The following is a 71,501-nucleotide window of genomic DNA, read 5'->3' as shown; positions in this document are numbered from 1 at the left end:
GCAGCTGCACTAAAGTTTTGATGAGTTTCACTTTACTTTTTAAACTGACAGTGAACGAGAACGGAAGACGTGGTACGTGGGGGTTTTACTACTGTCACTTGCAATAAATGGACGTGTTTGTCTTGCACGTTGTTGCTCGTTGTGAGGTTGTGCATGCCACTTTGCGGTTTACTTAATTATTTATCGCACTTTTGACGAACTAGTTAAACCTTTACTGAGCCAATTTGCAAGCCATTTCCAGTGAGGGCGATCAATACCTCTTTTCAAATGTGAGAAGACGACGTGTGCTTAGGATGCTGTTCTGCTAGCAAGCTAACGCAAGGTGAATGTGCTTCTTTGATGCTGATCAAACATGTATGTATAAATCGGTTTAATTATTCCGTCATTCAAATTAATCCACTGATTTGAATCATGGAGCAATTGGGGCTCTTTCGTGCAGTAAACAATATCAGTCATGATTAGTGCGTTATTTTGCTCAAACTTTTACTCATTGAAACAGATTACGTATCAAACTAAGAATAGAACAAAAATCTACCTACGGACAATTCATTGATCGATGAAACGACGTTCAGAAATGGTACCCGCCCATCAGTTTCCTGGAGAAATGAAATGCACGTTATGAGGACTGTTAGTGGATATAACTCTGGACAGTATTTAGTGCCATTAGTTTGTAAAAAGTTTTTGTACCGGATATTTAGTATAAAATATACATTGAAAATCCTCATAACTAGAAACCCTTTTAACGATTTTTTTTGCATAACGGACAAATCTAAATTCTCCAAAACATACCCCTTGTAATGAGTACAATCTCGCATAACGAAGAATATTATGTATATTCTGCATACATTTTTTGAGAGCTGATCTGATATCAATCGGTTTACATATAGTGTTACTTTAATTTTAATTAATGTTCAGGCAAATAAAAAGTTCGATACTAAGAAACGTTGAAGAAAAATCAATCGCCAGGAGGAAAAGTGACGTTTTGCGTGATGCGTAAGTGTATCGAATATTGACGAGTGTTTCTTGTGCACTTTTCTGGATATTCTTATTCATAAAGGCGAGATATGGACATGTGTGCTGTGCAAGTATGTTGCAGATTTTATGCAAACGAATTTATCGAAACGGTTAAACCCTTTATTCGTGGTGGTATTCTTCTTTTTTTTAATATTCTTGTCAAAAAAGTCCTTTCTTTATTTTCTATTTATTTTCGATTGACTGCGAAACAACTAACTTTTCCAAGACACACACGGAAAAAAATATCATTTTAAAAGCGTTATTACATTATACTTCTTTTGGACCGTTACTCCTGAATTAAAAAAAAAAAAAAGATTATACTTCATCAATCGACAGACGTTTCATAACGATTGGTCTTTTTAAACTTCTTCAAAATATTTAAAACAGTGGAGCGCCGTTTATCCGGGCTCATCGGGACTCAACCTTGCCCGGATATGCAAATAACACGGATAATGAATCAAAAAATATATTTAATCACAAATTTATTATTTGTTTTTTTAATTATCTTATTTTTGATTTAAAAAAAATACCCGGTTTGTTTTAACTTCATGTTTTTCCAATGAGAATTTTTGAAATTTCCCTTAAATTTTAATAATTTTTGTTTTTCCTATGTGCTTTGATAATCTTTTTTTAAATATCCTCCTCAATACGCTATGTCACCTTTGTATTGATCTGTCTTTTCTCAACTGCACGGATAAACGGACAGCCAGATAAAAGGTACCCGGATAAACAGCGCTCCACTGTATTATGAAGCTATTTTTCCTTTTTTCAGATCCATATATGCCCTTATGCCAGCCATTTCCCCTCACATAGGCGGAAATTTTAACTTTCTATCTTACACCATCAAACCATATCGACATATTAAAGCCCTTGGAGATCCTAGAACCCATTGAATATTTCAATTTTCATACAAAATATATGGAAAAGAGCCTCCCGCAACACGTGTTTTATTTTACGTGATGGTCACTGAAACGGATTAAACATGTTATGTAATAGCTACTCCAAACTGTTTATCTACACATAAATACCTAGCTGTAATCTGCTGAGTCCGAATTATTTTAGCCCGAATAAAAAACAATCTAAACGTTTTGACCAGGTAATGAGCGTTTGATTTTTTTTCTTCGATTGAAGCGCTCATAGTTGATCAATAATGGTTAAAAACAGTGTGAACGTATTTTAAAAGTAGTATAACTCATTGCAAACCAAACAAATGAACAATTAATCGTTGTACACAATTGTCACAATCCAATATGATGGAACGCAAACATCGATTAAGCCTGAAGCATACAGCCTGAGTCATGAATATTTTCTCTCACATAGGCAGCTATTTTAGCTTTCTAGCGTACACCATCAAACCATATCGCGATACTAAAGCTCTTTCAAATCATTTACATGAAACGTTTGATCATTTTAATTATAGGTTGAACTCTTATTTGAAACACGATAACGTTCTAACACAAAATTCACATCCCACTTTAACAGACATATCGGTGCTGCCTCCTCTGCACCTTTAATCAACTCAACTCGCATGACGGTGTTTCCGCTTTCCCTCCCCAACTGTCCATCCCTTCATACCTTTGCGTTGCAATTTGAATTATTAAACCGCACAGGATGTTTGCACGAAAAACGGATCAGCCGGTGCATCGCTATCCCTGGTGCACCCCTGTCCATTTTACGCTTCAACACTTCAACAACCAAGCACACAGCTGGTCGGTTCCATTCCCAAACCGACCCCAACCCCAAGCCGGCCTTCAAATACCCATTATGGGGAAGCTCCAAACTCCCCACTCCCCCCTAAACACCGAATAGTGCGCAAACACCGAATGCATTAATTATGCATTAATGCACCACACACTATCTTCCGGGCCGATGTTTCCACTTCGCTTCATAGAAATCTCGATTATTATCAAGCGGGCGGATAATTTCTCTGCACTTCACTTCGTGGGCCGGCGCCCCACACATTGAAACCGTGCCTGCCCGTTCGCAACCATAAAACGCTCGTAAATAACTCAAAACCAGTGCCGCACCAAACGCGTACCCGCCGCTGGGACGTGGAGTTTATGGTGGCGCAAGGGCTTTTCCACTACTTTTTGGCCGTAGATTTTTTTTTCCTGCATTGTTTTGCGCTTTCCGCGACATACAAACACGCGGCCGGATGTGGGACGAATTGGTACAGTGCAGCATTCCGGTGGCAGAAAATTCCTACAATATCCAGGAAACCAAAATTCGGTCCACTTTGCACGGCAATTGTATGCCACATAATTTGAACCGGAGGGCGGATACCACTTCATTCCTTCAGCCGCTCTTCTGAAGCTTCCTAGCGGGCTTCAATTTGTTGGTTCCAAATATCCCACTCCCTTCCGACAGTGGCCAAAAGCATTGCCGGTTTAATTAAAAGTATTTTATCGTGGCTCGCCCAAAACGGTGACCGCCACTCGGTTCACGGGAATGTCGGATCGAGCTCGATTTTACGCGCGCGCATCGAAATTGGATACATTTGTGCCCGAAAGCTCGCATCAGCCATTACGCGGAAAATATGTGCGTGTAGGGTGGAACTTTCATTTCACCTTTCGGACACTCACCAGCACAGAAAGTGTCAAATTGGCGCACCATGATCGGTGCGGTTTGGTGGTGAGTGGAAGAGAACAAAACAAAAATCAAACGAAACAGCACAACCGTTTCCCGGGCAAATGAGTTTCTGACGGGGTAAAGGGGGAGGTTCGAAGTTTGCAAATCGGAGTGGTTTGGCCGGATGGGGAGGCTTTTGTTCAGCAATAATTGCAAACGCTTAAAATGTCCTACGCTTTTGCCCGGCTAGCCTGAACGCCGAAGGTAACATAATTAAACGATTGACGCTTTCCGGCTGCCCGGCCTGACGTGTCTCTTGACTGAAGTGAATTATTTGCAATGCACTTGTCTGGGTTTGCGTTATGTATAGATGTGTGAGTGGGTCTGTTGAAAATCCCTCTTAGTGCGAAATAATTATTGCGAAATTAAATGGCATTTAAATTTAATAATCAAAAGTTAAGTGAATTAAAGGGAAAACCCCACTAATGCGGAGAAAACGCTCTCCGTGGTTGAAGGTTTATTATTATATTGGATCGAGGGTCGGTTGAGTTGTGGGATTGTGGGTGATAAACGAATTGAATGTTAAAAGCCTTTTTTATTTACTTTTTCTCCAATTGAATGTAGAGTTGTATATTTAATATTATGGATTGGTGCGAAGCTAAAATATATAAACACTTTTTTGTGTAATCATGTCACAAAAAGTATTACAATTATCTGTTAAAATTCAATGGTTAATTTGAAAAAATAGCTGAGAAACAAAACAGAACCAGTATTTAACGAAACATTTTGGAAGAAAACATAGGCTTTCAAAATACTTTTCTTCAAAAATTATAAATTCTACTAAGAGCAAGAGCAGAGCGACTGATGCTGCGTATGAAACTGATCGAGCGTAATGATCAAGCTTTCGCATGCGATCTCTTTCTCCCTCATACACCAAGCATTTGCACGAGATATTTCCCATACTAAATAATTGATGTTGGAAGCTCATCACAGTGACGAAAGCGATCGACAGAGTGTGGATGACGCTGAAGGAGACGCATGTATCGTTTCTCTCTTTTAGGTCCTGAAGGCGTTTGAGGCACTATTTTTGGAAGGATTTCTGATTTGGCTTACAGGAGAGTATGAAAATGCAAAGGTAGCTCATATCAGTAAACAAACATCTATTATCTCAGTCTGACTTTGGTTGATTAGAAGGAAGGATATATTTTCTCTAATGATATATTCTACTAAGCGCGAGAGGCGAGCGACTGATCCTGCAAATGACATCAAGAGCAATGAAAAAGCATTCGTCTGCGATCTCTTTCTTGCTGATGTAGTGTAGTAAGCGTTTGGACGAAATATTTTCCATACTAATTAATTGATGTTGAATACGTAATACAGTGATCGTCCATGAACACGTTCAGGCATGCGTTTATTTCTTACAATTAGGATAATTTGCCAATTGTTGCACTCTCAAGGGAACAGCTAACGTATTTCATATTTTTGAGATGGATAAAACCTTAATATTGTTGTTATTTGTGTCCAACATACATAATTATTGTTTCAAAAACTAGTATGTATATTTTATTTTAGGGATAGAAATGATGAATAATGACAAGAAATACTGATTTTAAAACCTATTCAAAAATCCAATTGTTACACACTTACAAAATCTCCTAATTCTATTATTGCACACTTCATACCCAATTATTGCACACTTTCCACTAAAATAAACAAAACTGAGCCCTGAAATTGAGGTTATACTATCGAATAGTGTTCAGGACAATACGAGACGCTATTACATTACACGTTTGTCCTTGATTCAATCCAGAATTCCGTAAAATAAGTAGCGAACTTGCACCTGTTGTCGCACGTTAATGGTAAACATAAAACTGTCAAATTGATATCACGATGAAAACAGAAGGTTTTAGCCTGTGCAATAAATAGGATCGAAGTACTCTCTTTGTTACAATTATTAAACAGTGAATTAAAATAAGCGTTTCCTACAAGAAGTCAAAATTTTTTTCTTTTTAGTTGTCATATTTGTCATATTTGTTTTATTAGTCATATTTGTTTTATGACTATCAAAATATAAAGTGCAAGTTGTTCACAGAGCGAGCCTTACTTAGCTTAGCATTGATAGAAATCCAATCGTTTTGATCGAAATCAGTCAAAATATTTTCATCTGTGTTTAAAAAACTGAAGAAGTACTCTTTTAAAAAAATCAAATTGTGGATTATGTGGTAAAAGTGCACAATGTTGAAGGAACAATGCTAGCTTTTATGAATGTTTTATCAATATTTGGATAAACAACAATTTATACGCAGTGTTCAACAATTGGAAAATACCCTACTTCTATATTGTTTGTAAATGCACTTGGTTATGCTAAGTTCAGTACAGATTCCAAGGTAGCTATTTGAAAATTGATAGCGACTTTGGAAATATTTTGAAAATATTCATAACAATTTCTGCTAAAATCAAAACGTACAATTGTGCACAACTCACAACTCTAAATCAATCCACAGCGTTATGGCCGCGAGAAGATAGGCACGAAACACACGGCACTAACATAACCTGACCCCTCGGGATAAGGTAACAGTCTGAATACAGCACTGAGATTGTCTAAAATGGAACGTTATTACAACACATTGGGTTGAGTTAGTTTTGCAATAATCGTTTGTGGGGTTTCAACAACGTATTAAAACCTTTCCATAACAAAACAAAATGGCCATTGTGCTCTTCCCAACGCGAGAGTCTATGCATTTGTCAATCATGTATGGCTAACATACACGAGAAAAGCATGCCTTTTATGCACATTCCCTTCAAATAGACTAAGAAAACCAGTTAAAATGTAACTACACTCTGTTCACAATTGTCATGCTGTGCAATTCACTCCTTGCACTCACTCTAATGGAAGAGTATCTGTGAAGAAGAGCGCTCCACATGCCTCTATTTGCAACACAACATCATTCACGTAAGAGTCGAGATTGCTTACAAACAATCAATCTGTTCAAACCATCGAGTTAACCTCCAGCGACTCCAGCAGCAGTGATGCAATGTATTCGCTTCTTCTCAATAAAGTCTCTACCCTACGGGCCTCTTCCCATGCCGACCTGCTTGGCCGTTTTCTTTCCCCTTTTGGAGTGGAGTCCAACCGATTGTTGGAGTGTTGAGATCGCAAACAAAACAAAACAATTTAAAACTCAACCACGAACGATCCACTTTTTTGGCTACCCTGGTGGAATGGCCAGGCAGAGGCGGCGATGAAGGAATGGCAAAACGTGATCAGTGGAACGATCACCTCGCGTCATAACATTCGCTCGCTGCTTGTAAGTGATTGAGCTTGAGCGATTGGCATTGACATTGACACTGCTCGAATGTTCTGCTGCTGGGAGAGCTGGGCGAGAACTGTTTTATTAGTGAGGTTGCCCTGTGGAATCAATCACGGTGTCGGGCAAGTGACTAATCGATTGGCGGGTTGGGGTTGGGGCGCGCAGCTAGATGAATTTGCATTTCAACAAAACCCGATAGACTGAGCGCACAAGCGAATGAAAGCGAGCGGAGGGAAGAGCAGCAGCGATTGATAGCCATGGCGCCGATATGTTTGGCAAGTTTGCGAAATTGTTTGGCAAACAATTTTTCGGATGACGGTGGCCCAAACGAGGCCACCACCATAACGCGTAGGACAGTGAATTGACGCAATAGAGTCGTTCGCGTTCGGTCTATCGGTTGCTTTCTCGGGGCTGAATGCTGCATGAATGAAGACGCTGGGAAGGGTTTATTTAAAATCATCTTCCCGCTCGACCACTACGTAGTAGCGCGCGAGCTGTTGGACTTTGGAAGTTTTGGTGCCGGTCGACGGTGGTTCCAGTGCTGTATAGAATGATTAATGAAGCAAAGGGAAGATCGCATCATTTGCGCAGCAATATTGATTACATGATTTTATGTTAGATGATTAGCTTTCACTGTTTGCTAACATTATTCTGAGCTAATATGGTCAACTAAACTTGTATTGATTTCTACTGGTTTCGGTTCTTCGATGTTTGCAGACAGTAGCACTCATAAGTTTATTTGATGGAATATTTCATTGGTTTGAATTAAATGGTTGATGGTTCCCTCACAATGGTTTTGTTGAAATATTTACCAGTCGAATAGTATCTTATTGAATTTAACTATATTATTTTCTATGTTATTGCTCTGATTCTATGTCATTTATATAATGAAATCTATTTTTTGAACTCGAATGAATAACTAATGTCTTGATGGATCTGGTCTATGGATGGAACATCTATGACACATTGTTATTTACATTGAAATCTCTCTAAGGCGTCATCTATCAATTACGTAACGCCAAAATCGCCAATTTACAATCGTAACAGATGGACCCCAAACCCCCTCCAACAGATTAGTTTATTACATTTTTTTTCTTCTTTTTTTATTCTATTCCGGTATATTTACATTTTTTTTCAAGTGAGCCAAAAAATCACGTTATATTTTATATTAAGAAACGTTGTCCCATGTAGCAATCAAATTCAAAAGTATTCTGATAATCGGATCCTTAGCACGGTTTTCAATGTTCCCGCATCACCATCATCAGAAGCGTTTTTCATCCAGCTGTATTCCTGGTCCTCCATAAATATCGTTCCAGAAATGTGTCTTTGGATTTAGATGTTGTATCATCATCAAATTAATTATTCAATTTCACATAACATGTGATGTTTAATGTGTTACGCATGTCCTATAAATTACGAACAAAATCGGTAATGTTTGCAAGAGTTTCGGCTGCATTTACGATGTGTTTATAAAATTACGACCAATGATCAACTCTGACAAAAAAAAGGCTGACTGCATCAACTCCGTCTCCAATTTGTTTGTAAGGAGTTGGATTGGTATTACACCTGTTTCTAGCGTTGCAGTTCATGCTCGTGCCATTTGCTTCCTCTCGCGTGTCGCCACCTGCCTGTACAATTGAGTGGCACGCGCACTCCGGTCGTCGCAGTAACGGAATGCAACGTTACTGCGACGATCCTGTGTTAAGTTGTTCCGCGCATCTGTCCGTGGTAACCCAATTTCACGGACCAAATGATGGAATATTCGGCAACATAGTACATACAAAGTAGCGAGATCTTTTTTAGACCGACATAACCGCGAAGGTTGTGAAGTCACGAAGAAGAATCCTCGTTTATTACTCATATGTTTTTCGACAACAAAAAATTCGTTACGTAAAAAATAGTTTTACTCCCCCTCTCCTCCGTGTAATAAATCGTAAAGTTTGACGACCCCCCTTCCCCTCCCCGTCCCTATCAGCGTTACGTAATTGATGGATGACGCCTAAAGTGAATCTTCAAGGGACCGTCAGCTTAGAGAGATATTCATGTTGAGGAAAACTGAAAACTGAAGGTATTGCTATGGAGTATCCATGAAACTAAAGGAAAAACATGGCCTCGTTTGACCAATATTTTTAAGAACAGTCATCCAAAAATTCATCGAAGAGAAATTCGCCAAATCGCATATGCAGCTTGAAGGATATTCGCCTTAGGGAGATATTCATCTTGAAGTGACGTAAAATGTATAGAATATGATGGGACCATCAATATGTTCATCTTAAAGAAACAATTTATCTTGAAGAGACTACATCTTAGAGAGATTTTACCGTACTTTGAAAAATTAAAATAAATATAAAATGCCGGTTTTTGTATGCAGATGAAACTGTGCCAAATTATAAATTAATACACTCCTATTATGTTGACGAAACTGCAATACTCTTCATACACCATACTTTTGCCCGAATGAATGCCCGAATGAATGCCCGAATGTACGGTTCTATCTAATTAAGAATAATGCATTCATTATATGGTTATGGAGTTTTAAAATTGTTGCTAATTGTGATGTTGTTGGAGCCAAGATGGGAAGCACCAATGAAAGAAAAAGACAATGTAACATTTGCAAGCAAAGGGAACTACCAAAGCAATGAATAGTTTCCCAATAAGATACAAATTATCATTATTAACAATTAAGCGCGTCGAAGTTATCGAGCTGAATAAATGTTTGATAATGATTGCATGATTCAAGGAAGCTCGCCAAAATCCTGAAAATGTATCTGTAGGACTTACAACTACATCTAGGCGACTTCTTCGAGACTCTGCTGCTCTTCTGATTGCGTGTCCAAGCAGATGTTATAACGTCTAAAATGATTCAATATAAAACTATATATTGTATGCTCCATCTTGACACATCTTGAGAATCTCCATAGTGTACAGTTGGGTGCCAAGAAATCACACCAAAATCATCGCCAAAGACCTGCTATTCTAAAACATATTTGAAAAATCATTTGACTTTAATTCCATCTCACCATGTGTTTGCATGGTTTTATGGAACTTTGCTGCCAAAATGGCAAACGAATCATTCCACACCAGCTGGTATCGATGTTCGATGCAGAACAAACCCCGCTTCATTCCGCACCACGAAAGTCAACAGAGCAAAGTTAATCTATCCACGGTGAAAGTGTGGCCAAATCACATCTTTCATATGTCATCTCCCGCTCGGCAAACATTGGCCAAACAGGCTCAGAGCAGAACAAAAGAATTCCAATCCAATTTTCAAACGCTCCGTCCACACTCCGTTGCCACATGGCACAGCAGATGGTGAATGAGCGCGGGATCAAACGACACCACCGTCTAGATAACGGTCCGATCGTTCCGCTTTTTTTCCTACGACCCTGCTAGAACCATCCAGAATTCTCCTCCTCTCCTATTAGAACTATCACCTCTTTCCACACTACCACCCCACCCAAAACAGAAATGTATCGATCCCCGCGAAAGGTTGATTGAAACAAGGTCAAATGGTGGCAGTCCACCCAAGTCCAAGATCCCGATGGATCCACCGTCCGTAACACCGAAAGGGGATACGAAACTGTACCGAAAGTCACGTTTTTCTGCGCCCCTGCATGCACCCAATTTCCCGTGTCGTTCGTTCGATTTGCTATCGGAACATCGCGGCACTATTTGTATTCATCAGGCCCTTTTCTCGTGCAAGAAGCCACACACACTCACACACGGCCTCTGCCGCGTTCTATGCTGCGCCATCTCTAATTGATCCTATTAACCCCCATTCGAGATTCGCACATCGGACGCGGGCTGAAGCGGTTGTTTCGATACAGGCAGGCAGCCAAATCAAGCGTCCTCATCAAACGGTCACACACATTGAGGTTTTGGCGTACATGCGTATGCTCCGCAGTAGGTGTTGCGCAACGATAGGTAACTCTATCCGCCTTCGTACTTCGCAATGCGCGCAACGGTACGAGTCGTTTTGCGTGAAACAATCAAACTGCTTTATTGGCCATAACGTGCGTTCGTGCTGGCTGCGGTGTGGTTGGGTTCGGTTTCATCCCAAAACCCGCTGTCTCCTGGAACGCAATTGATCGCTCTCACACGTACTGGCATTGTGTGGAATGTGCTTTTTTTTTGCTTTCTTACAAAGACTCCACCATAACGACGAACGTTTGCTGACAGTGCCAGTGGAAATTGGTGGAAGCAATCGATACATGCGAACAGCCAGACCACACCACCAACGTTCACCATGCATTGCTGCCACACGCACAAAGACACCATGAACCATATGGCCCTCGCCGAAAAGGGCCGCTGTTCGAAATGAACCATCAAACAGCGTTCTGTAATAAAAATCATCTCTGCTTAAAAACATGCAACAAATGAAATGTGACAAAGACCCATTCCTGCACGGGTCGTGAGCAACCAACCCACCGCTCTACTAGTCATCAACATTTCCTCCCTAGACGCACCCGCCGGGCTTAAGAAATCGGGAGAATAGGCGACGGGTAGCTTTACGGTAATGCATGTTGGTAATGAGTTTGATTGCTCCGATGTGCCGATTTGCTCTCGCCCGTCCTCCCATCGCTTTTTGATTGTAGCGTAATCCTTTCTAGATCCCTCTTCAGCTCGATCATCATTAGCTGGCAACATAATGAAGAGGAGAGAGAGAGAGCGAGTTTACAGGGATGAAAAGGGCTGTAAAGGAGTTTATGATTCCTGATTTTGTTAAGAGCAGCACTGTGTTTGTGTGTGCGTGTGTTTGGGTTAGTTGATGTGGAGTTTTTAATGAAATGCCGAGTAGTAAAAGGTGTGAGGATGCACCATTAACACTTCCTGCCGAACTTCGAACTCCCGCCTTAAGCCGGTTTGAACCCTCCTGTGGGAGTTCGAAGTAACCCCACGGGGTCGTCGGGAGAGTTTTCGCACTAAAAGATTAAACATTCTCGTAATGTGTATGGATGAGGGTAAGACTTTAAGCTCACATAAACCAAAGTGTCTTGTTAGTTTAAGGCAGCAGAGATGAATAGTTGAGTGCTATTGCAATTACTTCTCTGTGCAATATTTGCTAATTGTTTGATGCTGTCTAAAGTAGTGGTAGTGGGATTTTAAAACAATCAAACAATTTCTTATTTAATCGGATATAAATAAGCTGTTGTAATATAGGTAATTTTGACAGAATTAAATCATTCATTTCTTGTGGATGTCTTGGATCAGAAAACCAACTACGCTCCAAATCGAAGACTCTTTCTGCAACTTCAGAAGTTTAATTTTTGCCTTGATGGAGAATTTATGATTTCATTGCAGTAATCACTACACTAGCGGTCGGCAAACTTTGCGTCCGAAAGAGCCAAATTATACAAACATGTTCGTAGAGTTTTTGTGTGAAAGTTCTATGAAATATTTAATGGGTAAGAGCTGCCATCTCAATATCAAAGAGACGCATGTTCTTTGTATCACGTTAAATCGTAGTTTTTTCAACATGTTTTACATTAACTCATTCTTTTTATTAATATCCTTCTACAGTACCAAACCCGCAACAGAGCATTGTCTTTTCTATTAGAGCCTTGTGAGGTATGAATCGGCGAGGTCCCGTGGTACAGTCGTCATGGGCTCAAGCCTAGGATGGACCGTCCTCCCGTAGCAAAGATTGACTATTCGGGTGCGTGGTAATGAATCAAGTCTCGAAAGCCTGTTGTATAGGCCGGCATGTCCGCATAGGACGTTACGCCAAATAGAAGTAATCGAAAAAGAAGTATGAATCGGACATTGGTTGCAAAATTCTTGATCTCAGAATTTGTGATGTGCTGTATGGAGCGCACCCACGACTCCGATCCGACTCCGACTTTTGTTAGTCCGATTCCGACTCCGACAAAATGGAACCACTAGATCCGCTCGGAGTCGTCCGGAGTCGTCTGAACTCGTCCGGAGTCGTCCGGAGTCGTCCGGAGTCGTCTGGAATCGCCCGGAGTTGTTCGGAGTCGTCCGGAGTCGTCCGAAGTCGTTCAAAATAGTCGGAGTCGTCCAGAGTCGTCCGGAGTCGTCCGGAATCGGAGTTGGTCGGAGTCAACAGGAGCCGTGTGGTTTAATGTGCTTGTGATCAGACATTTCCTTTCGTTGTGTTTTTTTGTCTTTCATTCATTTGTTTTTTTTTTTTTTGCCTCCGGACGACTTCAGATGACTCTGGATGACTCCAAATCCGGGTAATTCCGAACGACTCTGGACGACTCCGACTCCGAACAATTCCGAACGACTCCGGGCGACTCCAGACGACTCCGAACGACTCCGAACGACTACGAACGACTCGAAACGACTCCGGACGACTCCGACTACGGGCGACTTCGGGCGACTGCAGACGACTCCGGACGACTCCGAACGAAGCCGGACGACTCCGGACGACGCCGGACGACGCCGGACGACTCCGGACAACTCCAAACGACTCCGGATGACTCCGGACGTCTCCAGGCGACTCCACACGACTCCGGGCGACTCCGGACGACTCCGACTCCGGGCTACTCCGGGCGACTCCGGACGACTCGGAACAACTCCGGCCAGTTGGACGATTCCGAACGACTCCGGATATTGCAGCGCGAACCTACCACCGGAGTCGATTCCAAATTTATCGTAGTCGGTTCGAAGTTGACTCCGGATTTTTTCCAACTTTACCCATCACTACGCAGAATCCTTGGTCGCAAAGTTCTTGGTCGCAACATTCTTGGTCGTAACATTCTTGGTCGCAAATTACAAGGTCAAAAAAATATTGGTCGCAAATTTGGTCTCAAAAATCTTGGTCGCAAAGTCCTTCGACGCAAAATTCTTGCTCGAAAAGTTCTTGGTCACAGAATTCTTGGTCGCAACATTATTGGTCGCAAAAGTCTTGGTCTCAAAATTCTTGGTCGCAGGATCATTGGTCGCAATGTTCTTGGTGGCAAAATTTTTGGTCGCAACAGTCTTGGTCGCAACAGTCTTGTTCGCAACAGTCTTGGTCCCAACAGCCTTGGTCGCAAAAAATGTTAGCCGCGAATGTCGGACGAATGGCTCAATAGTATTGAACGATGAGATAATTATCAAAAACTGTTCTCAAATAAAGCTAAAAAAATCGAGCCAATCAATTTTTGTAACACAATAATACTCCACTTTGCAGTTCATAGAACAAGTATAGATTTGTACACAAGCGCAAGTACGATAGAAAAGTGATCAATTAGTATAAACATACGAACACAAATATTATTCCTATTTAATAACATGACCAGAGCTGTGAAAAATTTAAATTCATGAAACACAACAATCAAAACATACCTGAGAGCTGTGCCGGAACTGCGAGAAAGGTAATGAAACAAAATCACTGCTAATTAAATCGTATTAGCTGTTGATGGCCACCTTTAATTGAATAAAGCCAAACGGCAACAACAGCAACAACAAGCAGCATAAAAAAAGCATGAAATTGAATTTAGATCACTGTTACATAAAAAAGAGGTGTTAATTGAATGCAGAAAAAAAAACCCCAAGTACATGTACAACCATTTTGACGCCATAAAAAAATGCCAATTCCAACTTCCAGCCTGCATTCTATCGCCACCCGTTGTCCAACCGCTGCATCGCAATGCTGTAGTTCTGCAGTTCTGCGACTAATATTTACCGTATCGCAGGTCACAGGCGGGTGTATGTTTATCCGCAATTAAAAGCCACAAAATCGACGCGGTATGTCACTCAAGCCGCCACCCAGTTTCCGGGGGTGGGTGGGAGCACATTGTACCATTTTCACCATTCCACGTTCCACACGATGCGCATTCCGGTAGACATAAACATCATAAATCATGGCAGCAAAATGTAGGTTGCACGCGTGTGCGTTTCTAGGGTGTTTGATTGGGGTTTATAGCTGGTTTTGTCTGCGTCTGTTCTTGGTAGTGCATACCTTACGACAGCTGTTTAATTAAAAATTATTTGCCAACTAGCGACACGAGAATGTCGAAGTAGATTGCATTGTTTTTGAGAACAAGTTAAGTTCTCGGTTTAAAAATGCCACCGAATTATGTTTTTTATCCCTTTTTCCCCCACAAATGGTAAATTTCACGACGTGTTAATGATTTAACAATGCGCTACAGCTGAGATAAAGGATTATTATGCAAATTTGAGTTGTACTGTGTGTGTGTTGCACTGAAGGACAGCAGCGTCAGCACGTTCGGTACAGTCTTATCATAATTTATTACCACCCGGTGGCAATTTAAAGTACGAAGCAACTAAGTGAATTTCTTCTCCCCACTTCTGGCACATCATGGCACGCACCGATAGGCACCAAAGTTCTGCATTATCCGAAACCAGTACTGCAGCGGTGCAAATAAAGAGACTAGGGGGAAAACTCCCCCCCCCCCCCCGCATCCGGTAAAGAATTCAATAAACGATAAACAAACTGGATCAACCCCGATGGTACGTGCACGGGGCAGCTTTTCTTGCCGCCGCTTTTTTGATAGAATAATTTATCAATTACCATGCGTCAAATAGCACTCGTTCCTCGTGCGCTCATACCTTTTGAGTGCATTGCGATGCACTTTATGGTGAAAAAAAAGAACCACTATCTACCCGTTTGCACAGGCCAGGCGAGAACAAGGCAAGGGCGAAAAGGGTCGTTAAAACAATACCAACTCACTCTTTCACTCTGTCTTCTTGCGGTGCTGCACCTCGCCAAAGCCCGTTATAATAAATGATATTATGCAAGATAAATTTAATTAATACTCTAATTAATTGCAAATACTCACAGACACACACACACACGGTACACACATAGTGAACGCGTGTGCAAACGCACTTGCGAGCACGAACTCCGAGAGCTCGGTCCGTTTTCCCCCGTGGAATGATCCCAGTGCGCTCCAGAAGTGCACGCGTACTCATCATTAATGCCATACGCCGCACGGTAAAGCCCAACCGGTGCGCGCCACTGCTTTGGGATCGTCGTGAAAATGGGCCCCTACGGGGGGAGGAGACCCGACATGCTCGACACAACACACACACGCGCGTTTCGCACAAATTGGAACCGGCAAATGTTGCCGCACATCCGTATCGGCTTCGTACCGTAGTGAATCATCCCATCACCGTCCATTGCCCATTCCGGCTGCTGCAGCAGCACGGTGACACGCTGCACGTACCACCCGAACACGTGGTGTGTCTTCTCCCGGTGGAGTCTTTAAGCGCACCCTTGCCCGGGCAAACCATGGGGGACATGGGGCATGGGCTTCAGCAGCTCAATCTGTTTGCCATTACGCTGCAGTGGCTGGCCAAATTAATAAACCATCGCTCACCACCACCTCTCCCTTTCGACCGAACAAGCCAGCTGTCCGCGAATTTGAGCGCACGTGGAAGAGTGCGTGCAATGTCCACAAAAATCGTCAATAATTTATCGGTGTATCGGCAGCGAAGAAGCCAGCCAGGAGGGTCGGACAGGGAACAGATGGATGGACCGATGCGTGCAATTAAAAGCTGACCACAGTCGACGGAGCTTTTCCGACGAGCGAATGAGCTATTCGGAAATGGGAAAACCGTTCAACCGTCCTCTTTCGATGGCAAATATGGCGAAAGTATGTTTGTCCGCAAATGCGTGGCCCGGGATTGTGTCCAGGTTCTTCGAGGTTCGCATGATAGCGCACGCAACTAGTTTGGAGAAGGCTGGTTCGGGTTGCCAAGGTACGTTTCGCTTGGGAGTGATTTTAATTGCAAACATTATCCGGTACGGGATACAGTGATGCCGACTAATCCGTTCACCTGCTGGCATGTTTCGGGGGAATTTCACGCTTGAGCGACAGTGACAGGGGCTTCATGAATGAAGTGCTCTTTACGGTGTCGTTTGGGATGGGACAAGGGTGCCTGTTACATATTCAATTATTAGATTCAAAATTCCCGGTGCGCGTGTTGGAATGTGAAGTACAATTGAATTAGAAGCAGTAGTAAGATAACATCTCAACCTTCTGTTAAGCTTCATCTAGCATAATTTACATTATATATCGATATAAACCTTTACATTATTAATCTTGTCCAGTCAATGGTCAGCTAGACCATTATGGACTTGTTTTCAGCATGAATTACAGTTCCGCTCCAATATAGCGAGGGCTTTTACAACTAACGTTAAGAACGTCTAGTTCCAAGTGTTGTTTTTTACTGTAACTGCTAAACGATATTGATTTGCAGCAGGATTATTGGCTCTAGATTGCCTCTTCGACATCCAATCGGTTTTGCAACCTTTACCAACATCCAGATCGATCTAAAATCACCTTATTGAACCTTATTTACTGCAGAAAAGCCGTTGTTAGTATCTTCAGTACTCTTCAATGCCGTCAAAATACTCCTTCCGTGCGTCTCACCAACAGGCAATCGTTAAGCTCCACCCCACAATCCTTCTGCTAGTTTCTTTCTTCAATTTTCAACCCCTTTTTCGTGAACGCGCTACAGTTGCATTGTAGAAAGTAAATTAATCGTGTATATATTTTGAAGTTGCTTTGAAAACACAAACGTTCCCGCGAGCGAAACACTAAAACTGAACAGGCTGAAAACTGCAAAAGCTTCCTTACCAACGGCTACAACACTAGCGGCGGTCGGTTTTGCCCGTGCCGCGCTTGCCGGCGAACAGATGCTTCGGCTTAAGGTCCGGTATGTGCCGATCGGCCTCACCCTTGCGCGACATCTTCGTGACACGCTTCGCAATGTCGTGTTTCGCCATGACCTTGGCCTTCGCTTTAAGCTGTTAAGAAGGGAAAAAGCAAAATAAAGCTGTGACCTTTTGCTCTCCAGCAAGAAAACGAACCCACCGTGCCGTGCCCCCACTTACCATAACATCTTTGATGCCGAGCTCGTTGCGTGGCGTTTTCCGCTTGAGCGGCAGCCCGGTCGCCTTCCACACCGCGCTCGATTCGCGATCCTTCTTGGGCGTCTTGGGACCGCCGACCGCGGGCACCACGCTGCGCTTGACGCTGACCTGGTTCTTGGCAAAGTTCGTATCCTCCGTGCCGGACATGTCCAGGCCGAGGTTCTCCATCGTTTTGCGCAGATCGTCCGCCTTGCGGACGCGCACCATCGCCTGCTTGTGGCGGGGCATGATCGGCCGGCCGCTCTTCTGGGCCAGCTTGCGGGCGTCCTTGAGCTGGAACCGGCGCAGGCGGATCTGTTTCGCCATCTCGCGAATTTCCTGCAGCGTTTCGTCCATGTTGAGCGGCGGCGGCTCGTAGAATCCGGAGTCCATGCGCAGGCCCTCCTCCCGCTCGAGCTCCTCCAGCTTCTCGAAGATGTCCGCATCGATGTAGTCGGCAATGTTGACGCCGTTCAGGAACTCGGGTATCACGTCGTACCGCTCCTCCTCCGGGATGGTGGTGTAGTTCTTCTTCAGATCCAGCGTGTACTCGTCGCCCATCTCCTGCTCGATCTCCTTCTCCAGCTTGCGCTGCCGCTTGGCCAGCTTTTCCGCGTTGGCGGCACGGGCGGCCAGCACCGTCTCGGGAATGCACGCCGGCCGTTCCACGCCGTCGCGCTTCTCCGGCATTGCCACGTGCAGACGGTTCAGCACGCCGTCCAGCTTCTTCGTCTTCAGCTTCTGGTCGACCCGGTAGCCGAGCAGGCGCTCGCACGCCTCCACCTTCACCTCCATCACGCCCTCCTCGGTGGCGGTGGACATCTCGAGGATTGGAATCACCTCCCGGTCCTCCGACAGTGCCTCGATGATTTGCTGCTTGTCAGCCGGCAGCTCGTCGAACTTCAGCACGTCCGTCTTGTTCAGCACCAGCACGAGCGGTTTGTTCGCGAACAGCGGCTTGATGCTGTCGAACAGCTTCGCCTGCTCCTCGATCGAGTGGCCGCACTGTTCCGACACGTCCATCACGTACATGATGCAGGCGCGCAGATGGGCCATCGCCGTGATGGCCTGCATTTCAATCACGTTGCGCTCCTCCAGCGGATGGTCCAGGATGCCGGGCGTATCGATCACCTGCCAGCGGAGGTACTTGTAGTCCATGTGGCCGACGTACAAACTCTTCGTGGTGAACGCGTACGGCTGCACATCCACATCAGCCCGGGTCACCTTGTTCAGGAAGCTGGACTTGCCCACGTTCGGGAATCCGCACACGATCACTGTGCGCGTGTACGGATCGATCGACGGCAGACGGGACAGATGCTGCCGGACCTCCTCCAGGTAGGTCAGGTTCGAGGCCTGACGCTTCATGATCGTGGCCATACGACCGAGGGCCGCCTTCTTCAGCTGCTTGCATCGGTACAGTGAATCACCAAACTTCAGCAAACGGACGTAATCCTTCGCCACACTAAAATGAAACAATTTCATCACGTTGCAACAAAAGCAAACTCCCACAACTCATCTCCACTCACGTATCGATCAGATGCCGGGCGGTGTTGAGCTGTCCGAGGGCAAGCTTGTAATGGTCCTTGTCGTACAGCACGTTCATCAAATCCGCATAGAACGGATGCACATCGTCCAGCTTCGGGAAGTCCTGGATGATCTGCGTCAGCCGGTCGTGGAAGTTCTGCTGCGTGTACTTCACCTTGCGCATGTAGAACGCACGGATGCGGCTGATTTTGTAGTGCTTGTGTACAACGGTGGGCGTCTTCCGCTGGGTCTTCGATAGCATAATATCGATGAAGGCCTACATAACAAGCAAAAGAGGGGGAAAAACGCAAACAGAAGCCAAATTAGTCCAGGTACAGAAACCGTAAACATCACGAGGCCCGCGACCACGTAAACAAACAAATGTTTCGGGCAGGAAAACACTCCCCAGGCCCTGCACTTACCTTGGCGGGCGGCACCACCATGATCTTTTTGAAGTTGTACAGACTCATTTTGATGAGTTTTGGGCTGTAATTTTTCACAAAATAAGGAAAAATTCAACCACAGCACTATCCGAACACCGACAGCAACACGCGGTTTCGGAACGAAAAGGGCTTTTGACAGATGACAGAGCAGCGAGACAGCGATAGGGAAGGAGAGAGAAAAACAAACAGTAAATGACAAAAATATGCGCTTACTCATCAATTTCGAAAAGGGCATTTACACTCGTTAAAAAAAATAACTAGCACAAACGATGACGATTAAAAAGAAAACAATTACCTATTTCGTTATTATTTGTTTGCATCGAGTTAAAAACGTAGCAAAAATAGCAAAAGTTTGGAATGTACAATAATTCAACTTTTTGACTATCACTGTGCAGCTGTCAAAGGAAGTTTGCCATGTTTTCGATGTTATTTTGATCTTCGAATATATTTCGAAAATTCCCAGACAACAGTTTTTCATTATTTTTATAGTTCCAAGTTCATAAATTTGAATTGACAGTTAGGAAGTTGATTGTTGGACTTTTTTAAATACAGGTAGTCCACGAGATACGCGGTTTTCCAAAAGGTCGAAAGTTATTCGAGCAAATTGCACTGTCTTGACACATCAATTGCCAAATTTAAAATGATTAATTTTTGGGACGAACTTTAAAAATTATGTAAAACGGTAGAAATTGTAACCTTAATTCAAAACCATATCAAATAACATATTATGTGTCTAAAACTTCTTAAATAACATGAAAATTAGCAATACTTTAGCTGAAAGCTACGAACTCAAGTGCCACAAATCCACTAAACGACCACTAAACGAATTCTAATCGACTCAACCTCCCAACCTAAACGAAATATAGAAAGACTTCTTTTAGCAGACGTCAAACGACTCATGCATTCTAAAAATAGCAAAACGCTGATGGCGCCATCTGTTTTTGGGATACTCAACCAGTGGGAGCTTCCTCGCTTGGAGAGCTTTCTCATTACTTCTGTACTGTTGTATGGTTTCGCATTGAAGTTATGCATCGCTAGAACTAGAACGGCGATACAATTGTTTAAATACTAGACTCAAATTAAAACCACCATCACTGAAGCAAGTAAGATTTGAGTAATTGTCGTTGGTGTCGATACATACGTATCTTGACCACACGACCATTTTTATAGATTTTTACACGGAAAGTTAGAAGGTTATATAAATCATGATTAGATGAAACTTGTCGAAACACACTGCAAGAAGAGGACAGCACCCAAGTGCCTCAAATCCACTAAACGACCACTAAACGGCTTCTAAACGACTCAAGTTCTCTATCTAAACGGAATATAAAAAGACTTCGTTTAGCAGACGTCAAACGACTCATGCATTCTAAAAATAGTGAAAAAGCTGGTGGCGCTCTCTGTTGGTGGGATACCCCAACCAGTTGAGCTTCATCGCTTGGAGGAGAGCTTTCTCATTTCCTCTGTACTGTTGTATGGTTTCACATTGTAGTTATGCATCGCTAGAACTAGAACGGCGATACTATTGTTTAAATACTAAACTCCAATGGAAACCACCAGCACTGAAACAAGTGAGATTTGAGTAATGGTCGTTGGTGTTGATACCCACGTATTTGACCACACGACCATTCATATAGATTTTTGCTCGGAAAGTTAGAAGGCTATATAGGTCATGATAAGATGAAACTTGCCGAAACACATTGCAAGAAAAGGATAGCAATATAATAATCAGTTTTAATACGCCATCTATAGATCAAACCAATGAAGCTGTGGAGCTTTCATTTTTTTTGTATGGATATTCAATCTTCCAGTCGTTTAAGCTTAATCTGTGGCGCTTGGGCAATATAATGATGAGTTGTGTAATACGCCATCTGTTTAGCAGCAAACCTTGAAGCTTATAAAGTTTTCGTTTTTTTCCTATGGATAATTGATTTTCCAGTCGTTGAAGCTTAATCTGAGGCGCTTGGGATACCAGTTACATCAGGCTAGAATCGAATTGTTGGTCTTCTTACACCAGTTTAGGGACGATAGTAATTTCAAGGCAGCAAAACGTACTTGCATATTTTGTTCAGACTAACGCTCCAATAACAAACATTTTCTTGTCTTTCACATTTTTTACAAGACTACAAGAACACCTTTCCATCGTTTGTTATATTCACAGTTTATTTTAGTTTCTAGTTGCTAACCCTTGTGCTTACTAGTTCGTTTTCAGTACGTGCGAACGGTTTCGCGATCGCTCGCCACTGTTCATTTCTACCCTTCAACGAATCACCCGCGCTGCTACGGTGTTTCATTATTTTGCTAAATTGTGTGCGTAAAAAAATAAGTAAAACTTCCATAACGGGTTCTAGCAACACCACTCTCATACACATACACACATGTGTACGCCTTTTCTTACACACTATTTTGCATCGACACAACTGCAATACGAGACGACCATTTCTTCTAGGGGTGGATGGATCGGGGAAGGGAACGAGATGGATGGGGAAGGAATGGGAGAGGTGAAAAAAATACATTTCAAGGGACGATATTAAATAAATATAAAAGTATTAAAATTAGCGATACTTTTTACAGTGCGTTGCAAACAGTGCGTTGGCAGTTAAGAGCGGACGGGCCACATATCGTACCCATCTGGGCCATCTGGTGCGGCGATCACGATCACCTCCAAGAGACGATGCTGCCACAACCACCCTGGTGGACACTGGGACACACTGGGAAAGGGTGTGGAGGGGGAATGGGGTGGTGAAGGTGGGTGAAATGTTTCAATCATATTGCAGTTGTGTGTGTTTGCGTTTTACACACACTCTCTCTTTCTCTCTTTTCGGCCCTTCTTCTCTCTGTTACAACAAAAGATTTGTGTCGGAAAGTCTCTTAGAAGCAGTTAGGAAGTTAAAACAGATTACAGCTGGTAGGGCGAGGAGAGTAGAATACTAAACTAGAGCAAGTCTATCGAAGGTACCCATCACCTGACTTAGATCCGGAAACGTGAGCTTGAGAGGATGGCAGGATCGTCCCCCTGCCCCGAGCGCTCGATCGAGTGAAGCGATCGAGTCGAGCCGAGTGTCGTGCTACTGCAGTAACAAATCGGAGGGCACGGACTCCCTATTACGTGCTAAAATATTCTAGTAAAACGAGGAGTTAGTTTGTGCTTGTCGTTTGTTTTTTCCAGAGACACCTTAGGAGCGGGTCAGTTGGGGCAGAATTGTTGACTAACTCCGTCGCCCAGTCCGCCCGCCCGAGGGATTTCCGTCTCTGCGATATTAGCAAAGCAATCGTATTAACCGCGGAAAGGAAAAGGGAGAGAACCATCATTCGCATTCACGATGAAGATTGCTTCGGTAATACCTGTCAATAAACCTATGTTTCAATTTCGTAGTACTACTACGCCTGTCAACTAAACGCTAAAATCTTGTGCCGTCCCTAACACTGTCCCTAAAGCTACACGCGAGCCCTGTTTTCCCTCCCCGTGCGATCGTCGCACGGTCGTTCGAAAAGTAGCGTTCGTTTTTGTCGCTTTTTACTCCCTCGCTTTTGCCACCGAGCTCCTCGTCAAGAAAAAAAACATCCCCAGGAAGGCATCACAGATCACGAATCCCCTGTACGGCCGTGGAAGATTAGCTGCTGTGCGAGAAGGCGGTGTTCGTGTACGGGCCGCTGTAGATCGAGCTGCCCGAGTGCGACACGGACTTGGTGCTGCGGCGGGCCACGATGCACATCACCGCGAGGACGACGGCCAGCATCAGGCAGAGGCCGGCAATGGCTATGGCAACGGCGAAACTACGCTGGGACACACAGATGGCATCGTCCGGTGTCTGCAATGAAACGGAAAGAGAATGCCCACTTGAGTGAGTGATTCTTGGGAAGGGATATCGCACTGATTTGTTGTACCTTCTCCTTCAACACCGAATCGGCATCGTCGCTCAGCACCTCCGCGTTCTCGTTGACGTGCAGCCCGGAGAAGACTTCGATCGTGGCCGGCTGGCCCTCCTCGTCCGTCTGGCGCTTGGTGCGTCGGCTCTTGTTCGTGCAGGTCGGTGTCTAAGGGAACAGTGGGGGAAAAGCTCATCATGCTGTCAAACGCATCACCACTTTGAGTCTCCACGCCAACCACTTACCTTGTGACAGTCCGGATCCTTCAGTGCGCACAGCTTCACGTTGCACTGATAGTACACCGAGGACGTGTACGGGAACTTGTGCGCCGGGAAGGTAACCGTCGCCTTGCTCCGGTCCGCCGTGTACTCGAACGGGCCAAGAATTTCACTGTCCAGCGGGCAGCCCTCGTCGCTGATCAGCTTCTGCTCGCCCCAGCCCAGCCCGTCGCGCACCAGACAGTCCGTTACGTGCAGCCCGTACTCCTCCTGCTGATCGATGTTGATCACCAGCGTGAGCGGATCACCGATCTTCACGTTCTCCGCCAGCTTCTCCCCGGTGAAGATCTTCATGTGGCAGCCTGGCATCGGTTTGCCGGCATCCTGCTGCTGCCCGTCTTCGCCGCTTACCGCCCGATCGTCCTTACCGCTGTCCATCGAGCGGCCATGCTCGCGCCGATCGGGTCCGGCACCTTCCGCACTGGTCAGCGCAAGCGGCCGACTGTCATCGGCCGCCTTGTGCCGGTAGGAAACATTCTTCAGCGCTGCCTCGCGGCTCTTGTACCGGCAGCGTACGTGGTAGCCCCGCCCCAGATCAGTGACCAGCTTGAGATGAGGCTGCAGAACGATCGTGTTGAAGAACTCGATGCCACCGTCCTCCTGTGGATTGTACAGAAAGAAGAAGGCGTTGTGTGAGGAAGAAAGTGAAAACCCTTGCTGTACTGTAATCATGTGGAGGAGAGGGTCGTTAAAGGGTCGTGTTTGGTGTTCAATTTCGTTCGATGCTCATGACTCTCCGCGGAGAGGTACTCTCCACGGCAGACGGTCCAAGTACGACCAGGGGATATTCCAAGCCCCTGGATAGGTATAATCGAAATCACAGTACAGTACACTTACAGGGCGGTGGGCTGCCGTAATGAGCTTCTGTAATTCGGTAATGAAGGTATTCACCTTTTCTTTCCCACTTCTCTGCACCGTTCCGAGAGACTCAACTCCAATCCGCCATCTTCCCGGGGTGGAAATACCACAACAGCAAGAAGCTCCCGCCGAATGTCTAGATTGCAAAGAACGCTCGCCAAACATTGCACAACTCGTGAGCAAAAGCACTTTAATTAGCACTATTGCGGAAAGCGGCTCCATGGCTTGGATTGGGAAAAGATGCAAAAAACGCGGCCCAAGACTGGCCACGAAAACATAACGCCTTTGCAGACGGCTTCCACACACACACACGCGCGCGCTCGCGCCTCTTGGGAGCTGAAGGTTTTGTTTTAATGAACTCCGCGTCATTAGCGCCGCCGGGAAGGAACGTAGGCAAGCGGTTCTCTAGCTGCTTCACAAACTGTTGCAATTTGCTGGCCGAGCTGGCTGCCAGTAGCCAAATTATTGCAATACTTGACCACTGCTTGAGGGGGTGAGGAATTTTTGGAGAGGAAGATTTAGGCACCACGTCCACGTCCTCCCAGAAGATGGCTCAAGCCATCCCTGGAGCGTGTTAATGCTACACCCTGCAATCATCCAAACTGCACATTAAATCATCAAACAAACTCCCAACTGTACGATCGAGTTCATGACCCTCTTCCTTCTCGATCCCTCCGACAACATTCCGGCTGGTAGTATCCCATCGTATCCTTATTTGAATATTACAGGTTATCGACAAACTCCCGCCCGTCTAACTGTACCTTCCGACACAGAAAAGGAAACAGAAACTCCCAATTCTGCAACCTGCCAAACCGAATGACACTGTATCCCGCATCCAATCGTTCCAGCAGGTTTTTCAGCTCGCTCTTGCGCGTTCTACTTCTTTCGTGGCAGTTCTCTCCCGTCCATCAGCGCACTTTCGATCAACATGTAAACGGTTCTTTTGATTCTGTTTTCAATTAGATCGCTACCTTGGTGCTAGGGGCTCCCCGGTTTTTTCGTTCGTTTGGAGAAAATTGTTTCATCTAACCCCCGGTTCCGAAAAAAAGCGTTTAGGAGTCGATTTCTTTCTCTACTACCTTCGTCTACATCTTCTGGAGTGGGTTTTGGATGGTTCCAAGCGCCAAGTTTAAGTGATACAACACTCACGGTGTTTCGGTTGGCTGTTTCGGGGCGAAGAAATCGATCAAACTGCTACCCCAGTCCAGCAAACCCAACCACCTCAGGTGTGAGAAATCAGGTTCGGCAAAATTAATTTACCAATTTCTGATGAATCATCGGCTCCACCGAATGTGCCAGCGGTGTAAAGGTGCCACACACATCTTTGAGAAAGAGAGAGAAAGGGAGAGCTGCGGACCAGATTTGATCAACTCGGTTACGGTTTGCCACCCGGTTGTCCTGCTTCCTTCGGCAGCACAGGTTGGGGACCACACCGCCCGAGACAGCCGTTACGCTCGGTCAAGCACACTGTTGCGTGGAGTAGTAGTCCCACGTCTACATATCGCCGTGCCGGAATCAAAGTTTTCGAGAGTTAGCGGAATTCTAGGTCCGCACCGGGGAACGGTAATAGCAGTCAGTCAGTCCCCCCCCCTCGGAGAGGCAAACATTCTATTTTGACTCACGGTTAAGATTGAGAACACGCAATCAAAAAGCCCGTGCACGCGGTGCATGGGATGTGAAAAGAGAAATTTTCCGTCCGTCCGCAACGAAAAACCTCACAGTGACGGTTGACAGAACAATGACGAGAACCTTACCTCACTTCCGGAAGAGATATGAGCCCCTGTGGGATGGGCTTTTAATACAGATTAAACTCTGTTTCGTGTTTACCGTTTTTTTCCACTCCCTATTCCCTCATCAACATCATGACCCTTAGCCTAAAGCAGTGCTTGAGGGGGGGCGCTCAAGTTGCTGTGCCATACAACGACTACTCCACCACGCGAAGAAGAACGCGCGCGCGTTCAAGACACTTGAGGTAATTATTATCTGATAGGTGACTTCCGTGTCGGCTGAGAAACGATCGGTCCCACGCAACACAGATCGCCCCCGGGCCTCGGGCATCATCATCATCTTCAGCCATGACTCGAAAAGCATCGCCCCGGCAAAGGGTTTGAAAAGATGTAGCGCCGTGTATGGGTCACCTTTTGTATTTTATTTTCTCTATTTTGCACTGTGGGATGTCGTGTCGTTTTGATAGACAAACAAAAACAACCAAACCCCACCGAGACACAAATCGCTTTTTAATTGTGTCCATTCAGGCGATAACAGTTGGAGGGTAGGGAGACCACTAATGCACCAAACCAAACGCTGCCGTACGGCTGACATTTCCTTTCGCACGGAAGCCATTTTTGTGTCATTTTGAAAGCAAAAGCACACTCTCGGCAGAGGAATCGTGACAAACAAGACTATAAATCGATAGAAGTAATCACATTATGACAGCAACAATGTGCTTTTGGAAAGGCATTTGAAGCGACTGCGTTACAAAGCGGTTTATTGACTTCGATCGCTCGAAGTGCAACAACACACATGAGGCTCATCCCGTGCACAGGTGGCGCAAACCCGATGTACTGCTATTACCCAATAGCACGAAATCATCCACCTTAACAGTGTGTATCAATATTCATGTACCGGTGATGTTCCGTGATTACAGTGCGCTTTCCGTTTCGGAAGCGCTCAACTCGCTCGGACATTATTCAATCGTCGTAGTTCCTGCAAAGCATCGGGTAACGCAATCCACGGCAACTGGAATCAGCCAACCATCCACCGGAGAAAGTCCGCCAAACTCCATCCACCCGCTGCACTGGCCTGATAACGACGATATATGAGGCCTTTCACCAAACAAAATTCCGATCGGATTCCGATTGCTATTCGATTCCGATTCACAAACAAACCATCCGTGAACGGCGAATCGTTTGTGAGTCAATATCTATTCTTTCGTCTTCTTCTCGAACTGGTAGTAGCTTCTACAATGGCCAGGATTTCAATCAAAGTGTGAGATTGGTGATTCAAGGTCATCACCGCTTCGGAGCGGGGTGGTTTAGTATTTTGTTAAACGCGTTCGCTACTTTCTCCTCGCACTGCGTGCGATGATGGCCACAACTCGCGCAAACGATCCAACACGTACACACGCCGGACCGAAACAAACAACCGTTACTCCACCGGCCCAAGAGCCCAGCTGACCCTCTTTTGCGATGGCTCGGCTGGCAGGGCTTTTCAGCCCGCTTCTAGGCCAGAGCGAGCACCGATCGTGCAACCCGGTCCCGGGGTAGAAAGTACCCGATTGTGGCGGCCTCACACAAAACTTTTTCCCCCCGTGGGGACGTCTTCTAATGGAAGGGGAGTGCAGCCAAAGCAACGCGTGGTTTGAAGCAAAAAAAATGAGGTTAGGTCAGTCGCTCTGGAGCGTTTGCTTTTCCACGCTCCCGGGTCGCGGCCTCGTTTCTAGCAGGCGGCGTGCCAGAGCGCAAGAGCGTGTTTTCTTGCCGGGATAGATTTTTCTCCCCCGTTTGATCCTAAAATCGATCTGCATTCGATCGGGGTGTTGGACATGAGCATGGAAGCCACGACAACGTGGTAGTGTTCGCCCGTCCTGGTGCATGTGTGCTACTTTGCCGTGCCGTGCCGTGCTGCTCCCGTGATCATGTCCCCTTGTGCACGGTTTACGTTGGACAAGCGAATGGAAAAACCGGGCCAATCCGGGAGTCAATCTACTTAGCTGCCGGGGGCGCGAGATGGAAAAAGAGGCAAGCCAAGTCCACACAATCGCTCACTGCTCGACATCGTGCCGCGTGCATTGTTAAGGGGGAATGAGGTCACCCCGGCACAACGGCTTGTGCCGGGTGTTCGATTAAGCGGCTGAGACTGGAGCAACATGTCTACAAAACACGTCCGCTTTTCGTTGCACCCTCGGGCCATTTGGTGACAACGAGGGCAGCATGCACACTAATAGACACGCATCTTATGCGCTTGTATCCGCGTGTACAGTTATTTACAGCTGCCCTTAGGTGTCCCGCTGCTTACATTGACTCAACTGTCCCCTGCGATCGTATCGGGGCCCCGATCGTGAGGGTGTTGTCTCGCTCAATGCGGTCCCTCCAAACCTCCCGCAGGCGGGATCGTTTAGTCAAATTATGCAACCCATTAAGACCCATTAATAAGTGTTGGTTTTGCTCTTCTGAGGGCCCTGTGCAGCCCCGAACAACGCAAAGGCCTCCCTGCTTCTCGAGAGCCTCGAGCGTCTAAAGCACACAATTATCACAATTATCCGCGTGTTGCGCAAGCCAAACACAGGAAGTTTTCGGTGATCTTGTGCGCACGCCATAAATCTTTTCGCACAACCTATCCCATAACCTATTCCACCTACTTCCCCACCCGCTAGCACTGGGTCAAGTTCTGGCCGCCAAACCCTTTCGGTACCGTTAGCTGCCTGTGCCCTGAAGCGGGCTGATTGTTATACCCATTTTCCTCACCGTCCCTGTAAGCGCAAGCCAACTCCAATGGCTGAAGATTCGTGGAGCCGAGGTTCATAAATATTGACGAAAACATGACAGGCGGCAGCAACAGTGCCACGGGGCTGACTGCTCCCGTCAAACCCACGAACCCACGGACACGGTTTTACAAGCCATCCATCCGTCTTGGGACGTTTCGCGGTGTCTTTTCCGCCTCTGCTGCTGCTCACCGGAACTCTTCCACGCTGCACGCTGCCCAAAAACCGAGGTGAAACCACGGGCGGGTGAAACCCAAACGACGGCCGAGTTGCGTTCCCGTTGTGTGACCCTTTTTTTCTGTCGCTGGTTCCCTGGCTCGCGCGGCTTCCCTTTTGCCTGGAGCAGCGTTGAAAAATTTCATTTCCGTATCTGCTTCCGCGTGTGTGACATGCGCACTGATTGTGGTGGGCAAAGGGTGGGCAACAGGAAAGAATGAAAGAAAGGGCTCTTTGGCTTTGTCTTGAAGCAGACGGTCGCTTGAAGTTGCAGACGTATCCAATCATCTCCCGGAATGTGGACTTCAAAATGTACCCATCGTGAGCGTCGTCGTCTTGCTGAGAGATGGGCAAAATAAGAGGCGAAGCGATTTATGTCAAGCATTGGTCCGAACGATCGTACAATGTACCATAATGGTTCTCGTTAAAGGAAGATCGTGCCCGAGCAGGAAGACTCAGACATTTATGATGATGCTCGGCTTTGAATGGACGTTGTCCACAGTTCTTCTACCAGCTCCACACGCTTCAGAACTCGGGGATCAATATTCTGCGTATTACCTTTTACAGTTATGTTTGCTTGCTTTTTCGGGATTTCACTCCACTCGGGGTTCTCTCTATTCTCATAACCCCGTAGGTCATTGCTAGCATAAGCGCATAATGCCCAACGAGCGGAACATAATAATAAAATTGTTTGTTTTGATGCCGAGTGATAATTGAAAAATTAATAAGATCGTCCAATCATACGCAGGCAGCGTGGTTGCTTCCGCCCAGAAATGATTGCCGGCCCCGTTGCCGTCGGTTGGGCGGCGGCCGTCGGAGCGAGAGGGCAAAATAAAACGGATTAACTTTCCTTCCTTAGTAGAACAGCGCATTTTTTCAACTATGTAACGATTTCCTGCCCCTTTCGGAAACTGTGCGAATTAAACAGAACGTCCGTGTGAAATTTGGACTCGTTGTACTCGTTTGTACTAGTTGGAGCTTCGCACAATCTCCAAAGCTTAGAAAATGTACCAAATAATCTAAAAAAGAACAGCTGGACGTACATGACGAGAGCTCGCAACTCAATTGCTCCCCTTACTCTGGAGTGAATGGTAATTTTTCTTCAATTATCTTTGCGGATCTAGCCCCACTCACCTTTGCCGCTGCAACAGTGTACGGTGTCTTGCTGACTCAATAGGCAAAACTCCCGTATATCAAGAATCGCGAATGTCACGCAACATTGTGGGCAGTAAAGAAGAAAAGCAAAAAAAAGCGGCTATCCGAACCGAGAGAGTTTGCGCCCTTGGGGCAAACCGTCTTGCTCGCTTGCCGTTACAGAGGCGGAAGTAACGATCTGATTGGCAAATCTGCTTGCCAGCAAGATGGATGTTGTGCGATGCGGGTATGCGGGTGATGTCCTATTTTCCTGTTCCCGCGCTCCTTCCCCGAGATAGTGGGGGAGCGGGAAATGTCCCATTTTACGTTCGCGCGCCAACCCTGCCCGAATGGACGATTTTGAGGGTAAATCGCGGAAAATTATCCCATGCACACAAAGGCCCCATCTAACGGGGAATGTGTGCCAGGGGAAAAGGGGACGGGGGGGGGGGGGAGGCAAGGCATGAAGCGGGAATCGACAACCGACCTCGTCCATATAAGACCAATTTTCCGACCCACTTACGAGCGTTTAACGAATGGGGAAGTAGTTGCAGAAGGAGAGATCAGGAGAAAAAAAACAGCCAACAAAACGAAAAACTCCAGTAGCAAAAGCGACGAACCCGGACTGGAGCACCATTGCTGAATGGGGAGAACCGTTTGTTTGTATCTTCTTTTTTTTTGCTTTTCAGGCTGATAAAGATCTTAGTTTCAAAAAGTGGGATTCACCCAGCAGGGTTGGTGGCCCCACAGGGTTTGAAAAATGTGTGTGCAGAACTATTAGCGACAGCTTGTGCAGGAGAAAAAATGGCAATGAAAATAAATTAAACCGCCGTTCCCCCGGACCATTCTTTGGCAGTAGAGTTCCGTATGCTTTTCGGGGAAGATTTTGGGGAAAAGGAAACGGAACAACGCTTCCCATACGTTTAGGAAAGAAGTGTCCGTCAAAACCAGGTCCACTCCAACTCGTAGTATGATGACAGACAAGTTCCCACAGCCGAAGCCTTAAAACTGGAACAAACCACAACCGTCCGCTACTGAATGAAGTGATTTATTGTACACAAAAAAACGGTTTTAGCCTTCTAAGTCGAGCAGAAGTCAAATGTCTTCTAAATTGAGTCACTCGTCACAGGCTTGCTTGCTGTGATACCGTACTCGTTCGCTTGCGTTATTATTATGCATTCATTTCGTGGCAAGAGCAACAACGTTTCTAAACCCAGAACAATGTAGGTTGCACGATTGTCACGGCCGCAAGAAGACGATTGGACGATCTTGATGTGGGAGCTCGATTTTTCGTTGCTGATTATGTTGGAGATTTGTGCTCCAGTTTCTTTGCTGTGCTTGTGCTGTTCGTTTGGGAGAATGTGTTAACAGTCTTTGCATAATGGCAGAATCATTTTGCGTTGGAATGTTGGAAAAAGGGAATTGGAGCGGTTTGTTTTACCGACATAATGATAGGCTTTACGATTGTGTTAATCGTAGAGTGAAAGAGTCATTTAAACAAGTTTTGACCCACCACCACTGGGTGTGATCATCAAAACGAGCTAAGAAGCAACGGTTCCCTACACAAGAGTGTGTGATCCCAATAGGACAAGAACAGGCGGGCTTAATATTTGCTTTGAAAGTTGCTTTGTTTATTTCCCCAAAACAGAACCCTGGCTTAGAAGAACAGAAACCCGTTCTACCAGAAGATCAAGGCTACAAAATACCAGGTTTAATGTCATCGTGTGATATTCATAATCTCTCCAGCTAAGAAACGGGCCAGCCAATAAAATGCTGATTTTTCTCTCTCGGTGGAGTCTCGATCACGATTCTCTTTTTTTTTTGCAAGATCAAAACAAGATCTTCCGCAACATCTTGCAACACCGATATCTCATCTGCCATAACGCCTGTGCCGTGACATAACCCTGTCGTTGTCTCACAGGCCGATCGAATCATAATCAAAGCAATGTTTGCCCTCCGGATATCCGCACGAACCGCGAGGTGAAAGGTGTTGCACGAGTTGTCGTGGTGCCCGCGAGGGGGGGGGGGGACGTTGCCGCAGATTTGGAGTTGCTAGCTAATCGATAGCCAATTCTCCATTCGGTTACCTCAGTTTATTGGAACGCGAGCCAACTCTCACCCGAAACCGAAAATCTCTCAAATCCGGACATCTCCGTCTTGCGCAACCCGTGACTGTCGATGATTTACTGTGCACTGGGCACGGTTGTTTTGCCCATTTTTTTTGGCCTTTTCAATTTTGTTTTTTTTCCTTTTCGATTTTGAAGCAGCCTTGTTGGTGCTGTTTTCGTACCTCATTCAGCGTTTTGAGCGTGTTGGACTCCCGCACGAATGTCGCTTTCGACAGCAGACAACGCCGCAGAAATGTCAGACTCAATCAACAACAGTCGCTGGCCGACAGCTGCTGCGGACACCAACACACACACAGAGACGCAAAATGGCAAACAGAAGAGGGGAAGAAACTGGTTCGCGCGAAAATACCAACCGGGTGATTAAATAAAGGTCCAACCAACCAGCAGCCGTTCACAGACAGACAGAGTCTTACCAGAGCCGAAGCAAATGCGAGAGCTGTACCCGGTGGTCATTTGCCCGGCTCGAATCGAGAGGATTAATCACGACTTGGTGGTGAAGAAGGAGTACAGAAAAAAAACAGATACTATCCCTATTTCTTAAGATTCTTACCCACTTGGTTCTGCGACTCCTGCTCGGGAACGGCACAAAAACGACCCAAGGGGAGTGTACGTTAAATCGATTCCAACGCAACGCGGCCCCTCCCTATACCGAACGCCAAACCCCATTGTCAACTAGCCTTACGAGCTACACGGCCCACACGAAGTCGCTTTAAATGTTCGTACCGGGCAGCAAACGACGAGTTAAAAAAGGCCACCGCCACCACCAAACAACCTTGAGGACGATTACCGCGCCGTGGCGCCTTTCGCGGGCAGCAGAACAGACACACGCGCTAACCCGGGCACACACACAGGGCAACGGGCGTTATGAAATCCGGTGCGCGGACCTCGGCTCGCTTCCTATTTTGGTCTGCGGCACAAAGGTACGGCGACGCGCGACGAAGGTTTTTGCTTCACTTTTCCACCCTGTAGCCTTTGCCACCCTGTTTCTGTGCGTCCGAGGATAAACTCATTACCATCTGGGTAGCGGGGAAAAAAGCTGTTGAACCGACTGCAGCAGCATCCGAACGAAGGGAAGAGATGAACCGCCATTGAACGCACAGACTCATTTGCATTTTGGACCATCTTTTGCGCGTGCTGGTTAAGGTCCAGCTGTTTACACAAAACGCTGATCGTTAAAAGATGATGATCGGTGCGATACCTTCACCACAAGCTAGTGTAACAAGCAGCTCCGGTTGTGTGTGAGTAAATGTTGTAACTTTTGCATTGTACGGCAACAGAAACGAGGTGTTAAGGTCTGGGCGTTCAAGTTCTAAGGCATTGAGATTGCATTGCACAAGCAGACATCGTTTACGGATGTGATGATCACATCACCTCTCCTCGCAAGCAGTTGCGTGCTAAACCTCTCCGCCAGATTGCTTCTTCTGTCTGGAGGTTTGTTTTTTTTTACCAAAGCTGCTTCAACAGCAAACGAAACATTGAAGTAAACAAAAAGCCATAATCCCGGCGCACAAAAACCCACAAGAAAGACACCACAAGAACCTATAGGATAGACACTAACCGACGGGCAGCATGAAGCATCAGGATGTGAAGGTGTGCGCGCGCGTAGAATTAATGAAGGAAATCATCCGACTCCTCACCGCGCGTCCCTTCACCGTACCGGCGGCGAATGGGCCATACCGGTGTGTACGGTTCCGTTCCGTGGTAGTCGCTATTTCTGTACGTATGACGCGATCGCGGCGTGTGTACTTGGTTTTGGTCAGCGTGTTCGCTTGCACAGCGTACCGAGGCCGATCATCATCGGATCGTTTAAAAGCGATAAACCCTGGCACCCACCTCGTGGTTGGGGCAAGCGGCGGGAAAGACGAATATTAATATGAAAAGAGTTAGCGGAGGAAAGGTAAAAAAAATCGTGCCCCTTTGTAAGGAAATACTTCTCCACCTGAGTCATATTTGGTTAAGGTCTTTAAAGCAACACGACGATGACACTGTGCCTTGAACGGCTCATCATCGTAAAACGAAAGACCTTGTTATATAAAATTACCTCATACAGCGTGAAGCTCCATAAAAGTGGACGAACTTAAACGACCTTCCACCAAACGAATGCCACCAAAATTTTGCAAAGCCTTATACTTTTTGCGGTCCCTTACGACGCAAAAACGACCCAAAACGTCGAAAAAATAATGGGCAATTGATCGATTTACAGCACCGATGACGGACGGACAGTGTTGGTGACTCCCTCCCGCGATGACTCGTACAAGGAAACAGGAAGTCTTCAGCGGGTGGTTGCTTTTTTGTCTAGTAGGTTCCTCTTCTGCTGTCGATTAATTTTGTTTCGTTTTTTTTGTGTTTAGAGGGTCTACGAGACTTTAGGCCGAACTCCACGTCCACGCTTGGATGGAGGCGTTGAGAGAGTTAGAGAGAGAGAGAGAGAAAAAAAAACGCAGAACAAGAGGTTGCTATTATACCTTTAAAAGCACCATTTGACGCGGAAGAACTTCAACGCTGCGAAGAAACCAGAAGCGACGAACCTCCGGCAAGTCTATTATGTGCCGCATGATGTCATCGTTCGGGGTAATAATGATGGAAATTATCATGCTCTTTATTATCGCAGCTAGCGCATTGCGACTACAACCGTACCACTGCCATTTTGAGCATATCGGGGGCGCGAGATTTAAGCAAATCCCGTTCTAACCAGCCGCTGAGAACCGCCTTTTCCATGTACAATGTACAACAGCGTACGCGTATCTCCATCCGGACGCGTTCCAAGACAAAAACGGTAAGCAACCGATCTGTGTGTGTGTGTTTGTTTGTGTTTGTGGCTTATCGTTGCGTCTTCGAATGGTGGATGATTATGTGGAGCATTGCAAACCGGTACCATATGTACCGCCAGCTGTTGCCACTCTATTTCAGGGCTTGAGGCGGCGGCGCATATGCATGAATGTCGGCGCATTAGAATCGATTCATAACGAATTAGGCAAACAGTGCTACCGTACGACTCACTGCACGACTCAGCCTTCTGCGTTGAGCACGCAAGGCAAGTAGGTTTGATGGTGTTATCATCGACGTAAAAGCTTCATAAGTTAGAAATGCTCTTAACTGGTGTTATTAACGAGGCGTGAACTACGGTAAAGTCCAACCAAGGTGCCTTCACCATGAAAAGACTTCCATCTTAGGGAATCTAAGGCAACGTGCTCATATGGAGTATAAAACAAACCAAATATTAACCTATTTCTATGCAGGGTTGTTCAATGATTTATCTTAAAGATTCTGAAAAGGAATCAAATGTAATATTTAACCTTCTCAAAACTCCAATGTTAGTCTCTTGATATCACCACAGTAAATATTTACTGCTCTTTGTCCGTATCTTATCTCAACATCTGTTCCTTTTGCCTTAAATATTGCACACTTTGCCATTTCTAACTAAAATACCTTCCACGTCTAGCGCAACACGCCTGATTGTGATGCGGAAAAGCATGGCGACATTCCGCACAACCGCCATGTGTGAGCACACACGGTGTAAATATCGTTTCCACCAGCCGCTTGGTGACATTCTTTTGCAGAGAAAAAAAAAACCCAATCTTATCGCAAAACCGCCAATGATGGATTGGAATGTGGTGGGAAAACTAGTCCAGCCAATCGCCCGAAAGGCGTCATATCTACGCTTCGCATTGCTTCCCTTCGGTTGGTTCCCCTTTCGGGCTGAGAAGTAGTAAATAGAAATCGAATCATTTGCCCTTGTTGGAAAAGAGGTGTAGTAACAACAACTCGGTTCGATCGTAGCCCAAGAATAGCATTCGCCGCTCGCTTGCTACCGGCCGCCTGCATTCCACTGTATCTATTTTCACTGCAGCAAAACCGCAAACGTGTCACCGCGCCTCCAATAAGTCAACCAGGCCACGGCACGCTTTATCCCCATTTTCCAGCGTGCCGCTCAAGGGCGCATCGTAGGCGCATCTTTCTACCAACAACACACGCACAAACACATAAATGGGTGGCTTTGTCGCAACGTGACACGTATTTTTGTTTTTAACGCTTATGAATTTGCATATTCACGCTGACATTGAGCTGACGGAGATGCTGTGATAAGGCAGCTTCATTTTCTACGCGGGCTTGATAGCTGGCCCTTAGCATTGCGCAATCGATCAAATTATCACCTCTCCCCTTATAGGCGATGAAATTTAAAGCTTAATGAGGTACACGACGACCTCCAGCCGCGGCAAATGCCATTTATATCCGGGACCAACCGTGTTTGACGTAAGCCTTCTCCTACTCCTCCGCACGAAACGTCAACAAGATCGGCTTAGTATGATGTCAGCCAGAGCTGGCTTAGAGTGTATTTGTGTGTTAAGCGTGCGGTAAGCTACTAGCCCGCCGGGAAGTCCACATCGCTTAGAACCTGTACGCGCCTTGTACGTACTGGTGCGTGGGTCGTCGCACTCGATTGGCAAGCCGCCCACCGCTAGAACGCTAGAATACCGCCATGTTCCACTTACCGTCTCGATCGGCATCGTGTTGCAGCTCTTCAGTGGCAGCTTGTAGCGCAGCGGCCCCTCCTGCTCGTGGTACTCGGTGAGGCAGGTCGAATTTTTTGCCAACCCTTTCGGATACACCATCCCGCTGAACTGGCCGTTCAGGTTGGCCGGTGCATCCTTGATGGTGATCAGCATCGAGCCCGATTGGCATTGTATCCGCACGGTCGGTTCCTTGGTGAATATCGTTGCCGAGCCTGAGGAAAGAGAGGGAAGAAACATTGGAGCATCAGGAATTGTTCTGTGTGAGTGTTCTCGATGTACCCTTCACCCTATAAGGACTGCGCGTGTCTGTACTGCGTCGTGCGGGAGGTGAGCGACGAGGACATGCCATTGAACTTTCTGTCAACCCACTGCGGTGGAAGATTACATCGTCTTCGGGTAAGCCGCTCATGAGTTCGAACTCGTGACGGTATTAATCTTGCCTTGCGGCGACCCTGCCGAAGACGACATTGGCGACACCAAGCGCGCCTTCTTTTCGGTAAGTGTGCTTGCCGGGTTCGTCGCTTGTCGCTTAAAGTCTTTTCATTTTTGTTCGTAACGGACCAACATCCCAGCCCGGTTGGAAATGCGACACGGATGAGTTTTATTACTTTGGACTGTCTCCACCTCTTCGGAGAGAGGGAAAGAGAGAGAGAGAGAGAGAGAGAGCAGTAAGAACTGCTTAAACACACAACCACATCCCCCTTGTTTCGTTTCAAACCACATCAAACGAAGCCTGTACGTTCTTGGCATGGGTTTAAGGTTTCGTGTTCGCCTGCTCGCTCGACTCGCCGTTGCGGCTTTATTGCTCCCATTTATGTTAATGTCCAAGCTGTTATTGTAACTCCCCCCCCCCGATGTGCTTGTTCAATATCGAACGGCTTGGCGCAAAAGGTTCATTTTTTTTTGCGTGAACGCCGTGGTGGGATGGGTTGTAGAGTCTCTGCTGTCCCTGCTGGCGACTCGATTATGTGGCGGCGTACGGAGCGGCCCACAAATACCAAAAGCAGGGAAACATCGGGAAGCGGATCGGGAAGCGAAACGAATTCAAAAAGAAACGTAAGCCTAAGAATGGTGAACCATACGCGCGTGTGTGTTGGTGTTCTGCTGGTTCTTCTTCTGCACATGGACACATTCTTCTGCCTGGACAGTGCAGTCCGCGAGTGGGTAATAATACACCCCTTAAACGGTTACACGGCAAGCGAGAGAGTGATATATCACAGCAGTAGCAGCAGCAGCAGCAGCGGCAGCAGCAGCCACCACGAGTGTGCCACTGTCGTTGACCGCGCGGGGCGGCCGCAAGAGCTCAAAGTTCAATGAACGTTCTACACGAATATTGAATTACTTGAAAGACTCGCCCGAACGTGGCCCGTCACGTGCACATGTGTGAGAGTCTTTGTGTAATAGCAGTTGGTGGTTCACTTTCATCTTAGGCTGGCGCATTCTTGGAGGGTTAAGGGAGTGAGTTTTTGTTTGCCTACCGGATTCCAGACGTCGCTTTCTCATTAAACGACCGTTTTGCTGGCGGTTTTTTCCCCTTCCTTTAAACCCGAATGCACACTCCAACCAGTTGCAATCAGGGTAATCGGGAGGTATCGCATGCACATGCCAGGGAACGTTGTACAGATTTACGATCACTGTGGCGTTCTGGCGATCGCCTCCTCAAAGGGGAATGATTCTGGTCATTATATCCACCCTGGTTTTTGCCTGCCTCTACCTATCTACACCGGGGCGGGTATCGCGAGCTGGCCAAGATTTACGCATTTAATTAGCGCTTTTTGCGGTCGGCAGGGTGGAGGCCAGACAACAACAACAAAAAGCTGAACCGTTCATCCCGTTTGCTCGTTAGCGCTGGGCGAGGTGTAATCTTGTGAAAATCATTTGCCCAGCGCAATTGCATTCCAAAGCGGAAGGGGCCTAATAATTGCATTCCGTACGCGGGTCGCCCGTATAGGATGTGCACCGATTCGAAAGCGCAGAACCTTGTTAAACCTTATCGGAGGAGCGCGCAGATATGCAGATAATCGTGACACAATCAGCCCAGACACAGGATAAAGCTTACATCGCTTCGCTTCGATACAGGGTCAGGTTCGGTTCTATGAAGCGTAGGTCTCATTTCCATTCTCACCCCGAGCAAATCAATGTGATGTGTGATAAAGTCTGCGAAGCTACCCCGATCCCGTCCCATTCTCACGGGGCACGGCTGTTTTACGACCTACGCAGTCTAACGGGGGTTTTCGCTTCTTCTTCCTTCTGCTGGACGCACTACAACGCTGACCGTAAAGAGCATTGGTACAATTATACGCCGCCACACACACACAGTTCTGTGTGTAGAAAATGCAAAATAAAGGGAAAATGGTAAAGAGGCAGCGCACGCACTTCCACCTTCCAAGAGGATGAGCACACTAAATGGAACCTCCGTTTTGCTTTATTAGTATTTTTTGTGTGTGTTCTGTTTGTGTGTGTGAGAGAGAGTAATTTGCAATCCCTTTCACCTGTTTGTGGCTGTGTGTCTATGTGTATTTTTTACACTACTTTTATGAAAGTGTCTATGGTTTCGAAATAAATTGCCACAATTGTAGCTATTGCCCACCGCCCAGTTCTTGCCCGCCTTTCAGGGGCGCTCCAAAAGATTCTTCCTCCCTGCTCCACGACCAGCTGCAAAGCAGCTCTTGCATCCGGTTAACTGGGTAGGCCTCGGCCGGTCCCGGTACCTGAACCGGGAAGCCGGTAATGGATCGTTAAAAGTGGAAGCTATTTTGAATTGAAGCCGCGTCGGAAAGCGTTTAGCGCCCAGATGAGGAGAATATTGATTTATGGCCTGGCGATGCATGGCGGTGTAGCAGGGAAGCGTTTTGGGGAGTTTCCTAACGGTAACTGGAAACGCGATCTGTTCTGCTGGAGCGGCGAGGTTTGGTGCGGTGGAAGAGTGAGAAAAGTCGCACCTACTTCCCGCCCAACCGATCCTCTAGGCTCTACGAGGTGTAATTTCTGCAGGCCTGTTTTAATGCAGCTTTTCACCTTCTCTCAGGTTTCAAATTTCAAATAGAAAAGCTAATTTTCTGCTGCGCTCAAACAACCCCCCCCTCCCCATGGTTTACTCTCACGATAAAGTGTGTTTTCGATGAGCGTAGGCAAATATTTGCCTTCACTTGCGTCTTCAAATAATTCGAATCCATTGTCGTTACTTAATGATTCAACAAGCTTCCTTCGCCGATGCGGTTTCACCTTAACATTCAATTACATCACACAGCAACACCATCGGGTTAGGATTTGTCACATGCATATTGCCATTCGACCACTCGCTTCCCCCGTTTTGTCTTTTGTGTACATTCACCCGTTCATCCGAGAGAAACGAACGAACGAAAAAAAAACTGAACTGGACAATTACGCCATACTTACGCTTCATGGATGGAATCTGTGCGCCATGTGTGAAAGTTGTTATTGTCTGCGAAAGAAAAAAAAAGAAGAAAAAGAAAGGGGGAAAATGTTAGATTTGCTGTTAAAATTGCTAATAGATAATGGGGCAGAGGTGGGTGCGAAAACAGCAGCTTGTCATTTGGATGGCATGAAAATGTGGAAATTCCGTTGTCCCATTCAGTGTGTGTACGAGGTGAAAGATACACAAGATAAGCACACACACACACACGGGCGCGCGTGTCAACGTTACTAACGGACAAGCGAAGCACATAAATCTCCTTCCCAGTTGTAGCCTTTTTTCAGTTTTTGTTTTACACGATCGAACGAACGTGTGGGGAAATCTCGCCCCGGAATCTTCACGGCAGGGATCATCGCGCCCGCCATTGGGAGTCGCTCGTGTCTATAAATTTGCGTACCGCACGTCCTCTCGGTCGTCCCAAAGGTTCGTCGCCTGCCGTTGCGAATCGCTCGCAATGTGTGTGAGTGTTGTGCTGTCAGCGGGCTTAATTTCGTAGCGGTTGAGTTAGAAATTATGAGACACCTTTCAACTCCCAGCAACTTCCACTCCGTGCGAGAATAATGGTAGCGGCCGACCACTGCCTTCCAAAAACGGGGATGTGTGTATGTGTATGTATGTGTGCAGTTTTTGGTTTTGAAAGTAGAAAAACAACTTCTTGTCTTGCTGCACCGCACCGGGAAAAGGGCACTACTCGCGATCGAACGTAACGATCGGCCGCAGCGCCGCCGGCTTGACTCACGAACCGTCAATGCGGCCTCGACTGGGCGGCCCTTCGGGCGGCCGTGCTCGTTGCGGGTAAGTTCTTAAGCGCTACACAAGCGATACTTATCGGGCGGGCGGAAAGTTCACGACGTCGTCGTCAGCTAACGCCCGTGCTCGGCATCCTGCTGGGGCCTGGGACGGGGAAAAAAAAAGGCACAACACGACACTCAGCAAAGGGGAACAAACCATTCCCCGCGGACGTAATCGCCCTCAGGGGTTCACTTCAACTTTGTTGGTATTGTTCCGTCGTTGCAGCAAAAATGTAGCTCAAAGAAAGACCCACCACTCGGCCGAAAGGGAGGTGACGACAGGACGCAGGCGGAGCCAATTCACCCAACTTATCGTATGTGCGAGCGTGGCGTTTTTCACGTGAATATGTCAAAGTGCCAGCGCGATGCAAAGGTTTGCAGGCCTCCTAACGGTTTACCCCTAGCTTCAGCTCCGCACTCCCTCCAGCCAGGCCGCCATTGCCCGAGGTTCTGGGTCAAGCCTTCTTGCGGCGCAGTTTTCTCCTGCAGCCTGTGCACGGGCTTTGGGTCACCGTTTCTATTCTTCCGAGGCGAAGAACAGAAAAAAACCTTCCACCAAATGCAGTGATCACGACTTCGCACCGGTCGGGAGTTCAGGCAAATTAAACTAATAACAATAATAGTAATAATAATAACAATAATAGTAGTGATGAAGTGGTACTGCGAGAAAATAAATTGTCCGTCCGAGGTATTCCCAATTTTCTTCCCATTGCGGGAGTTTGCCGTCCTTCGCAGCGAAACATCTCCCGTTCCGATACTGGAGGAGAAGCGAAGATGCTTGGTATATTACCGAAGATGCCCCAGCCAACAAGATTTTCTTCGCGAGAGAAGCGCTCATTATTTGCCCTGCTTTTCCTCGCACGACCTCTACTGCTACCTACTGTATCTTTCACACTCCATTTCGGTAAAGGTCAACCCGTGCAACAGGTCCGCTTTAACGCCCCACATACAGACACACTGCTTCCTCGCTTTATGGTATTGCTGTTGTCGCTGGTAAACGGTGAAAATTACGACATCCTCTCTAATTGCACCGATCGCCCCGTCGGAGAATGCACGCGACCGCCGGACTGCTGCCGGAGAATCCTGCTGCCGAACGCGCAGAACACGGAGAACAGTTAGAATAATGAAACACATACATGACTCAACAGATTTTTGCAACCTTTTCTACTCCCTTCCCGCTGGACAATGGGTTGAGCTTGATGCTTCTATGTGTGTGTGTGTGTGTTTTTGAAGGCGACTCGGATGGTCAACGATGGGAGGAAATTCTTCCATTGCTCCATTCTTGAAGATCATCTTCCCCGCTGCCCACCAACAATGGCGCCGAACGGTTCACGTGGGCCTCGGCGTTCAAGGGTCTCGGTGCAAGCGTGCCTGTGGAGGCCAGCTGTTCACATTACGTAATGTAACAATGTGGCCAATTTGCATCAAAGTACCCGGGCCACCACACCTTGCGTGCCGATAGTAGCGAGTTCATGATGCACACACCAACACCAACCCAGTGTCCACTGGGCAACAGTAACTGTTTGGGCGTGCTCTTCCCATGATACATCTTCATACTACGATGTTGCAAACTGTTCTAGCTGCAGTGGCAACAGCCCGGCGAGTAATACGGACGGACACCTTGGTGAGCGGCCAGCTGAGAACTCATTACACCACCAGCCGTGAATCGTTGGCGGGCAGGTGAAAACATTCCGGCATTCGTGCGCATACAATTATTGTCGGCACCTTTTTGCCTGTTTCCCCGCTTGAAGATCAAGTGATCGTTCGGGGGGGTTAGTTTCGCAGTTGGATGCCGGATCGTTCTCTCGTGCGAGTGCTTTCATCGTGAGACTACAGATCCTCTAAGAGAAAAAAGAAAATTTAATGTAGATGTGGCGATCGAGATCAACTAGCCAGCGTGATAGCGAGCTGTCAGGTTACGTCCAGCGAGTCAGTGTTCTGTAGACATCTTATCTAATCGACTTGCTACGAGGCTTCCAAGTGAGTTCCCATCACAACACAACTGATAAGGACTTCACCATAGAAGGCATCAACAATGTGGATTTCGAGATCAAATCAATTTCTGGAACTCAAACAAACCTTGGTCCAAAATCCCGTGTTCAATCATGCCAAACATTCCAATTTCACTCCATTTCCAGATAAACATCGGACAGCCGAAAACGGTCTGCGGACGTCAAATTCTTGGCGTCAAAGCCTGTTCCGAGCACTGGACAGTGGAGAATGAAGGATACCCAAAACCAACAACCGCGACAGTCTTTATCGTAATCCCGCATCTCCAAACAGGCCCCACCGAAGGGATCATTAACACCGCTCTGGTAAGCGGCACGTCACGTTGCCCTACTTTCGAACAGGTTGTCCAAATGCTGCCGAATTCTTCCCGCCAGCCTCCTCAGCGGGGATCTGTTCTACGAATAATCCCCCGAGAGAAGCTCTGACCTGTCCGCGTATGTTTTGCAGCGTAATGTTTGCGTTGGCGACGTCAGTACGCCTACCGTCGGCCTGAAGGCCGTAAAATTGACTTCCCCAACGCTGCGGGCCCAACCTTGCCCTTGGGATGGGATGGGTTTCGGTTGAGGTGGGTGTGGCTCAGGGGCATAGTGGTGGCGCGTATTATTTACATATCAAGAAGACGACGTCCTAACAGTAGCAGGAAGCAATCTAGCTACATTCAAGCCGGCACCGTTGGAACTGTTTTGCAAAGGCAACGACATTCCACGCGAACACAGAATGTCTGTGACAGTCCACTGACAAGTGACGAGTTGGTGGGCACGAGTGTAGCACTCGCTGAGGCTGATGTTCGCATGATGCACAGGCATTGATGGATCCTCTGCGCCTATAGCTACGGCGGGCATCCTCTCCAGCAAGGTTCTCTGAACCCCAAAACCCCCGACACAGCTCTACGACCGTTCCGCAAACAAGTTCGCCAATCACCGCTACCGAGACGAAGCTGCCAGTCAGTCCCCAGCCCGTCCAGTTGATTGGGTCCCAATTGCCCCTGTGTCTATGTGTGTGTGTTTACTACCACCGATTGATCATTATCATTGGATTGCGAATGCGCGAGCAACTTAAAGGACGGCCTGGTTGCAACCCGCGACCGCTGCGCTTATCAAGCCGGCTGCAATCGCACAACGGGACAGTGACGGAGCGCCCGTTTACCGTTTTCGCTAGACCCGCTGGGTGGCGTCTGGCGATGATCGAGCTTGACTTTAATTGACGACGATGACGACGGTGGCTTCGATCGATTCGGTTTGGACACGCAACAGGAAATTAAAATTACCTCGCACACGCACCAGGCGTTTTCCCTTGAATGGGGGGGAATCGAGTTTAATGAAAAATGCATGGCAAATATGGGCCAGCGGCTACTTGGCCAACGTCGCATCGAAGGGTGAGGGTTTCACTTACCAAAACGTATAGTATCGTGCTAACTATCGAGTGTTTCTCCATGTTGATTTCATCGAGGTGTGTCTGTAAAATGAAAAAAAAATAGACGGAAATGAAAAGAAGAAGGTTAATGAAAATACCTGTTGAAAGTTGAGAGGAAAAACAACACAGATCTGAATGCATTGAAACTGAATTGAAAGGAACTTCGGCGGCATGGAAATCGCAACCGCTCAAAGGGGGAAAGTACGCACCGTCGATCAAGGTTGAACAGGAAAGCGTTTTGTGTTTAGCCGAAAACGGAAGGAAATCTGATCATTTCCCATCTTTACTTTAAGGTGGATCAAGTGGAAGACGCTTTCTTCTGTGTTGGAATGAAATTAACCTTTTTATATGGCTAATGTGTTCTTCTTTCTTTGAAAGCATCTCCAAAGCCTCTTTTTTCAATAAAAACTAAATTAATCATTGATTTTGCTTTCATCGACGATTTCGGTACGATCGATGTGGCTCGAAAGTCCTGCTTAAAAACAGGTTATTAAAATTGAACAGGTTTTTTTTCGTGTGGCATGTGCTGAAAGTGATGTTCCCAATTCCATTCCCTGTGTTAAGCAAAAAGCCAACAGAATGTGACAAATTTTATTGCTGCTCAAACAGAACGATAAATTTTAATTTCGAACAAGCGAAGAGGATGCAAACTTTTGCGTAGCATCCGTTGCCTTCACCCAGTCAGGCTTCGTTTCTTTATTCGCTATCCAAAGAAGGAACTGGTTTGTCCAATTCATTACGCCGTACGGGTTTGCATCAGTAAAAAACAGCGACATCTTGCCCGACCAACTGATGAGATCATCGGAAATTTCACTCCAATCGTCGCGTTGCGAAAGCCTCCGCTGTCTGTCGATAAGAGAGCGCAAAAACCCCCGGAGGCTGCCAACTTGCTGCAGTGTGTTGTGTTGTCATTCGGAACTTCCAAACGAGGCGGAAATGAGCCGTCCAATCGAGCGGCGGTGCACATAACGTTTTTCTTCTTCGGCTGCGCACTTACGTGTGTACAGCACGGAACGGAACCGGTACACACACCGGTGCGGCAGCAGCAGCCCAGCATCCAACCGCGCCAGCCGCTTGTGCTACATTCGGAACTAGGAAATAGGAAACGCATTTCATTCAATTTCCTTGCCGCACCCAACCCCGGGGAGAGAAAAATTGGCATTAAGGTGCTACACCGACCTGTTCCGAGCTTCCCAAGGCATTCGAACTGAACCATCGGTACGGGTTTTCCTCCATTACACACACACACACACACACACACTTCCTATTTTTTCCGCCTTTCCGTAAACAAGACGTGAAGGCTTTCGTGGTGCCTATTTTCTTATTACTTTTCCTCTCATCACTTTGCTTCGCTTGATGTGTGTTGCTGCTACGGCTGCTGCTGCTGGTGTGTGTTTTGAAAATTTATGCAAAAGCACACCAGCACGCATGCCGCATGCCGCTCTTGCGGTAAGGTGGGTGATGCTTTCACCCCAATCGGGTGCAGCGCCGATTTGTTGGCCTTTTGCCTCATCTTTTCTGCGCGTTTGAATCGAAGCAAATGGGGTTCAGATGGGTGGGAGGACGTTCGCGAATGGGTGAGTATTCGGTTCGGTGCGTGTTGACGTAACAAAAAAAAAAAAAAAAGGTGCAAAACACAAAACATACAAAGCGAGTTAGGAGAGTGGAGACGGTTTGGAGGTTACGTCTTTTCCAACCGTTCGATTCCGTCCCGTATGATGGAAGTGGTGGCTGTTAGATGGAACGAGGAAAAAGAAGTACACACACACACACACACACACACACACACACACACACACACACACACACACACAGCAATCATTAAATTTGTGTCTTGTGAGCGCTTACGGAAGTGAAGAATGTAGGTGACGATGGCATGAGCCACACAGCAGTAATAATATTTTCACCTCTCTTCAACTGCATTGAAGTCTTTCGTTGAGGTAAGGTTGTGGCTGCGAGATGGTGCAAGTTTTTCCGCTTTCACTCGCATCACTCTTTGAGGAAAGGTTCTTTCCTCACTCTAACAAGTGTGTGCCTTGTTCTGCTCAAGGTGGTACAACTTTGGGCCCGTATTATTCTGCTGCTGCTGCAAACTTCAACCACACAGAGAAGGCCACCGAGCATGAAATGGAATGAAATTATTTCCTCTCGGATTTATTGCCTGTGCTGAAAATACCACCCGTGAAAGCGGGCTCTGACCATTACCCAAGGCACCTGGGCCGGAGTGTGTGTGTGTGTGTGTGTGTGTGTGTGTGTGTGTGTGTGTGTGTGTGTGTGTGTGTGTGTGTGTGTGGTGTGTGTGTGTGTGTGTGTGTGTGTGTGTGTGTGTGTGTGTGTGTGTGTGTGTGTGTGTGTGTGTGTGTGTGTGTGTGTGTGTGTGTGTGTGTGTGTGTGTGTGTGTGTGTGTTTGACCATAATTCATGATCTGCAAAAAGAATGAACAAAGCAGCATTAATCCGATGCAATAAATCAAAACAATCGCGATGCTAAACACATTCCCGTATCTGATAAAACCGATCTTCCAGGCCAACTCCAGCTGGGCTCTCACACATCCACCCGCCGATACAGGTCCGATCGCTTTGCGGAGGATTAATGCTCTGACCCTGAAGCAATCTATAAAAAGTGACCCGATACTAGGCAACATCGATCGTGGACACGATCACGGAGCATTATGGAATATAAAGGCCGTTTTTTTCTTCTTCCACAGACCACTACAAAGCAACGTCGGTAAGGTCCACAAGAGAACCACCCTAAACGGTTCGCTCTCCTTCCCGAAAGTTCAATAGTTTGTGTCATGTTGCCGAAGTTAGATTGTAGGCAATAGCCTTCCCATTCCGCTCGCACGAACTGGAACACAGGCACGTACATGATGCTTGGTGAGGCACGATTTCTTGCGGTCTCCCATTGCGTGCTGCTCGGTGGCGTATGAAACTCAACCATGCTGCCACGGTGTGTGTCTGTGAGCTCGGGGCGCATGGACCTCGCCCCGGAATGCTCAAGACAACGTTGCACCCGATGATTAACCCGGGCGCTGCGTGCTTATGCTGATTTGCTGAGCCGCGTTACAGTTGAGACTGTGGAGACCGGGGCCAGGCATGTCGACATGTTAAGTGATCGTTCTGTTTTTTTGTACAGGCCATAACGATCTGATTCGAGGTGTACGTAATCGGTACGTGGTACGGGGTGGCTTTTGACGTGATCAACTATCTGCCTACCAACAAGCTCTGATTTGCAATATTCATAATAATCAGAACGACCTCCTCGAGCGCACGCCCGAAAGGAGTGAAAGGTCTGCTTTTCGCATTGCCCGCGTGGGCGATCGTCCATTGGTGGAAGGCGGATAGAAACGGCGTGTGGCAAGGCTTACAAATTAATTTATTGCTCGCAAATTCATTTTTCTATTCTCTCCCTGCCACTTCCAGCCACAAATGAGCATATTTAGGATCGTCTCCATGCATCCCCCACACTGCTGGCAAACAAAGGCGGCAAGAAATTGCATTTTAATGCAGCTACAGGGGTTGCTAGAGGTGGTACACGGGGTGGAGGATACCCATTCGTCGGCAGGAGCGATGTGCGAAAAATGTTTACACGAATGCGTGAAAGTGAAAGGAGTTAATGACTGGAACGGGGATGGCGGGCGGCGATCGTTTCGGATTAGAGTTGCCGCTCCAAGACGGGGCGGGGTTTTTTCAAACACATACACACACACACACACCCAGCGCAGACAGACAGCTGCCACCCAGCGCTAAAGGTGAGTTACGATGTTAGCCACACGCGGTTTTGCTCCTTTCGGAAATCGAAAACAATTCGCCCGGCTAGCGCGATCGTTAGTTAGTGCTTTGTTGGAACATTTTTCTCCGCTGTTGTGAGGGAGTTTGCAAAGCAGTCAACCCTCGAGAGGAGAGGAGCCCGTGTCCAGTAACTGAATTTCGTGTTTCCTAGCTTGAATCGGTTACATCACGGCGCTTGTTTTCTCCTATTTGCGACAAACTTGTGTGTGTTTGGTTTGGGGCACAAGGCGATAGCGGGGACAGGGGGTTCGTTTGCTTTAACGAATTCGACTCATCTTGAAACTGAGCTGTAGTCGTAACTTTCCTTTAATTGAATTTGGTGTGGTCGTAATCGAGTGGTTCGTTGATTGGGAAAGGTTGGTGTGGAAGAGAGATTGAGAGACTGATTTAATTATTTTTTTTTTTTCTACAACATATGACAAAACTAGTTTGATGTAATTACAAAGATATAATCCTCTAATCAAAATACTCCCGGGAAAAGGTTCTTGTGATGCGCTAACTGGGATGAGAATTTGACTATTTGTTCAAACCTGGCCTTTTTATTATTCATCATTTATCTTTTCGCTCAGAGATGCAATTTTTCTCACTTGAAATGCTTGCAAAAGCTCCAGAATATAAATCAGTTCATTATTTAACGCCAAAAAAGCGCTCGAATCAATTACTGGACCAAAGAAACTCAACAGACTCCGTCGTGGTGCATCACAAAAAAATGAGGCCCCCTGGCCAATTATTGACATTTTTCCCTCCCCCTGCTGGAAGCTGTACAAAGTAAGCTCATTTATTTGTAGAGACAAACGACACAAAACAAGCACACTATCTTGCACAAACAGCACAGCAAACGGTCCCAAATTGCCGTGCGAAACGCGACCAATAGGCGACGAACCCCCAACCTCTCCTTTCAAATCGTCCGCCTAATAGTTCTGATCCGTCCATCAACCTGAGACGCGCTGCGAGACATCCCTTTGCTGCGCTGCTAAAGCTGCTTCGTTCAATGTCAATTTTAAACATAATTATGATGTGATTTTGCCACGAGATGAGATAATCGGCCGGGCCGCAGTGCCAGATGCTGCGACCGAGCGACCGAGCGCGCACGAGCACGCTTTAAAGCGCTTTAATTGTGTTGACGAGTGCCCTCGAGGAGACACAAAAGTAAGACCGGCAGGGTGGGATGAATGTTCCATTCAGCCCGCACTCGGCGGCACCCTCTGCCCATTTGGGCTTGGCATGGCAAACTGCATGGCAAAAGTTTTGTTGACTCTTAAATCAACGCGCACCAAAACCCCCATTAGCTGTGCGCGGTCGCTCATGATCGTAGCGCGTCATGCGTAGCGGGCTAAAAATAATGCCGCACTGTCAACCGCACCATCGATCCGCTGGGACTGTGTGCAGAGATGCCCGTGAGGTGGCTTCTTCTCTTGCCTTTCTAGACTAGCAGTTGAACCATCATGAGGGGAAAAAACAAAGAAAGAAGACAGACGAAAAGATTACTTTTTCTTGAGCCCGTTGTCTGTGGACGCTCGCGTGGCCTTTACATTGGTTGTGGCGGTTTGTCTGTTAAGCTTATCTGTCCCGAACGGATCAACTGCAGAGAAGGCTACACTTAACGCACAGCACTTTATTACCTGCCCGCTGTTTGCAATGCTCAAACAACGGCGAGTGTTTACATGGGGGAATGTTTACTTCATTTCGATCGAAACGCAACACTGGATAAAATGGTCCCTACATTTCGATAAAAATTGCCATGTACGGGAAAGTATTTATTTAACATTTTATATGTTTTAAATTATCTGAGGTAATATTATTCATATCGATAAAAAAGCAATATTTGAGATAATCGTACATCACACTGTTTAACGGTTTAATGTATTATTAAACGCTGCTGAGGGTCTCTTGCAAGCACTTCAATACGATGAAATTTCCATGGGATGCATCAATTTTATTCCAAAAATGTGCATATTTTTTTTGGAGAATATGTTTTAAAATTCAAAATGATGCGATAAATGGGCTCAAATCAGCACTGTTGTGCTATACACATACGTGATGGTCTAAAAAACCGTTGCATTCTTTGGAGCGATCTCCGTATGCTAGACCTTATCAATCTTCGTTGCATGCTTTAACGATTAGAAATCGCTGAGAATAACAACATAAATCTCCGATGTCAGACTAGGAGCACGACACAGACAGATTTCTTGTAAAGACAAATCAAAGCAACGCAAAATCTTATCTAAAATATCCGTAGCAGCAATGTCACGTGTCTAAAATGAACTGTACAATCGGCTACGAGTCTATTTATCTATTTGGGGAACGTTGTTTGTTGATTGTTTATCGTATAAAAGGCTTTTCACGTCCAGCCTTATTTCTCCAATATCTTTTGTTGGAGTGTTACGATAACGTATTCATCATAATGTTTGCGGAAGACTTACATTAACATTAAAAGTCATATTCTAATGCTTGTTAGTCTCCAACATAAAATCTACTAGGGATAAACAAGTTAAAGGAAATATTAATTAAGGAGCAACTATCCTCTCAATAAGTAACTATTTTATTCCAGACAAAGTTTCCAAGAAAAATTATTCCTCTATTTATAATAAAAATGATCATACTAACTATTTGTGATTGAAAAGTTAAAACTAACTAACTATTTGTGATTGAAAAGTAGCCCATCTTTTCCATCATCAAAAGACTTTTGAATCAAATGCCAACGTACAACAAACATTAAACAACCGATCAATCTAACGACCTCCGGCTACTCTGTACAGACGCTAACTGTGCCGTATTCAACAAAGAACCAGGAAATCATGAACAATGATGCTCCTTCCCCAATTTCCCCCCGGGAAGACACCAGCGGGAGGGCCTTTCCTTTACAACCCTTTCGTGTGTTTTTTTTTGCCCTCATGTTGTTCCCTGTCTATTATGCGTTCCTGTCCCGCATTTTTCGCGTCAAGATTTATGACATCACCGCGGTGGTGCCGCGGCTCTGTGTGACACGCTTGATGGATTGATCACCCATCGAACCGGGTGCTTCGTTGCTGAGCGCCTGCGTACCCAGAGCGAGCGACTGCCGTGCTGCATAATTACAACCCGTCCGAATGCAGCGCGCTGGGTTCCGGAAACTATCGTCGTCGTCGTCGTTGTGCACAAGCTAACAGTACTTGTGAACCGCCCCGTTGTTTGGCATTTCCCGGCAGCACGATTAATCGATCTCGATGGGCCGCAAACAGCGATCGCTGATTAATGGAACGATCACCTCCAAAGGAGCCCAGCGGCGACGGCGCACCCGGGTGTTTCTTACAATTAGCATTCTTCGGTCCACTAACGCAACCACTTGGGGACACCCATTCACACACACGCACACACACTCACGCACACTTCGGGAAGGTTTAATCATAGTATTCTGTGCCTTTTTTTTTAATTTATTAGCAATTCACGTTTTGGCACAACGGTGTTTGGTGCGTAAAGAAGCGCGAGGATGACTTCACCCGGAGATGTCCCGTTCCGTGGCGTTTGTCCGGATGTGCTAATCGGCCTACCGAAGAGGTGTGTAGCTTTGATTGGCAATAAGCTATACCACACCAAATCCTCAGCGATACAGCTTCCTTTCGGCAAATGCGTGGCAACAAAGGCACAATAGGTGTTTTGCAATAACGATGATGATGACATAATTGTTGATCTCATCGCGCCCATCTCGGTGCATTAATCACGTTGATCACTTTCAATCGCGAAATTTGCGCATTTGTCTGCTGATTTGTGACCATCATCGCTTCAATGAGCGATCACATTACCCAGCCACAATACAAATTGGGCTCTATTGGGTCGAATTTTGAACGCTCGATTATTTGGCCACATTAGGTGGGGCGGCGTAATTGCTGCCCCATGCTACGAAACAGGATTTCATCAAACAGCAAGCAAATGCCTGATTGTCCGCCATTCCGAAGGCATTTATTTGCAATTTCTTACACACCACCATTCTGCGTTCGACGCGGGTCGTGAGCTAAACGCGACACCCTTTTTACCGGTTGCGCAATATGAGCGATATACATACGCGCGGAGACGCACACGTTAACAACAGCCAACTAGAGATTGCAGATTGAGATCACGGTTTTCCAAAAATGGGAGACCTTTTAATGATACACCTTTTGCCGGCACGGTGGCAGTTAAAAAAAGACCGAAACGAACTCCCGCACAATGGATAAGCACGATGGCTGCACGGTGCGGGCTGTGCAATCGGTCTTCCCTCCCCACCGATTCAAGATGACCTCGCCAACCTGTTTCGACAAAAAGGTGAGGTGTCAGGCGGCGAACGAACCAGCAAACCCGAAAATCGTGCCCCTTTTGCCAAAAGTGGGTCGCGTTTTGATGACTTTACAAAATTGAAAAGCCAACCCCGCACTTCCCCGTTGTGCTTTAAAATAATAAAAGAAAAGTCAACAGACGTGGAGTGGGGCGGGAAAAAGCGATGCTCGGAGCAGATGACCTTATCTAGTGATGAAGCAGATTTTGTCCAAAACCTTCGACTAAAACTCTGTTGGCCGTTATCAATCACAGCGAACTAGTTAGCGTTTTTTTTTTGTTGTGCTTCTCATCTTTCCCTCTACAAAATGTACCTAATTTGGCTAGATTGTACCAAGATCGAATCTCGCGTGGCTCGCAATGGTGAGACTTTCGGTCTAATTAATTCCGTTAGGTTCCGCCTTTGTTGGCGAACAGTGCAGGACAGTTATTTGAACTGGAGGGCTTTATGGAGCTAATCTTCCCGCTCTCATCAGTCTCGATGGTGACTCTTCACAAAACGCTGCGGCTCAAGTATTCTTGGCCACTTTTTCTTGTTGGTTTATTGTAAAGAGGTTCGTCGCTTGCTGCAGTCTCCGCGCTGGCTGTGTGCTGTACGATTGCAACGAAAGGTGAAAAACGAAAAAAGCGCTAAGAAGCCAAGAACTTGTTCAACGCTACAGAGACTCGACACCGAACGAACTACCAAACTGATCCGGTGATTGTATGTTAATTGCAAGATACAAAGATGCAAAAAAGAAGGAAAAAAACGTACAATCCCCAAGTTCCCGAAACTATCAGGCAAGCGATCTCGGTGTACGCCGGACTCGGTACGGATAGCGCAACGAATTGTAAACCCCGCTTTGCTGTGGCTTTCCGATCAACGTATTGAGCGTAGGGCTGGCCTGCAAAGCCGATTTCATACGCAAAGAAGCTTAGAAGTAGTAGGAGCGATATTGCGGCAGGGCTCATATCTAAACAAATTGCTCGCCCAGTGTAGCGACGAACAAAAGCGTTGTCTGTACTCTCGGCGCTGTTCTGTTTGCGATTGCCTATTAATAGGACACATAATCGGGCGCGTGCTTCAAGAATACGCATCACTTCATACAGACAAACAGGAGCAGAAAAGACAAACAAGAGCATGAAAGGAAGATGAAAGATGCATTCCTAACTGTATCATGGGTTTATACCTAACAATGAAATAGCAAAGGTATCTCAAATGGGCATGATAATTGTGGATGTTTCGCGATTCTAGCACGAGAGCACACACACACGATCCGCTTAGAATGTGAGACGATGATGACGGCAGCGCACAAGAGCAGTTACCGTTGTGCGTAAAATTGATTACGAAACTAGATCAATAGGGATAGGGAGTTTGAGCAGTTGTGGAAAAGGGGGTTTATAAAGTACAGTTCGAAAGATCTAGATTCTGAGTGGCAAAGTGATCTATTGTTCGAAAATGGGGATACAGAAAGTTTATTGTTATTCTTCGGAACGGATAAGGTGTTGATTACTGAAGATGAGTATGAATTTTGTGCAGCAAATGACTCTTTTGCAACAAATTCTGCTCAATTTGTAGCTTGAAAGGCCTAGAATTTAGTTGTAGCACTGTTATAGTCATATTCTGTCACGAATGAATGAATGTTTATCGCTTTATTTGAAACCAATTTAATTACAAAAAATAGAATTTTAACAGGATTACCAACAAAACAAATCTAAAATTATTGGGAATGACTCAATACAGTTGGTTGAAATTCATCAAATAAATAACAGTCAATCCTGATTTAATTAAATACTAATAATTAAAAGAATATACATCGTTAAATACATATATTTAGGCATTATTATGCTATTGACCGTGTCAAAAATAGCTCTACGTTTTCAGATTCTCGGTTAATCAACTACTAATTAGAGTTTGAAGAAATTGAACTGTATCACCGAACCATAGTTCTTCCACTTAAACGCCTTATCGAAATGAAATAAATCACCAACCGTTAATTCCTACAAATCGTTCCAATAACATTACTCACCTACAACCTTCTCCCCACAACATAACTTCTGATTAAAACAAGGCTTATCGGCATGTGCCGTACACATTCTTCCACGGCTCAAAGATGGCCGACAACTTCATCGTCAAAGCAACGAGCGCGGTTTCCAGCGTGCGCATCGTAAAACAAACCCAAACGATCCAAAACTCCCCAAAGGGACAACCATTTGCATAGAATGCTCGTTTACTACGGCTACGGTCAACCAAAGTCGATAGGAAATGCTGACTGAAACTGTGTGCAGCACCGGTAATTAATTGATATGCAGCCCGTTAGACTAGCCAGCCGGTCCCGATAAGAATTGTGTCACGCCCGGGGTTTGGTTGGTAGGCAGGCAGTTAGAAGAAGAATGATTGTTCTTTCACTCTGCTTCTAACACGCGCGATTGATAGTGCGGCGAGCGCTGTGTGAGACCCCGCAGAAAGCATTTAATCCTAGATTAGAACGCATATAATTATGTTGCTTCTTCGCTAGCGCAGCTGCTGCCTTTATTCTAATTGATTTTTTTGTTGTCGCTCCCGATACATCGCTCTTCCTTTTGCTCCCATTTCCAGCCGGACGCCGAAGCGATTCATTAAAAATTTAAATGTTTGCCAAATTGTTGTGATCGGTAAGAATTTGCGCCGCGTGCGTGCCCTACAAATCTCAAATTCATTCGACCCAGGCCACCGGATGTTGGCCGTTTTGGGGCCGGCATTAAACGTCCCAAAACAGGGAAGCTATAATGCAGCGGTCGTGTGGCTGCTCCGCGCGAGCACCAACGAATAAATTGCTGGTTTCGATTCCATTTCAACTGCCCATTGCGCGGCTCGGTACGCTTCCAACGTATGCAAGTCAGAGCGCGTCGCGGTACAAAACTATAATTTGTTAAATTTACAGCATTCGCAACACTCTCCGGGCCGGGGTAAGAGCGTAGCCGCAATAACTGGGCCACACCGGCTTGGTTAGTCTAATGAGCGCTCGGGAGGCTACCATTTAAGCAGAAGCAGAAGGTTGGTCGCCCTTCTGCTCGATCGACGCCGACCGGGCGGGCGGACGGGCCAACCAACCAACAGCCACAGCACTGCCTCGCGACCATTAATAATCGGCTGCGCGATAGGGCCGCTGCTTTGATTTGCACGCTGCGGTGTGCGCGTATGAACGGTCCGATTAGTCGTGACCGAGCGCACCCTTTCGGGTCGAATGCGTTAGACAAAGGCCCCATTCGTGCTGCTCATCTCCCGGCAGTTGGGGTTTATCTTTAATTTGTGCTGACCCATTTTTAGCCCTTCCTGCTTAACGTTCGGGACAACAGGCTGGCAGATAGATGGAGAGCGGACTGTGTCGAGCAGAGCTATAAAGTTCGACCTTCTCTGGACGAATGGAGGCGATGCTACGATACCGCGTTGGTGAGGATGAGCCACAGTTGAGATTAACAAAAAGCTCATCGTTTTATCGTGCCCGTCAATCGCGGTGGTAGAAGTGACGCTAGCTGGGGCTCAAAGAGGATGGGAAGGAGGAAGCAATAATTAACCGCGAAACGTGAGCTCCATTGAAGAAGCGGCTCCGTATCGTACGGTGCGGGGATGAAAGTCACCGATCTGTTTGATTTGATCAATCGTTCGAGGTGTGGGAGAGGAAGGTTTTTCGAGTTGATTCGTAAATTGCTTTGTCCTCGTTTGCCGATGTAAACGTGCCGATGAGTTCTTTCACACAATCAAATCGTAGTTTGTTGGGGTAGAATTAATTTTCATTCTAAAGGCAATACTGTCTTCTCGCGGCATTGAAGTCTTTCGTCTACCGTGAGCCGTACCAGGTGCGTGTTTTAAAACCTTCCTTCCACTCCCCGTGGCAGTTATTAAATCCCGTAAGAGTGCAATAAACTTGTTGCTTTTCCCAAAACACACACACACACACACACACACACACACACACACACACACACACACACACACACACACACATAATACGTACTTGATCGGTATTATCGCACCTTATGCTGCGGCTCGAACGCTTCTACAGCACACGCCTGCATTCCCAAGGTCTCCGCTCAAGGCGGTTGTTTATGTATTTTTTGGGAAAGAATGAAAGAATGTTTTACGCTCCACCTTCACCAAGCAACGCAGCACCGTACGCAGCTGGTGAAAGCTTCTTTTTTCACCAATCATTCACTTAATAAAAATACGTAGCGGTACTAACTACCACAGGGAGGCAGGCGGCACACTAGCATCCACCAACCATCGATTCGATTGGGAAATCGGATTTCAATTTATTTTCCATTTGCCCTGCTGACTACCCTTTCTGCTGCTACGCAACAATGCTCACAACTATGTTTGTGTGTGTGTGTGTGTGTGTGTGTGAGCATCTCGCATGGGTCATCTAATGCGTATGCGTTCAACAACAGCAACTAAAAAAAAACCTCCGCTCACGAGGGAAGCCAAGAAACCCCATACGAAAAGTACGTTTGCTTTCAATGACCTCGGCGTACGCCAATGTAACGGATTCTTGACTCCAGCGTCGATCGCTGGGCGCATGCATGCGTGTGTGTCTGTGTGTTTCTTTTTCCATTGCTTCCCTTTCCCCGTACACACTACAAACTACACTGATGTTGGTGTTGTGTGATGGGTTTTTGGGGTCGAAGCTTTTCCTCCCCCGAAGCACGCGTACAGTTTCTTCTGGCGGAGTATTTTTTCCTCTAATGACTCGATTGGCCCGAGCATGCGTGTGCCAGTGTGCTGGTTTCTTTTACAATTTGGAGGGTTAGTTTAGAAAGGTAGAGTCATAAAATGTGTGCCAAATCGTTGGTTGAATCAATGGTGTTAAGTCTTGAATCAGAAAATGAATCGGAAACTAAAGACTTCAATCAAGAAAGCGACGAACCTGATGGTTTTGTCGCAAACTAACGAACAAATAATGCAATACTACGAAGTGGATTTTTCAAAACAGAACCTTTAAGATCCAAGTGTGCATGTTTCGTTTCTAAAAAAAATATTTAGACATTCAACCATAATTTTTTTTTTTTTTATTCAGGAGGGAGAGCCGTATTGCTTAAACATAATTTTTAAAAATCATTGCATAAATTTTTAAAAACAAGAGTTCCGCAAATAACTTTTAAGTGTTCCAAATTCAATGGATTTTACCCCATTGAACTTCGTACTACTTTGCCTGCTTCATTATGTACATTCTATTTTTTACTTCGAACCACATTTTGCTTCTCAATACTTCATATTTGCGAAAATTACATTAAAACATTTTTCTTAGCAGCACCTCTCCACCATTCCTCTTAACGCGAACAACTCTTTTTTGAGTAATTTAGTGTGTTTTACCCTTTTTATTTAATGAATTTAACAGCCCAGATAGGCTCACTTTGCTGTGTTTAAAAGCTTTCAATGAAATTAGAAACGGCATGCAAAACACTCCAACCGGCGGGTAATGAATGTACTGTACAGCCTCATTGCCAAAATCAATGTCGGCGTGTGAACATTATGCTTGCGCTTGCCACTAGCGTGTACAGCATCTTTTCGCTCAAGACCTACTCCAAATATTCATTCCCATTCAAAACTGGCCCCCTTCTTCTCTATTAGTTTTAGTGCGAATTAATCCGTCAGTGCGGGTTCGTTCGGAAGGCCTCCGACAGGCGCTGCGCCGGCATTTGCAATTTATTTCACACACACACACACTGGAGGAGGTAGCGTAAGGTGCTACCAATGGGGAGGTGGTTTTGTTTCCGACTGTGTAATGAAATTAACGCAATCAACATCCATCCATCTCCGTGGCGGGTGTGTGCTTGTGCAAATGAAGAAGTAATTGCGAAGTGCGTTGCGTGTAGCAGAGCGCCCCGAACGTAGAATGCTTTGGCTTACACCTACTCTCACCCACAACCACCCACTGCCATGTGGAACATGTGGCGAGCAAGCGAGCGGGGCGACGGAGGTCACAGACCAGAGCCCCCCTCCCCGGGCACAGTCAGAAGTGGCCACGTTGCGCTTTATTAAATGCAGCGCTCCGTGTTTGTTCCAACGCCGTGACGGAAGTCAGCTGAGGCTGAGTGGCGTGGGTGCACGTGAGCTTTGCCATACGCCTCCTCACGCGCCTAGTAAAGGCACATACAGACACACACACAGAGACGCGTCTTTGGTGCGGGTACCTCAACCTAAAGCTGGAGGTTGTAGTGTGTATTACGAACGATGACATCATGCGATCGCGGATAGGCGAAGTCCGTGAGAAGTTGAAGGTTAATCGGCGACAACGTAACGTGTCACGTCAGTGGGGAGAAGGTTGTTTTAGTTTACTTACGCTCCGCCGATATTGAGTAGGTAAGCCATTTTAAGGGAAGAATTCTTGGCTGTGTACGTGTGGGTTTTTTTGATCGATTTATTTGAGTGCTTTTTACCGCCCCAGAAGGATGACGTTCTTGAGTGATGTGTAGCAGAGTAAATTAGATTTTTCTGAAGCGATCTATCAAACATGGTGACTCACAAAACGCCCACCGAAGAGGAGTGTACATCCAACACACAAAAGAATTACACCATTAAGGCCGCCGAGCTGGTGCGGTGTGCTGTTAATGTTTTCCCACTTTTTATTATTAATTCGTGCACGCAAATTTAACGTGTTCTTCCCCCCCATTCGAAGCAACAGCTAGATGATCTTCACGACTTTGCTATTTCATCCCCGACACGGCTCAGGTGCTTAGACTTTATGGTATCCAATTTTCATAAAACTAGTGCCCCCTTCGACCTTGCCCCCGGGGTCGGGCACTTGCACTGCTCGATCACCCTTTCGGAAGGGAACTTTTGCCAGCCACGTGATCTGCAGTGTAGAATTAAAAAAAAAAAGGTTCATGGGAACCGTAAAGCCGTTTGAATGGGTGTTTTGCTCGCCGTATGTGTTGATAGCAGCAGCAGCTCGGCGTAAAAAAGAAGGTTACCTTACTTTGTGCAACCCCTTTAACCAGCGCCCTCATGCACAGTTATGCTTAATTTCCCATTGCATAACCTCGATATGCTTTGTGTTCCTTCCCACCCTCAATCGAGCTCGAACGATAACGATATAATATTCCTACGGAAACACACACACACGTATGCATTCTTCGGCATGCATCGGAGGAACCTGTGGTGCCGTTTTTTCCACGCCACCAATTGGTTGGTTCCCCGCACCTAACGGGGAAAAGGTTAAGTAGAGCGAGGAAAGTGATCCCGATGCACTCCGCCGAGTGCTAGATTTGTTTGCATGTGTGTGTATGTGTGTGTGTGTGTGTGTGTGTGTGTGTGTGTGTGTGTGGTGGTGATGGGAAAATTGGCAGAAAAACTCCCACCAAATCGTCACATTTGCCGTTACGATCAAAGGCAACGAAGAAACAAGCAAACAAAAAACTATCGACACATCAACGTGTTGAAGATGAACGATTTTTTCACACAGCTAAATTGCTTATTACTCCTTTGCCACGCAGGAATAACATCCTGTTGCCGAATCGTTACTGGCAAATCACAAGTCGTGACTGTGGTTCGCAAAAAGCACCGAATCATCCCTATAAATGATCGCTTCCGGAACGTTGGTCGGCCAGGTGACGGCATGGGTCATCCCTGCGCGCGAACTGAGATCATCCTCAAATCTATCGCGCGTCTCATCCCCGATCGTGTTGATCATTTCGAGTGAAGATTTGCGGGAATGATTCGAGAGGGATGGTATGCAAAAACAAAACCAAAAAAAAAACACAAATCTCTCAACACCCGAAAATCAACGCCAGCTCATGTCCACACGATCATGTCCGGGATGAGTGCGTTTCGGGCAGCGAGGGTTTTGAATTATTAACGACCGTGACGGGAAACTTGTACACGCGAGAGCATTGGCATCGATCAAGGTAAAACTGTTAAAATATTAGGTTCAAACTGAACATCATTCGGCCTTGCCAGTGATAATCAGTTGGGAGGCTATATTTAACACAGTTGGCACAGGTTTGTGATTTCGTTGCTGTCGATCAGAAACATCCTTTGGGGTTGTTTTTTTTTATCAGGTTGGCTATGGTAATCCTATTTGTGTTTGAGTTTCAACATTCAACAGGATCTTTCATTGTCAATTTCCGCGACGTCAGCAAAAATAATCGCCTTAGGTATTTATTAAGGAAACAGCCTAAAATGTTCTTGAGTAATTATAGTTAAAAGAGTCTTTACTAAGATAAATCAATAAAACAACACTCAGAAATCATTTCAGTTTCTTTACATTAATTGTAGACTGTGTTTAATGTTTCTTGTGTTATTTGAAGTTTTAAAGGTTTTTTAATTTAATTTTCCCTTAGTCCGTTATAATGGTAAAATACATTACATTCATTCAATATTACTCAATTGGGCCAAGATAACTTGACAGAGCCAAATGTTCAAATGTTTTTGCAATTTCAGACGTTATTTTACCATGGCTTAATTTTTACTTCATTCATCTGTATTTTTCCCCATCAAATTTGTATAAATTGTTCATTTCATTTTATTGTTCAAAAGAGAAAGAGGCAAATATTTAGCAAATGCGATAAAAATCAAAAGTTTCATCAATATCTACGTACTTGAAAAACATAATGAAAATTGCATTTTGGAAGAGTTGCATCGAAGTAATAGTTGTCACACTTCACTTCAATTAACAAAATAGCAGTCAATGGAACATAAAAATACTGTTCATCATTAAACAAGACTTTCTGTGAAATAGACATTTGATCCTTGAGTTTTCATTCATCGATCGTGACTCAGAAAATGCAGCTCAACCGCCTGGTCAGACTACTAACCTCAATATCCAAATAAGAAATGTTCCAATACACGTTACGATTTCCTGAACGAAGGACAACGAACCATTTTAAAGCTACCTTCATGCAATAATTCCCCCATGTTTCGAGCACATTAAAAGCGCAAGGATTAAGCAGAGTGTGTAAAAGTTTGGAAAGGAAAAACACAACCCTGATCGATCGGGTGACTTTCCCACTTTTTTCTTCTTCTTCTGCCAGCTAGTCTACCAGATAACCGGTCACCATCGTCGGCCATCATCTGGACAGCGGCTTTGTGAGTGCCGCAAGCTGCGCAGCTCACTTACAAAAACGATACTTACTTTCCACTTTGTCGAGGTTATGCAACGCTTGTTGCCTTCGCTTGTCGCACCAAATCCAACCGAACCGAACCGGTGATCGATGAGAGGGAGCCCTGAACCGCTGCTTGCGCTTTTCTTTCGTGACCGGGGGTTTTTCGCCTTGCGCCTTGTGCTGCTGCGCGGCTGCGGACTTTGATGAACGCAAGGGCCGTTGCTCGAGGACACGGCGACTCGAGGGAAATCCTGTTTTCGGGGTGTACGTTCCACCAGCACCACCCCTTCGGCTCTTGTCGGCTCCTTTTACGTCTCCCACCAGACACACATACAAAGGAAAAACACACGCACACCGACAACAACACACACACACACTCGTTTGCTTCTTATCTGTGTGATGCACTTTGCTTATTCGCTATGCTTATTCCACTGCACCAACCATTCGAAGCACTGCAGCTTGCAACACAACACGGAACAGAGCACAGAGGAGAGATGAGCACCTCACTCACACTGCACGCACACACACCTTACACTTGCATTTCCGTTTGCTTTTGCCCTTACTGCTTTTTTTGTGCACATAGGCGAAGGAGAACCCGAAAAATAAATGAGAAGACAAATATTAAATGATGAGAAATGATCATGTGCCACCCTGAAAATAACGTAGACGTGAAGAATTTATCGCCCCACGGCGCAGTCCTCTCAGACACGGCCGAGATAGGCTGAGATATCAAGAACCCCGAGAGAGGGACAAAGAGAGACAGAGATAAAGAACTGTACACGCACTGTACGAACAAAACTGTAGGGTGTGCGACAGCACCAAGGCAAACACGACAACGGGCAGCCTATCGCGAACACGATCTTTGTCAGCGCGCCGGACAAAAAGGCCGTCCGGGAGGCGAAGGGTAAAAAGGCAAACAAAACACGCAACCACACGCGGCAGAACTTGTACGACCAAACGGACGGGGCAACCTTACGCGGCTCGATTCACATATTCTTGCCCGCCAGATGTTGGGGAAGTTGTGTTTTATGAGAAAACGCGCCCAAACCAGCGGGTGACGAAATTGGGAATTAATTTTAGAAACACGCCAAAACTCGAGATCGAGACACTTGCTGGCCAGTGGTAAAGGGAAAAGTTTTAAACACTGCACTGTGAAAGAAGCAATCCTCCCCCGGGGCGGGCACAACAGTCAAGCTAAATTATGTTTTTTTTTTTCGGGCAGCTAAAAGAACCACTTCTTCGTAAGAAAAAAAAAACACCTTAAAAAACTTCGGTGCAAAACTCAAAAGTAGCAGATCCCCACCCGGCGGGAGGTTCGTTCACTTAGCCACCGAGAGCTGGAAAATGTTGAAACGAGAACACACACATAGTGCTGGGCCGCTGGGATCGAGGATCGCGTAGAAAAGCACACAGAGAAAACAACAACACGCAGATCGACTTACACACTCTGTACCGCTACGAAGCTACGAAACGAATAAGCGGGCTGCGCTCGATCGGGAGACTTCAACGCGACCGCAGACCGGAATACCTTGAAAATGTTGCTCAGGTATCGTTCTTAGGCACGGCTGCAGTGAAGCGTTGTTGGAAAAGTATTGTAATTGAAAGTTGTCAGGTGACATTTATTTGGTATCATTGATTTGAAAAATTTCATAAAATATAGATTTAACAGTAAACGAGTGTAGTTTTAAATAATTTACAAAAGGAATAAAATAGTTTCCACATTGTTTGATATCATGAAAGGACATTGCAGTCATTTAATTTGACATTCGTTCAACGCAAAGTTCATGTTAATTGATGTTTCTATCACTATTTATGTTATTTAGTTTTTAAACCAAATTTTTTTGTATAATTATAAAGCAATATCTGGGTAATTTGGTAATCGACCAAAACCACAAAGGATTATGACCATAATCATGATAACTGTGCGATAACAAGGATGCTTTGTTGCATAGGCAACATCTTCAATGTTTCAGTTTCTTCAGCATTCAGTTATTCTGTTCCTCCATGATATTGCAATTACGATTTATTATATTCACATTTTACCACTTATAAACATGGCCTCAAACACTGAATTCGAGAAGAGAAAAAACATCAAGTGATGAAACCTCATAACACAAGACATTAACAAGATATCAGGAGATTGAAATTCGTTATAAATACATTGAGCACACATTTAAACGCTGTGCAAGTAAGAATTTATCCGGTTTATTCTAACAAAAGAAGTTATCATAGTTGTGTGACACTCCCTTGACTCTTTCTTATGCAATGTGAACCTCATATGATGGAAATTGAACTCTATTGCTCCCTTTTTGGACAGGCTCCTTGGAAATTCCTTTGTGGACATGGATTTGTTCAACAAAGGTGCTATAGAGTCTAATTCCTATTAAGCTAAGTTCATTTCAAGCAAGCAAGAGTCAATTAAGTGTCCCACAGCTATGGGAACTCTTGAAAAATACTGAATTAGATAACTCTCGTTTGGAAAAAGGTTTGGAAAGATTAACTTTGTGATCTGTCTTGTTCCGGATTCATAAGTCTTTTTTATAATTAAATACTTAAGGATTCAAGTGCATAAGCGATTGATCGTAGATAATTTTTACAATTTGTTCTCGTAAAACCAGAATCACAGTAGTTCTACCCAGAAATCATAACATTATTTAAAAACAATAGAATTCGGTCACATAATTTCATAAAAAAGCAACTCCAAAATGTTGTTATCATCTTGAGAAAACGATAAAAAGGGATTTTACTATTTTTGGTATATTGTTATTCAATTCTCTAGGGGTTTTTGTGATCATGCTTGCACCAGCAAACCTATGCTGCTCTATCTCTCTCCCTCTCTCTCTCCTTTTCTTTCTTTCAGCAGGAACAGCATCGCTCCCTTTTCCACACTCACACCCATCGGAACCGGACGGACCGTTCGCTCTGTGTGTGCATTTCATAAACCCCTCGCAGCACGTAGTGGTATTGGTGGCGCAAGGGGTTGTCGATGTTGCCAGCCCAGCGCGAGCGCAACCGTACGAATGCACGCGCGCACCGTTTGTGTGCAGGAATGTGTTGAATGGGGCGATGTGTATGCGACCCAAACGCACCATCATTCGTGGTGCTATGGTATTGGTGCGAGGCGCATAGTGGGCTTAATTGAATGCGTTGCGGCGGTTTTCGGCCACCATGCGCTCCCCAAAAATTGCGTCCGTTAAGCAAGAATAATTTAATTAGAACATTTTCTAGGTCAAAAGCAGTAAGAGGGGGGATCGGGAGTATGGCGTTTTTCTCACTTGTTATGTTAGAAAACAGTTCTTTTGTGCCCGGGGTTTGCTTTTGCCTCCAGCGAGTAAGAGTCGTTACACAAGAAATTTTCGATAATCAGATTCTAATTTTCTCACCCCAAGGTACATGAGTGCAGCGCAACGATTGGGTTTGATGGCGATGAGCTAATAATAGTTTGAAATTATTTTTAAACGGCACATGGAACGGGATACAGATTCTTGCACAAAAACTCCACTTAATTTGCCTTAAATTATGTAGGCATTTTTTTGAATTGAATTCCAAAAACCTTACAAACAAAGGGCCGTTTCACGTGCGATGGCATCATGCTGCCCTGCAACTCTTTAATTGGGCACATTTAAATGGCCACTCGGATTTGTTTTTTTTTTTCAAAATCAATTGTAGCCTCATTTTTCAGGACGCTGATCTGAATACTGAACTGCTTCTGGGGTGGCCAGTGCAAGTAATTGGTGGCAAAATGTTCATCACACATCATTAGGCGCATCCCGAGCGCCTAATGAGTGCCGTACCGAGGGCATCTCCTGCATCTCCGCCAGTATCGAGGGTGCACCTTGAATGGAATCTTCCACTTCAGTAAAAGAAATCGAAAAACAAAAAAACAAAAGTGACCCTAATTCGGTCGGCCTAGTAATTAGGAAGCTTTTTCTCTCGTTTACTTTCGTTCGATCGCGAGTGTGCAAACAACGCGTTTAGGACTTCCTGCTCCTCAGGCAAGGCAAAACCCAAAGGTAAACAAAGCGCAGATACAGTTAACAAATCATGTTAACCCGGCCCGCCATCCAAACATCGGCCAACATCGAGCATAATCGGCACAGAAGTAAAAGTGTGTCCTCATTTCCCTGTCCGCCAGCGAAATGGGTCACATCCCGCCCAGAGCACGGCTCACTGTGAAATGGTCATTTGAAAATCCCCTCCGTCCCCCAATCGCATCCCCCTACTGCCCCTATCGGCAACCGGCAGCCCACGCGCATGGCACGTTGATTTGTTGGTGTTTGCGAGCTGCCTTTTTTCACCCTTCGAGCGCCATTGCCAATGCAACCAATGCAACGCAAACATGTACATCTCGCCATCCAATATGGCGCTATGGGGAGCGCACCGTTGTGTGCGCTCAGAAACGAGCAGAACCGGTTGCAATCGAGAAATTGCAACACTCACATACACACCAACACACGGATAGGGGCCGAAAAGTGCACAAGAGAGAGAGAAAAAAAACACCCCAACAGCACGAGCAAACGATGGGGAAATGCAGTTTGTGCACCCTGAAGACAAAGGCTTCGATGCAAAAGAAAGAAAAAAAAACAAACCTCCAGACACCCTTACCGAGAATGTGCTACAAAGACGGGGCTTTTTGGTGGAGCGACACGGCCTCCGACACTGTTCGTTTGAGCATATTTTTGCAGCATTTTCGTTGTTCGCCCAACAACCCCTTTACGGCCTTTATTGGCCATTTTCCAGGAACGGGCTTACAGGCGATGTACAGTGCCTTCGTGCATATGCAAGCGATTCGCTGCATTGATTCGATACAGGAAGAACACACATACCTGCCTTCCAGTTGTCTCCATTGCACACCCCTCCTACACCCCGTCCACCCCAAATCGACAAGCTGCCTCGAGGCATTGGAATGCAAACGCTCTCCTGGCCTGGGTCTTTGTGCGAATTGTCGTTCCGGTCGTGGAATGACTAATCGGAAAAAAGCCTCCCCTTTCTCAGCTCCCCCACCATTTGCGGTGTCTTAAAAGCGTGATGACCGATTAAAAGGGCGTGAACGGGTGACTTGTACGAAGGCATAACAGAGGAATCTATGCAAGGGTTACTTTATTATCGAAGCTCGAACTCGCACTCAACGGGGCCCTACTGCACTGACGACCTCGGTGGTGGTGGTGGTGGTGGTGATGTTGCCGCCCCGTCCAGATGCCGCAGATAGTCCTGCTCGAAATCGTTCATCTGCTTCGACTGTTCCTGGTTGAACTGTTGCTTCTTCAGCTGGTCCACGCTGAGCAGGAGCTTCTTGTAGTCGGCCAGCACCTCGGTGCGCTGTTTGCGCAGTTGCCGAATCTGCTTCTCGTACGTGAGCCGTTCCTGTCGGGCGGCGTCCCGTGTTTCCTGAAGAACGGGAAAGAAGCGTCAGTAAGTATGGGTAGCATTGTTTTGTAACTGTGGTGTGTATGCCACTTAGTAATTTTGTTTATAATAACGTTTTAGTCTGGTAGCCTGGGAGTCATTTTTAACAGCTTCAATGAATTTGTGACAAGCATTTTATAACAGAAGTGCATACTAGTTTGCCAAAGTGAGCATTATGTAAGAGCAGATCAGTAACTAGTAACAGTAACAGTAATCTTTAAATATACTTGGTGGACTCATGTAAACGTTTCGTAAGTTTGTGGTACAAAGAATCATTACTTCAGAAAAGAATTTCATTCAATTAAGCTTAACACCACGCTTTAAGTCTTTCATACTTTTGTCATATTGCTATATCACAGATGATGACTTGAATTGAATTCGTCATTAATGGTTACATCACTGAGTTTTTTTATTAATTTTGAATTATACGGGGTATTACTCCTTACGTTAAATATTATAATAATAACTGTCAAAGTAATAAAAAGATTTCTCAATTAAACTAATTAGAAAGCTTACAGGGGTTTTGAAGTAGAATTGAGAACTGACATGGTTTCCCAAGAAACTGTTTGACATTTTGATAAAGGTTTCAGTTAAAATATATTTGTACCACTTTTAGCCTGATTTCAACCACTTTGAGCAGGTGTTTTCGCTTGAAACCGATCAATTAATAGTTGACGAATTCAAAATTATGTAAAAAGCAAAACCTCTTAGGAAGCTTGTTAATATCCAAATTTCCTGCGTTGGTTTTGTGATAAATACACACTGCTGACCATGCTTCGTTTTCCATCTGGACAATCCGTCAAACAAATAAGACAAGTAACCCTGCTTGAAACCCGCCATGATCGCGTAGGTCTTATACGCCTCGGCAGAGCAAAAGAGGCAAAATTTACATGCTAAAAATATTCATATTTCAATTCTGTGCGTGATCTCAAGCACTGCTCCCAAGTCCAAAAAGCCAGCTCTCTGTGCCTGTGAATGAATACAGATAATATTTAGCATCGTTGGAGTTCCATCGAAAGCTCCATCTTTATGGCGGACAGAATATCGTAAATATCGTCTCAAGCTGTGAGCTCTCGAAGCACTCCATACTCCGCAAATATCTTTAAGCGCATCTTCTCCAAAATTCCCCACTTGATCATCTGTAACACAGCGTTCAGAAACGGGATGAAAAGGGGGGGAGAGGGAGGCAGAAAGTTTCCCAATTTTCTTACCCACTTGCTACAACCGACAGGCAAACAGACAGAGCACAACTAGAGAAGAAGCCTTTCCGTCAACAGACGTAACAAACCGATACCTTTTCCGAGTCGTTCGCAATGCTCAGCTTGATGCGCAAACTTTCGACCTCCTCCTGCGCCTTGAGCAGCCGCCGGTCCTGCGTTTGGTTGTGGTTGGCAAGGTTGCGTATCTCGGACCGCGCACCGTACAGCTCCTTCGCCGAGACGTTCAGCTGGGCGTCCTTTTCCTGGAAGCATCAATCATTCGGCGTTTGAAATTGTGAGTCAAAAGACTTCACGCAACCCTCTTGCCTTCGTTCGAGCGCAACGTACCTTTAGCAGTTTGTCCAGCTCCACGTTGCGCTCCTCGTACTTCTTGACCGTGCGCTCGAGCGCCCCATTCTTCGTCAGCAGCTGTTCCTTCACCGCCTCGAGCTGCTTCAACCGATCGAGCGCCAAATTAAGATCCTTGACATTCGCCTCGTTCTGCTTCTGGCTCGCTTCCAGCTCGGTCTGAAGGATGGCGACTTTGGACTTGAGAAACCTACACACACACAAACACACGACCACAATCGTCAGCTCCGTTAGTTGTACAAACAGGCTTCCCCCGAACCTACTTGATCAGTCCCTCCGAGCTGATGTTCTTCTTCTCCAGCACCTTCGGTACGACGTCGGCCATGTTTTTGCTGAGATTGCGAGCCGTCGTCCCGGCCGATGTCACCGATTTGCTTGCGATCAGCATTCCACCACCCGGACCGGGGCCACCGCCTACACCACCACCACCGCTACCACTGCCCCGCTGGCCATTGCTTACCTTGCGCTCTACCGAAACGGTCGTGACCTTCACCAGCTGCAGCTGCTGGTTGGTGGTGGTGGTGTTACTGTTATTGGCCCGTGTGCGCTCTTCCTGTATTGCGTCGCACCGAATCTCGGTGAGGGTCGTCAAGGTGCTGGCCGGTTCCTGGACACCTCCACCGTACGTATCCTTCTCCCCATCGCGCACCACCGCGAAGATGACGGCCGACGAGCGTTCCTCACATTCCGGGTCCTCGTCCGAAGCACCGGCAGCAGCACTGCCGCCCACACTTCCACCACCGATTCCACTTTCCTTATCGGTCGTATCGATCGAAGCGCCCAGCTCGGAGGAGGACGACTCATCGCCCGGCCCGACGACCGACGCCGCCGCCGCCGCCACATTGTTCAGCTTCTTCAGGCCGTGGCGCAACCGGCGCTTCGTTGTCATCCAGCTGACGTTCTCGTTCAGCTCGAACAGGCCCCGTGACTTGGCGTTTATTTCCTCGTTCAGCCGGAACAGAACGCGTTCGCGCTCGAGTAGCACCGGATCCATGCTGTATTGTTTTCCGTTCCTGTCGGGTTCCTTACCGGGCAGCTAGCGGCACCAACTGTAGAACACTTTTCTTTGTGTGTCAACCACCGCAAGGTGCTGTGCTTCCAGAACAAACCAACCGTGCACAAAAAGTGTCCCAATCTTTCTTTACTTTCCAGCACAAAAAAAAAAGCCCCCACAATCGAGAGCTCTCGGATTTTCCGCTCCAACGCGTTTCGCTGCAATCGGTGCCCGGCGAGTGAATGCACGCCAAAGTGCCAACCGTTGATTGAAACGGGTGGCGTCGTATGCCGTCTACAGTCGTTGCCGTTGACAACCGACCGGAAAGCCGGCCCGGGGGTTGCTATGGTTTTTCTTTTCGGCGTAGCGATGGTGAAACCGACAGCCAGCCCTGCCGTTGCCGTTGTTTATGCACGCCAAACAGAATGCCGGTGACGCACCTGTTGATGGCTGTCCCGTTGCGTGCCGAGGGTTTGTTGACGTCCGAAACATATTGGGAATGCCAATTGAGGTGTTGTGTTCCGAAAAAGCAAAGAACGTTGCCTGCCGTGGGACGCGTTCCAGTTTACCGAAATGTGAATGGAACATGCATTGGTGGTGGTGGAAAAGTGTTAAACGTGTTTCTACGAATACTAGAACCTGTTCTATGAGTCATCTCTTTTGGGAAGGATTTACAAGAAAAAAAACCTTCAAAAAAGATACAAATTTATTCTGTTTAACACAAAGTAATGATAAATTTGTGGTTATTACGAAAGTAATTACGATTTCTATCAATCATATGAAAGATTTCTTTTACACTGTTTGGTTTGCATTTTTTTACTTCAAATTCCTTATCCCACTCTATCAGTGCTTGCAAGGGATTGCATAAAACGCATTTGTTGTTTTACGCTGCTTTTTTTCAAACAACTGCTGTCAGAAATGTTTCGTTCAACAGTACTAGAGGCTACTACTGGCTTTTACTGTTTCTGGACCTTGACAGTTGTTCCTTGTTCCTTTACTGCGAGAGGTTCAGGTACAGTCCTTGAATTGGACTAAGTTCAGTATCAGTTCCAGCAACAGTATGAGTTGAGATATAATTCCAGGATCTGTATGGCTTCCGTAACGTTATAGGTTATGCATAAGTTTAAAAACCACTATAAGTTCAGAATTAAATACAAACCTTATATCGATTAGGAAACAGTTTTAGCACGGGTATGGGTTCAGAACACTTGTGAAGGCCATAAGTCCTTAATTTTAATGCCGGGTGGATTTGTTCCAGAACTGGTCAGTATTCTAGGCCAGTGATCAAGAACCAGTATGAGTTGAGAATTCATTCCAGGAATGTAACAGGTTCAAAATCTGAATGAGGACTTAAATAGCTTCAGGATAAGATCCACTGACGAAGGGTTTTCTGTATCATTTCTAGGACCATTATGTTTTTGGGATCAGTTCCATAACCAACAAGGATTTGGAATCATTTCCAGGACCGTTTTGGTTTCCGAATATGATTCTCTCAATTTGCCCCTTGTATTTTGAGGTACCTGTAAATTGCATTGTCTTGAAAACAAACAAAAAACAAATTTCACGTGCAAT

The 71,501-nt window shown here is 46.0% G+C and overlaps 3 protein-coding genes across 5 annotated transcripts; all 3 read right to left on the bottom strand.

The window, feature by feature from the left end:
- Positions 1 to 17,327: 17,327 nt before the first annotated feature.
- Positions 17,328 to 19,828, bottom strand: LOC121593343 (nucleolar GTP-binding protein 1). Its single transcript, XM_041915608.1, has 4 exons — positions 19,668 to 19,828; positions 19,248 to 19,522; positions 17,704 to 19,183; positions 17,328 to 17,616 (listed from the first exon to the last, which is right to left on the bottom strand). The coding sequence occupies exons 1-4, from the start codon at positions 19,713 to 19,715 to the stop codon at positions 17,461 to 17,463; spliced, it is 1,959 nt and encodes a 652-aa protein (XP_041771542.1). The 5' UTR covers positions 19,716 to 19,828; the 3' UTR covers positions 17,328 to 17,460.
- A 2,002-nt stretch (positions 19,829 to 21,830) lies between these two features.
- LOC121592681 lies at positions 21,831 to 63,491 on the bottom strand. Of its 3 annotated transcripts, none has more exons than XM_041914343.1 (8): positions 63,404 to 63,491; positions 61,991 to 62,523; positions 44,800 to 44,862; positions 40,570 to 40,615; positions 37,150 to 37,382; positions 23,804 to 24,436; positions 23,577 to 23,726; positions 21,831 to 23,500 (listed from the first exon to the last, which is right to left on the bottom strand). In XM_041914343.1, exons 3-8 carry the CDS (start codon positions 44,839 to 44,841, stop codon positions 23,303 to 23,305), a joined length of 1,302 nt encoding a protein of 433 aa, XP_041770277.1. In that variant the 5' UTR covers positions 44,842 to 44,862; positions 61,991 to 62,523; positions 63,404 to 63,491; the 3' UTR covers positions 21,831 to 23,302. The 3 variants fall into 3 exon arrangements, with proteins under 3 accessions (XP_041770277.1, XP_041770278.1, XP_041770279.1); XM_041914344.1 differs by having other exon boundaries at positions 61,991 to 62,526; positions 63,404 to 63,476; XM_041914345.1 differs by having other exon boundaries at positions 63,326 to 63,414.
- Positions 63,492 to 67,023: 3,532 nt separating this feature from the next.
- On the bottom strand, positions 67,024 to 70,226 carry LOC121594375. Its single transcript, XM_041917552.1, has 4 exons — positions 69,199 to 70,226; positions 68,915 to 69,125; positions 68,662 to 68,829; positions 67,024 to 67,349 (listed from the first exon to the last, which is right to left on the bottom strand). The coding sequence occupies exons 1-4, from the start codon at positions 69,927 to 69,929 to the stop codon at positions 67,098 to 67,100; spliced, it is 1,362 nt and encodes a 453-aa protein (XP_041773486.1). The 5' UTR covers positions 69,930 to 70,226; the 3' UTR covers positions 67,024 to 67,097.
- Positions 70,227 to 71,501: the final 1,275 nt, after the last annotated feature.

The sequence above is a fragment of the Anopheles merus genome, chromosome 2L (assembly GCF_017562075.2).
Source record: "Anopheles merus strain MAF chromosome 2L, AmerM5.1, whole genome shotgun sequence".
NCBI classification, from domain to species: Eukaryota; Metazoa; Arthropoda; class Insecta; order Diptera; family Culicidae; genus Anopheles; species Anopheles merus.
This window is presented reverse-complemented; position numbering and strand designations above follow the sequence as displayed.

Bases quoted from the DNA above. Each gene is read 5' to 3' on its own strand.
- LOC121593343 (XM_041915608.1), bottom strand. From the start codon at position 19,715: ATGAGTCTGTACAACTTCAAAAAGATCATGGTGGTGCCGCCCGCCAAG. The intron at 19,523-19,667 runs GTAAGTGCAGGG...CTTGTTATGTAG, and splicing joins TGGTGGTGCCGCCCGCCAAG to GCCTTCATCGATATTATGCT. The intron at 17,617-17,703 runs GTAAGTGGGGGC...CCTTCTTAACAG, and splicing joins TCGGCATCAAAGATGTTATG to CTTAAAGCGAAGGCCAAGGT.
- LOC121592681 (XM_041914343.1), bottom strand. From the start codon at position 44,841: ATGGAGAAACACTCGATAGTTAGCACGATACTATACGTTTTG. The intron at 40,616-44,799 runs GTAAGTGAAACC...TTTCTTTCGCAG, and splicing joins GCACGATACTATACGTTTTG to ACAATAACAACTTTCACACA. The intron at 23,501-23,576 runs GTACAACAAATC...GTTTCATTGCAG, and splicing joins ATTCGGTGTTGAAGGAGAAG to ACACCGGACGATGCCATCTG.
- LOC121594375 (XM_041917552.1), bottom strand. From the start codon at position 69,929: ATGGATCCGGTGCTACTCGAGCGCGAACGCGTTCTGTTCCGGCTGAAC. The intron at 68,830-68,914 runs GTACGTTGCGCT...TGATGCTTCCAG, and splicing joins AGCTGGACAAACTGCTAAAG to GAAAAGGACGCCCAGCTGAA. The intron at 67,350-68,661 runs GTATCGGTTTGT...CCCGTTCTTCAG, and splicing joins TTGCGAACGACTCGGAAAAG to GAAACACGGGACGCCGCCCG.